The sequence below is a fragment of the Gymnoscopelus microlampas genome (genome assembly GCF_963454915.1).
Source record: "Gymnoscopelus microlampas genome assembly, chromosome: 20".
Lineage (NCBI taxonomy): Eukaryota > Metazoa > Chordata > Actinopteri > Myctophiformes > Myctophidae > Gymnoscopelus > Gymnoscopelus microlampas.
The window spans coordinates 46,591,972-46,664,060 of record NC_139957.1 but is presented as its reverse complement, the minus strand read 5'-3'; the positions used below and the strand labels follow the sequence as shown (position 1 = coordinate 46,664,060).

The 72,089-nt window shown below is 41.7% G+C and overlaps 3 protein-coding genes across 3 annotated transcripts; 1 reads left to right on the top strand and 2 right to left on the bottom strand.

The window, feature by feature from the left end:
- Window positions 1-13,652: 13,652 nt before the first annotated feature.
- On the top strand, window positions 13,653-56,510 carry LOC311036172 (calpain-1 catalytic subunit-like). The gene is made up of 23 exons (XM_084044699.1): window positions 13,653-13,800; window positions 20,055-20,316; window positions 21,765-21,834; window positions 22,858-22,976; window positions 24,404-24,537; window positions 26,234-26,408; window positions 28,555-28,629; window positions 29,168-29,253; window positions 34,147-34,221; window positions 34,497-34,657; window positions 36,377-36,554; window positions 37,287-37,347; window positions 37,908-38,116; window positions 38,841-38,883; window positions 39,679-39,702; window positions 41,840-41,923; window positions 42,959-43,016; window positions 43,688-43,749; window positions 45,640-45,708; window positions 47,667-47,745; window positions 50,486-50,602; window positions 52,460-52,512; window positions 54,292-56,510. The coding sequence occupies exons 2-23, from the start codon at window positions 20,080-20,082 to the stop codon at window positions 54,316-54,318; spliced, it is 2,196 nt and encodes a 731-aa protein (XP_083900825.1). The 5' UTR covers window positions 13,653-13,800; window positions 20,055-20,079; the 3' UTR covers window positions 54,319-56,510.
- Window positions 54,501-60,313, bottom strand: LOC311036171 (kelch domain-containing protein 3-like; the record flags this gene model as incomplete). The annotated part of the gene is made up of 4 exons (XM_084044698.1): window positions 54,501-54,541; window positions 54,641-54,664; window positions 54,764-54,828; window positions 59,316-60,313. The coding sequence occupies 4 exons, from the start codon at window positions 60,311-60,313 to the stop codon at window positions 54,501-54,503; spliced, it is 1,128 nt and encodes a 375-aa protein (XP_083900824.1).
- Window positions 60,314-62,191: 1,878 nt separating this feature from the next.
- Window positions 62,192-63,226, bottom strand: LOC311036170 (kelch domain-containing protein 3-like; the record flags this gene model as incomplete). Its single annotated transcript, XM_084044697.1, has 1 exon — window positions 62,192-63,226. One exon carries the CDS (start codon window positions 63,224-63,226, stop codon window positions 62,192-62,194), a length of 1,035 nt encoding a protein of 344 aa, XP_083900823.1.
- Window positions 63,227-72,089: the final 8,863 nt, after the last annotated feature.

Sequence of the window (72,089 nt, the reverse complement as noted above, 5' to 3'; positions counted from 1 at the left end):
TATGTTTAGTCATAGTTTTAGTCATCAGAGCTTAATTTTTATTTAGTTTTCGTCAGTGAAAAAGGTCGTCGACCAACATTTCTCGTCGTAGCTTCAGTCGACAAAATTAGCACCGCCTCCCCGCTCACCCTACGGTCAAACCATGTGACCTACATCTATCACACGTCCAACAATCCAACCCAGTGCACAAACACAACATATAAAACCCCATTGGGCTCCTACAGTGGGATGTGAAAACAAATGCACTACAAGTGTGGTCAAAAAAAATTAAAAAGCAATAGTAGAGGAGACAGACTATAGGTGGAGAGTCTGTCATCCAAACACTAAAAGGCGGCCATGATGTTTCATTCAACATGATGTTTGTAGCATGTTTAGACCATAGACTGTATAAATGAGATGGACAAAGCCACTCCGCTGCTTTCTACAGACCGAAAATGAAGCCGATTGTTCCACGACTGTAGGTCCGCCATCTTTCAATATCGCGTCAGAATGAGACCAGACCATTATTGGTTGGGTAGCTTGTCAATCAAGAGCGGGGGGGGCGGGGAATGAATGCTATTGGTTGTGCAGCTTGTCAATCAAATCATCCCGCCCCTCCTAGAGAATAGCCTACTTTATCGTCAATTTTAAAATAAATAGGACCATAATTTAGCAAAACGCATATCCTGATGATTGAAAGGAGACTTTAAACTAGCGACTGGAAGCATATAGAATTTATGACAATTTTTATTACAGTAAGAAAATCTAGTCTAAAGTTTGTCAAAAAACCCATTCACTTGCGTTAAAATAAATTCTTTCTGACACCGCAGGTCGGCGCAGGGTAAAACAGCGCCACTCTGGCCATTTTGTCGGCCTCATCGTAAATATCTAAGACTTGCCCCTTGGTTTAGACTCAACATGCTGCCATAAGGTCAGTGTAATTGTGATGTTGTGGTCACTTATTAGCAGGGACGTGCACAGATAGACTCTAGGTGGCGCTAGAGCTTGTGATGTTGTGGTCACTTATTAGCAGGGACGTGCACAGATAGACGCTAGGTGGCGCTAGAGCACCTGCCCTTTGCCCTCTTGACCAGAAGTGCCCTTTTTTTTTCCGTTTACAGCAGGGGTCTTCAACAGGGGGTCCGGGACCCCTAGGGGGTCCTCAGAGTTACTACAGGGGGTCCGCCAAATCTTTATGTGATATGATTTTTCTTTTTTACCATAACCACTCGAAACCTAGCATCCCTTTTCTGAGGAGAACTTTAGCCAAAAATAGCAGATCTACAAGCTCACAACGCCTCGCGCTGCGAGGCGTTGTGAGCTTGTAGATCGGCTATTTTTGGCAAAGAGGTATAGGTGTAGAGGGGAAAAAAGAGCAGACCAAATAAACCAAAAAAAAGTATAATTTACTTGAGCACCTGCCCCTCAAAATGTCTGTGCACGCCACTGCTTATTAGTGGACTGATATATTACGACCATGTGTCACAGGGTTAGATGTGCTCCGGTACTTAACAACACAGCTGTGTACTATAGCGCCACACAGACACAGAGACAGCTCTCTTACAGTGGGAATGTGAAAGGGCTCCTATACTCTTATAATAGGAGGGACACAGCAAAAGGATTGCATTTGCACTCGACTGGTCTCGTAAGGGGGTGGGGGGGGGGGATGTGCCTTGGTCCGAGACCGGGTCAAGACAGAGTAAAATTATGGGCGAGACCGAGAGCATTAAAATGTGGACTCGAGACCTGTACTGTACTGCAACCCTACAAACAAACATTGTGCTTTTTGCTCCAATACGATGACCTTTTTTTTCCTCCTTCTTCCCAGCAGCACACAGCAGACATTATAATCTGGCCCAACTTTACCAGCTGTCCAATACTGTGAGATGGACCCTTCTGCATAAATAGCAGTGCTGATGTTGTCGACCAAAACAATGCTTGTCGACTACCTTTTTTCACTGACGAAAAAGAAAAAACTAAGCTATGGTGACTAAAACTAAGACTAAATATATTGACAAATTCGTCAACAAATAAAAACTAGACTAAAATGTTAGAGTGGGACTAGTGGAGAAGAGATCCAGTAGAACTAAGACTAGTGGAGAAGAGATCCAGTAGAATTAAGACTAGTGGAGAAGAGATCCAGTAGAACTAAGACTAGTGGAGAAGAGATCCAGTAGAACTAAGACTAGTGGAGAAGAGATCCAGTAGAACTAAGACTAGTGGAGAAGAGATCCAGTAGAACTAAGACTAGTGGAGAAGAGATCCAGTAGAACTAAGACTAGTGGAGAAGAGATCCAGTAGAACTAAGACTAGTGGAGAAGAGATCCAGTAGAACTAAGACTAGTGGAGAAGAGATCCAGTAGAACTAAGACTAGTGGAGAAGAGATCCAGTAGAACTAAGACTAGAGGAGAAGAGATCCAGTAGAACTAAGACTACTGGAGAAGAGATCCATTAGAACTAAGACTAGTGGAGAAGAGATCCAGTAGAACTAAGACTAGTGGAGAAGAGATCCAGTAGAACTAAGACTAGAGGAGAAGAGATCCAGTAGAACTAAGACTACTGGAGAAGAGATCCATTAGAACTAAGACTAGAGGAGAAGAGATCCAGTAGAACTAAGACTAGAGGAGAAGAGATCCAGTAGAACTAAAAGACAAGTCACTTCATGTTTGTTTGTGCTCGGGTGATGTGTTCTGAAAATAGCAGATCTACAAGCTCATACTCGTCGTGATGCGACACGTTGTGAGCTTGTATCTGCTATTTTCAATTAGCCTCGGTCTAAATTGAGGCTAAATTGGTTAATGCATGTTTTATAATGTAATCATTTATATCTGCAAAGTAACTATAGTAACTAAAGCTTTCAAATAATTGTAGTGGAGTAAAAGTACAATATTTGCCTCTGAGATGTAGTGGAGTAGAAGTAAAAGTATAGACAATTGGAAATTCTCCAGTAAAGTAAAAGCACTGCAACATTGTACTTATGTACAGTACTTGAGTAAATGTACTTAGTTACTTTACACCACTGCAAACCTTTTTCGTACTTTTACTGGAGTCAAATTATGAATGCAGGACTTTTACTGGTAACAGAGCATTTCTATATATATATTTTTTTTAAAGTACTTTCCCCGTCACCACTGGTGATGCATGCTTGGAGGAGACATGCGTTGAGGGACGGCCAGAACGTACAATTCTCACGGCCGAGGTTCGGTGTAGAACAAGAACAAGAACGAGCAGGTTTGACATTTGAGTCTCATTCCTGCCTGGGATCAGCTCTTCATTAATGTCAATCATGTCACGACCAGAACAGAACGGATTATTATGTTACATAAGCTCTGCCTGAGGCACTGAGACACTACAGTACCACAAGCCTCCATGATGAACCCAAAGGAACACAATGACAAGTGCAGGGCTAATTGTAATGTTATGTTATGTTAAAGCCATTGAGACCGGGAATGCATCTGTGTGTCATTTTAAGATTTATTTGGCTATTCATGATACATATCATTTTAGGAGTCCTTGACATGAACAATGTTTGAGAACCACTGATATACAGCAACATACTGTAAGTACAAAAATAAAAAAAATAAACAAAAACTGTTAGGATTTAGAAGATATTTGTAGAATCCCCCAGAAGCAAAGATTTGAGGAAAACATTTTTGCTTTGAAAAATATACTGTATATTCAAAGAATAGCACACATTTTCACAAAAATCATGAATAAATAGCAGATCTACAAGCTCATAGCGTGGCACTCGTGCCGCTCTATGAGCTTGTAGATCTGCTATTTTTGAATAGCCCAAATAAGTCTAAAAATGACACACAGATGCGTTGGCGGTCTTAATGGGTTAACACATGTGTGGGTGATGCTTTACTGTTTAGAACAGTGGCGGAACAACTGAAAGCCGGGCCGGGAGGCAGAGCACAGTGATCAGGCCCCCCCCGTGCGTGCGTGGGTGCACATCCCGCGCGCAAAGCGCGCGGAAAATTTTGCGGGTTTGGGTCGGGTCGGGTCACCTTTTGGGGGGCTTTTTGTCACTTTATTTCGGTTTTAGGGTTTGAAGGCTACCTGTCCTGGCTTGTGTTGACAAGTGACTGATGATGACGTATAGGTCACGGGTGTCAATGCGTCTTTTTTGGCAGATGTTGATGACGATTTTAAATACATTTGGAGATATAAGATAAGATAATTTTGTATATTTGCATCACTGTGAGTGAAAATAAACCAACAACACGCAACATAACATTTCAATATTATTTTAATGATGATAATAATGCTTTAATTAAATGAGAGGCGGAGAGGCGCCGCGGAGAGGTCGCGGCCCCGGCCCGGTCGCGGCGACCGGGTCGGGGCCGCGACCGCCGGGCCCTCCAGGGTCGCGGGCCGGGAGGCGGCCGCCTCCCTTGCCTCCCCGGACGCTCCGCCACTGGTTTAGAACTCTTCATGCAGAAATGCTGTTTAACCTTTTTATTGCGTTTGTGTTTGGGGCATGTCGTCACTCGTCACCACAAGGTCCCAAAGACAAAGAGACCAACCTGGGCCTTGTATACAGTGGTGTAAAGTAACTAAGTACATTTACTCAAGTACTGTACTTAGATTAGGCACAACTTTGACTATTTGTCTAAGTGTGCGTACAACTATTAGTACTTTACTGGAGTATTTCCAATTTTCAGTTATTTTACTTCTACTCCACTACATCTCAGAGGCAAATATTTTACTTTTACTCTACTTCTACTATTTTACTTTTACACTACAATTTTTGGAAAACTTTAGGTACTAGTTACTTTGTACATTTTTATTATTATTGTAACAGAGTATTTCTAAATTGCAGGATTGATACTTTTACTTAAGTTAGTAACATTATAGTAATTTTTCCACCACTGCATGTAAACACAAGCAGAGACTCAACCTCGTTCTCACATTTAAGTCTCAACGTCAGCCATGAAGGTCAGATCCTGTAATAGCCTGGTTAGGGTTAGAGTGAGGGCTAACCCTGTCAATAATATCCCCCCACAGACAGACGTGTCGACCGGGTATGAACTAGTTACAGTAATGTTTCCACCGCTGACATGTAAACACAAGCAGAGACACATGTTCACCTCAGCTCAACCTCGTTCTCACATTTAAGTCTCAACGTCAGCCATAAAGGTCAGGTCCTGTAATGTCAACACAGGCCACAGTGTGTGAAATATTATCATAACATACATAGGCGGTGGGTAATGAAGGCTAGGGTAGGCTAAGCCTTCACAAATATTAGGCTGGGAAATTATAGGAATTGTGCAAATTAAATATAATACATGTGCGCAGCATTATTTTGTTAATTTTTTGATAATAAATCAGTAAAATCAGGCAAAAATAAGAATTGAATAACCAAACCCTAACCCTAACCCTAAAACCGAAATAAAGGAACCAAAAACCAAAAAGAAACTGACACAATCCGCCCAGAAACCGCAATAGGCTCTATTCACAGCAGCCATATTATGAAGACATTCACAGGTGTTACCAATGATACTAATGAAGGCTCTGTTCCATTTAGTCTAGTACAGTGGTTTCCACGACCCCCATACCTCTGAGAGTGTACAAATGGAACCAAATGGACCCTTACGGGTCCATTTGGTTCCATTTGTACACTCTCAGAGTTACACACCTGTAAGGGGCCATTTGGAAGCCCATGAGGGTCCCTGGACCCCCCCCACTGGTGTAGCAGAGTGTTTCCAGTGAGCCAACATGCACAATATCAGCACCCTGACTCTGTTTGAGCAGAATGGAACAGAGCCTTCATTAGTAGCATTGGTAACACCTGTGAATGTCTTCATGACATGGCTGCTGTGAATAGAGCCTATTGTTTGCGCACACGCGTTTTGCGTGCATGCACGGATTTCCACCCCCAGCCTTCCCAATTGTCAAGCTCACCCGCCGCCTATGATAACAAACTGTGTGTGCAGAATGTTTGGAGTTTTGGGAAAAATAGCAAAGCGACAAGGCAGTTAAAACAGCAGCCACATGTCACGACAAACATGAGTTTTTCTTTTTTTATAAAATAGCAGATCTACAAGCTCCACAACGCGTCACGACGTGACGCGTTGTGGAGCTTGTAGATCTGCTATTCTCGGCTGTCTATTTGTTTTTTGGGGCTCGGCTCAAAGGCCTCCCGCCCTGCCTGTCAAACCAAACTGTTAACCCACTTTAACCGTTATTTTATACTTTGGCTATTTTTGAAAAATCTTGACAATTTGTGCAAATCTTTGAATATGCACAATTTGTAACTGAAATCTTTGCTTCTGGGAGGTCCCTGGAACAACATATTTTGAGATGGGGGTCGGCGGCCAAATACATATAATTTCGGGGGTCCTTGAGATGAAAAGGTTTTGTTCCAGGGACCCCCCCCCCAGAAGCAAATATTTCAGTTAAATTCAATTTATTTGAGTTTCAAAAATATTCAATGATTTGTACACATTTTCACCCAAGAAAAAAAAAGCAGATATCCAAGCTATGTAGCAATATTTTTTAATAGCCAAAGTATGAAATAATGTTTATAGGCTGTATAGCTAAAAATCGAAAATGACACAGATGCGTTCCCAGATTGCGGAGCTTGTAGATCTGCTATTCTCGGCTATTTGTTTGTTTTTTGGGCTCGGCTCAAAGGCCTCCCTCCCTCAGTGTGTCACAGCGTTGATTGAGCACATGGATGTGTTGTGTTGAATAGAGTAAATGAGCTGTGAGACACAACCTGTCTGGTGGTACCATATAATGACCTACTGTAGGCTTTAATGGAGCCGCTGACACGCACTACAGTCATCCATCAAACCTGAAGCCTCACATGAAAACAACACTAAGCCCAATTCATTTAAACACTTCAGCTCAGGAATAACAAATACCATTTATTGACCATTTACCATGTATTGCACATATAACCATTTACTGCAATATTAACCATTTACTGATATTGCATTCAGATGTGGCGGTGTGACTCTGCTCATGTGATATTACAGATTACATGTGACTCTACTCATGTGATATTACAGATTACATGCACAAGCAGGACAACAGAATCTGACATCACAAACCCAGCAGAGCAGATCATAAAATACAGTTTTACATAAACATAACATTGAACCTTCAATGCATAATTAAAGTACCACCGATCATATAATCCATAGAGCCACAGTACAATACACAGAATCAACCTATAACAATATGAACTAAATGTTACAAGGAGGAGGCCGGGGAGGTGGAGGGAATTTGAAAACAAATGGCTGTACAAGCAGCTTAGACAGAGAACTATACCCTATAGGTGGGGTTGGCGAAAGGGCCCACTCTGTGTGGAGTTTGCATGTTCTCCCTGTGTCTCCTAGGTAATACCCTCACAAAAAACATGTAGTAATCCTGGTCTCTATACCGCCTCCCCCATGACAGCCGGGGCGCCTGATGGAGGGGAAAGGAACTGGTTGGAATAACGTGTTCCTTCCACGCGCTAACTCCCCCCTGTCAGGTGACAAGAAGGCCAGTTGGCTCTCATGCATTGAAGGAGGCATGAGCTCGGCCCTGGGCTCCCTAGGCTGGTGAGGGGAGTGTAGCGGCCAGGATCACTTTGGCACCGGGTGAAAAAATCACGGGATAACAAATTATTATTATTTTTTTTTAAACAGCGAATTATATAGACTGAACAGAGAACAGAGGCTTAAATGAACCGCTGAGAGAATGAGGGTGTGAGTGAGTTTGCTTGAAGCAAATGAGAATGGCCTGAGATGAACGTACTGACTCGTTAGCGAATGAATGGGGGGGGGGGGGGGGTCCGGGGAGAGTGAACGTAGCGTAAACCTCCTGCCTTCCGTGTCTACATGAACTATGGCTTCGCTGTATTTGACTGCCATTGACGTAGTCGTAGATCTACGACTCATCACATTTTTAGTGATCATGTTTTTAGTGATTACGCTAGAGTGATTTAGTGATTGGCGCTCTTCGCCAACGAGGCGTTGTGAGCTTGTAGATCGGCTATTTTCACACCTTTGGTTGCTTTTCAGGCCAGCATCAGTGTTTTGTACTCTTTACAGGGGACAGTAACTGGGAGACAATGAGGGAGACATGTGAAATTATTGTATTTGCTGTCCCTCTCCAGAACCTCTTTTAAACCACACAGGACCCACCCTCTGTAGAACCTCTTTTAAACCACACAGGACCCAGCCTCTGTAGAACAGTAACAGGAAGGAAGAGCTACAGGCCTGTTAAAAAAAGAAAAGAAGAAAAGGTCTTTATTGTCAGGAGGCGACATGAGATGAAAAGAGAAGGCCTGCATGTTTGGAACCGACAGCTGCTGTTCATTAGTGTTGGAATGCGGCCTGCACGCCTTGACACAAAACGTCTGTTTGTAAACTAAGTACATTTACTCAAGTATACTGTAAGCCAAGTGTTTCTCAAAGTGGGGTCTTGGGACCCCGCAGGGATCCTTGAGGGGGTTCCAGGGGGTCCCCAGCTAAAATCAGTTTTCCCACCCTTTTATATAGGCTACATCTGCTATTTGAAAACGGCAGATCTACAAGCTCACAACGCGTCGCACTGCTTGTGGATCTGCTGTTTTCAACAAATCTTTATGCACCTAGACATCGTACTGAAGCACAATACTTGAGTAAATGTACTACTTAGTGATCTTTAGTGACGGGCTGTGTGGTCCTGACATGTTGTGTTTTGCAGCCACTCCTCAATAAAAGCTTAAATTCCGTCCCTGCCCGCATACTGTACAAGTTCTCCTGTTTAGGATATGATCTTCACTCCCATTGTTCCCAGACCCCCGCATAGATATTGGTACATTTTGTTTCAAGACTTTTTACTTCACTTGAGCTTTACAATTTTTTTGTAGTTACTGCACTTTGACTTTAGGGCAACGTGGTCGGCTCTGAAAACAGCGGTATGAAGTGTTGATGAAATATGAATCAACATTCTCTTACTGTATAGTGAAATAGGCTGTAGCTGTAGATGGCATTGTGTGTTTGTTTACATGGGGCTGCCATGTTGGATACGGCAAAGAGGCCGGAGCCAGGTGCTTTGAGTGTTTGATTAGACAGCGGTCTGTTATTGATTACAGCGTTTTAATTATTGACAAAATAACAGACCACCGGATTCAGTGATTAACCAATTGGAATCAAGCATTGAACCAAGCAGTGTAATAACAAGACTGACATGAAATGTCATTTACAGCTTGGCTACCAAAGTCTCGCAATCCCAGATTTGACCACCGGCTTCACTGTTCTGCCACAGTTCTGGGGGCTTGGTTCAGAGTATGGGAAGCCATGGGAAAAAAGGGAGAAAGTGACGACTAGCTGCAGGGTCTGTTTATTGTCAGCTTTGCCAACCTGTACAAATGGGACGGTGGACGTCACCATTTCTCTGTTGCTCCGATCCGTTATCCGTACCACACTTTGCACGAACACTGTTCAGGGGGTCTGTCGTTAGTATAATCACACCAGGTGGGCCACAGGCACACCGTTGCTCCACCACTAGTTCAGGGGCCTGACATGAGAATAGTCACACCAAGTAAAAGCTAAATTGCACACACATACTGCACACGTGTTGAAGCAGTGTTTTAACACTTCAAATGGCCATAACTCGGTGACCATTGCTTCGCGCGCACACACACGGACGCATGCACGCACAACACGAACGAATGCGTCCCCTTCGGTTCTAAAATGCCCTCTGCATCCTTGATCTCAGATGACATTTCGGGCTGCAGATCAGCTATAGTGAAGGAGTTGCATTGCTTGCTGTTTGTAATAAAGATTGTAATTGCACAAGTGATCTTGTGCAATTACTCACTATGTGCTTTAGTACAAGTGACATTGTGAGCAAAGTACTCATGCCCTGAGGGCTGCAGCAGACTGAATTGTGTTTTATTCTGTTCTAGCATTCTCGTCAGTGCAGAGAACCAATGCATGCAGAGAGCAGAGAACCAATGCATGCAGAGAACCAATGCATGCAGAGAACCAACCAGTGCATGCATTGGTTCTCTATCTCTTTGGTGCCCCACTAGAGATACACAGATCCCCCATTACTATTCATAGTGAACAGATCAACCAGGTATGTTCGTATACATACCTAGGAGTAGTAATTGACCACCTTCTGTCATGGAAGATCAGAACAGATTGAATCAGTGGGTAAGAAGACAAAGCAAAGAGTCTATTTCCTTCGCCGTCTGAGATCTTTTGGTGCTACTAGACAGATTCTTCTTTTGTTTTTCACTTCTGTTATAATGAGTGTTCTTCAGTACTGTAGTACCACCTGGTATGGATGTCTGTCTGTAGCCTTAAAGTCACAACTGCTGCAGCAACTGAACATTTGTTCAAAGATTGTTGGTCAGCCACTTCAGAGGCTCTATACAACTACGTATAATGACAGTATGATAAGGTTGGCAAGGAATATCACTTCAAACACTAGCCATGCTTTGTATGGAGAATATAGGTTGCTGCCTTCAGGAAGGATACAGTGTTCCTACATACAATAAGGTCAAACTGAAGAGGTCCTTTGTCCATCAGACGACACTGAGGCTTAATCAGGAGTTATAGGCCAGGGGTAGGCTGAGAGGTGGACATTGCTCTTGTCTTTGTATGTCTTTATGTATGTATTTTGTATTGTGTTTTGTTTTTCTTGTGTCATGTCAAATGTGTGAACTGTTTATTGTTGCATACATGGCAGCTGGGTCGCAAGACAAATTTCAGTGTGAACTGACAATAAAGTATTATCGTATCGTATCGTATCGTATGCAGAGAACCAATGCATGCAGAGAACCAACCAATGCATGCAGAGAACCAATGCAAAGTTTTCAAATAATTGTAGTGGAGTACAAGTACAATATTTGCCTCTGAGATGTAGTGGAGTAGAAGTAAAAGCATACACAATTAGAAATACTCCAGTACCTCAAAAGTGTACTTAAGTACAGTACTTGAGTAAAAGTACTTAGTTACTTTACACCACTGGCGACTGTGCCTGCGTGCCATGTTTTTTTTTCAAAGAGCCGTGCGATGACACGAGGCATTGTCTCGTCAGACTCGTTCTAAAGGAGTGTTTGTTCCAACAAACAACACATGCAGTTGATATTTTAGCTCATCGACCCATTTTTCATGTTGAAATGAAATACAGACAAAGAGGGATTATAATCCTCCGTGGTGATGGAGCCTGCTCGACCGGTGTGTGTGTGTGTGTGTGTGTGTGTGTGTGTGTGTGTGTGTGTGTGTGTGTGTGTGTGTGTGTGTGTGTGTGTGTGTGTGTGTGTGTGTGTGTGTGTGTGTGTGTGTGTGTGTGTGTGTGTGTGTGTGTGTGTGTGTGTGGTGTGTGTGTACAAAACCCAAAATAATTGAGTCTCTGGAACAGACTGACTTTTTGGCAGTTCATTTTAATGGTTTGAAAAGACTCTTTCTTTCTTTCTTTTTCCTTTATTTATTCAGGGAAACCCATTGAGAGAAAGCTCTCTTTTTCAAGGACGCCCTGATAACAAACATTCATTACAATGTCACAACTTACAATAAAGCAAAAAAAGAAAAGCAGAAGCATAAAACAACATTAAAATAATCGCAAAAGGCGGTGAATCAGACAATACAGTGAGGACATGGATAACAACAGATGCAAATAAACAGTGTTACATGAAACAGGTACAGTCACTATGTAGTGTGTCCTCAAGAAGCACCCTGAATGTCTCTATTGAGACCAATCGCACCAGTTTCAGAGAGTCCTGAAGTTTGTTCCATTTGTGTGGAGCATAATACATGAATGCAGTTTCTCCTTGTTCACTGCTCTTACGTGGACTGGTATATCTAATGTGTGTTTGTGAACGTGTTGGGTGACCAGTAACCTTTGGTTTCAAAAGCGAGAATAGGTATAAAGGAAGTTTACCACACAAGGCCTTATAAATAAATAAAATACAATGTTGCTCTCACGAACTGCGAGAGATGGCCAACCCACTTTATCATATAAAATACAGTGATGGGTGAGATAATCATCACCAGTAATAAAACACAAAGCACTGACTAACCATTAAATGACAGGTTTTTAATGACACAAGTGGTGGAAAGTAACTAAGTACATGTACTGTACTCAGGTACTTAACTTGAGTGCAACTTTGAGCTACTGTGTAGGCCTACTTTTACTTAGTGTTTTCCAAGTAAATTAAACTTTATACTTTACACTTCTACTCCACTAACATCTGAGAAGCAAATATTTTACTTTTGACTCCATTACAATCGTTTGAAAACTTTAGTTACTTTGTGGATTCAGGTTATTATTATAAAATTAACATCAACCACTTAAAGCCTGTGTCTTGAAGAATAAAAAAGGTAATCTGCATAATACTACTAATTATAACAGGGGTCGGCAACCTTTTTGACATCAAGTGCCAAGTTTTCATTTTCTTGATAGTCAGTGTGCTGTATCAACATTAAGTTTAATTATGAAACCACATCAAAATGTAATATTTCTGCACAATCAAGAATATTTTCTTGATTGTGCATAGACTATACATAACAACCTTTATGTTTTCCTTCTTCTTTGTTATAAATCATTTCTTTCACATCAGGATGTATCATTAGACTCATATATCTCTCAGACTCCTCTGCAGTCAGAGTTAGGAGTTTGAATGAATGTAGAATCATGTGCAGGATGATATTTGTATATAGATGTGAGGGGACTTCATTTAACTGACTAAACTTTTTATTTAAAGCTAAAATCCTCTCTCTCACACTGATGCCAGTGTGCCAGTGATCACCCTCCTCTGTTCCAATGCTAAGGTTGCCTAACCCCTGAATTATAGTTTCAATGTATGAATTATGTTTAGGGTCTTGGTTTACCTGTGATCCTAGATTTGATGTATGTGTTTATGCAGTGTAACTAGATCTGTTATTTTATACAGGTACCAGGGGGTCTCCGACAAAATGTGTTATTTTAACCATTTTAACCACATGTTATGTGATGGCTATTCATAAATAGCAGATATACAACCTTGCAGTGTGTCACTTTGTGCCGTGCTGTGAGCTTGTACATCTGCTATTTTTAGAAAAATTGTGCGTGCATCGCATGCATGCATAAGGACGTTGTTATGATAACAGCTATGATAAGTACAGGTGTGATAAGTACAACTATAAGAGGAAATACATGAACATGAATGGTTGTTAAATAGGATGTTCTTGGCTCTGACTCTGATCTAAACGTCAACCTTTATTAACTTGACATAATGATTAACATTGATTGCTGACAGTCTCACTTATTTACACACGCACACACATGTCTCTGTCTCTCTCTCTCTCTAGCTCTCTCGCTCTCTCTCTCTCTCTCTAGCTCTCTCTCTCTAGCTCTCTCTCTAGCTCTCTCTCTCTAGCTCTCTCTCTAGCTCTCTCTCTAGCTCTCTCTCTCTAGCTCTCTCTCTAGCTCTCTCTCTAGCTCTCTCTCTCTAGCTCTCTCTCTAGCTCTCTCTCTCTAGCTCTCTCTCTCTCTCTCTCTCTCTCTCTCTCTCTCTCTCTCTCTCTCTCTCTCTCTCTCTCTCTCTCTCTCTCTCTCTCTCTCTCTCTCTCTCTCTCTCTCTCTCTCTCTCTCTCTCTCTCTCTCTGCAGGAGGAACAGTAGTAAAAGTAGGAGGAGTCTAGTAAAAGGAGGAGGAGTCTAGTGAACAGTACATCTCAGGTGTTGCAAAGAGAATCTCTCAGTGTCTCTCTCTCTCTCTCTCTCTCTCTCTCTCTCTCTCTCTGTGTCTCTGTCTCTCTCTCTCTCTCTCTCTGTGTCTCTGTCTCTGTGTCTCTCTCTCTCTCTCTCTTCAACAACCTTCATCACAACCTGTACTTCTGTCTAAAGGTGAGTGTTTTAAACCACTTCAGAATCATCAGAGTTACACTGTTTCTGTTTTAAACCAGAGGTTCTCAAAGTGGGGTCTAGGGGGGGGTTCCAGGGGGTCCCCCCCCAGGGGGTCCCCAGTTAACATAGTTAACACGGCGTCACAACATTTGTAACCACTTTATCCATTTATATGTTGGTTATTCAAAAACAGCAGATCTACAAGCTTGCAGCACGGCACAATTTTTTTGGGGAAATTCTGCAATTCTCACTTTGGGGGTCCTTGACATGAAAAGGTTTGAGAAGCACTGTGTTAAACCACTGTTCAGAGCCACGTTGCATCAGAGAGTAGTTTATATTATGATGCTTTTGGTTTGCTCATAGAAAACATGCACGAGTTGCACAACTTTTTACAACTCCACATAAAGTTTGGAATGATTTTACTGTCAAAGTGCAGGTGAAATCCTGAGGCTATACAGGCTACCAATGTGAACCCTACACCAGCGGTGGAGAGTAACTAAGTCAATTTACTCTGAGGTATTTTTACTTTACTGGAGTATTTCCAATTTTCAGTACTTTTTACTTCTGCTCTGCTACATCTCAGAGGCAAATATTGTACTTCTACTCCACTACAATTATTTGAAAACTTTAGTTACTAGTTACTTTGCAGATATAAATTATTACATTATAAAACGTTACCAACTGTAGCCCTATTTTATACCTAGGCTATTTGAAAACAGCCGACCTACAAGCTCACAACGCGTCACATACGCAACGTGTTGTGAGCTTGTTGATTGGCTATTTTCAAACATGTTAGTACTTGCACCTTTGGTACTTTAAGTAATACTTTTGCACTTTTACTCAAGTAAATTTTGAATTGCAGACTTTTCCTTGTAACAGAGTACTTCTACATTGCAGTATTGATACTTCTACTTAAGTAATCAGATATGAACTGATATATGAAGAGATATGAATATGACTCAGATTATAGGGGCTTGTTTTGGTAAACATGCTGGTTGTTATTGCCAGTGGTTGAAGTATTTAGATTTTTTTTTTTTTTTTTTACTTAACCCATTAAGACCTGGAACTGTGTAATTTTTAGATTTGAGCTAAGAAAGCATTATTTTACACTTTGGGCTATTCAAAAATAGCAGATATGCAAGCTCATAGCGCGGCACCGAGTGCCGCGCTATGAGCTTGTAGATCTGCTATTTTTTTAAATTTGTGAGAATGTGTTCAAATCTTTGAATATGTATATTTTTAAAGCGAACATTTTTAACTCAAATCTTTGCTTCTGGGGGGGTCCCTGGAACCAAATATTTTGATGGGGGTCCACGGCCAAATACATATAATTTTGGGGGTCCTTGACATGAAAAAGATTGAGCACCACTGATATAGAAACATACGTTTTTGAGAATACTGTTGAGATTTAGGAGACATGTAGAATCGGCTTCAGGTCTCAATGGGTTTTAAAGGGGACATTTCACTGATCTTCTTGTGTTCGTGGTCATTTTAACGTCAGGCTGTGTTTCATTCCAGACAGTTTATAATAAGTGTCTTGATTCAGTACTTAAATATTTGATATTAATTTTATCAGACACGCCCCCTTCCTATACAAACCCATTGTAACTTCACACTCTATTTTAACCATGTTAGATTCATCAGAAACACTGTCATTGGTTCTAGTGACTGATATTGTCCTTCTAATGCATGCTTTTTTACATGTATTTGATTTTATTGTATTTCTTTCCATTAACCCATTCAATCCAGGATATATGTGTCATTTTAGATTTTTAGCTATAAGCATTATTTTATACTTTGGCTATTAAAAAATAGCAGATATACAAGCTTATACAATATATACAAGATATACCAGCTTGTAGATCTGCAATTTTTGATTTTTCTTTTTAATGTATTTTATTTTCAAAGATTTGCACATATTTTCACGATTTTTCAAAAATAGCAGATCAGATTGTATATCTGCTATTTTTTGAATAGCCAAAGAAATCTAAAAATGACACAGATACGTTCACGGTCTTCATCTAATCTTAACGGTTAAAAGAATATAAAACAAAACAATAAAAAGAGTAATTTAAAAAACACGGCCCCCTCACACATTAGAAGGACAATACCATTCACCAGAACCAAGGACGTGTGTTTTCAATCAGTGGGTTTTAACATTAACATGGTTAAAATGGAGTTTGAAGTTACTATGGGTTTGTATAGGAAGGGGGCGTGTCTGTCTAGGGTGCTCACACAAGCCTGAGTAGAGTTAAAATGAGCCTGACATGTATTGAAAGTGAAATGTATGCCTTTAAACTGTCCTGCATTCAACATAGGGCTGATGTGGTGAATGCACCAAACCTATCCTTTAACTCACTAAGACCTGAGGTCCATTCTACAATGTCTTCTAAATCCTAACAGGTTTCTGAAAACCCTGTTTCTGTGGTTCTCAAACCTTTTCATGTCAAAGACACCCAACATGATATGCATTTGGCCGCCGACCCCCCCCCCCCCCCCCCATCTGAAAATATGTTGTTCCAGGAACCCCCCAGAAGCAAAGATTTCAGTTAAAAATGTTCACTTTAATTTTTTTATTGAATCAGTTGTCAAGATTTTTCAAAAATAGCAGATCTACAAGCTCATAGTGCGGCACAAAGAGGCGCGCTATGAGCTTGTAGATCTGCTATTTTTGAATAGCCAAAGTATCAAATAGTGTTTGAAATGAGTGGATAAGTTGTTAAGCAGCTACAGATCTACAAGCTATGTGTGACACATTGATGGCTTGTAGATCTGTTCTTTTTAAGCATGGGCTCTCTCGTCAAATCCTGACTCTTGACCTTAATTGTACATGCAGGTCAGGGTATAGCAAAGGTAACTTGTACTAGTTACTCTTGATACCAAGTAATAAGTAATGCAATATTATTATTAAGAGTAATAAGTAACTATAGTACCTTATTACACTCTCAGAGTCACAGACCTGTAAGGGTCCATTTGGTTCCATTTGTACACTGTCAGAGTCACAGACCTGTAAGGGTCCATTTGGTTCCATTTGTACACTCTCAGAGTCACAGACCTGTAAGGGTCCATTTGGTTCCATTTGTACACTCTCAGAGTCACAGACCTGTAAGGGTCCATTTGGTTCCATTTGTACACTCTCAGAGTCACAGACCTGTAAGGGTCCGTTTGGTTCCTGACCAGCAATCATTTTGCTAGGGACCCCTGTGGGTCCCCAGACCTCACTTTGAGACCCTCTGCTGCATGTAAAGCACCAGAACAGAACAGCTGCTTGTAAAGCGTTTATTTTCAGTGTTTCAACACCCGGCGCCACTAAGTATAATCACCGTTAAAACACAGCATGTGTCGGTTGAGCAGTGTTGTAAAGTAACTAAGTACATTTACTCAAGTACTGTACTTAAGTACTATTTTGAGGTAGGCCTACTATTACTTTACTGGAGTATTTCCAATTGTCTATACTTTTACTTCTACTCCATTAACATCTCAGAGGCAAATATTGTGCTTTTACTCCACTACAATTATTTGAAATCTTACTAGTTACTAGCTAGCTACTTATAATAGCAGATCTAAAAGCTCACAATGCGTCGCGATGCATTGTGAGCTTGTAGATCTGCTATTTTCACGATGCCAATACTTTTGTACTTTTACTCAAGTACATTTTGATTACCGGAACTTCTACTTCTACATTGCGGTATTGATACTTTTTCCACCACTGCCCCCGGAGCCAAGCAGTTGGCCTCCTGTTGTGCTGTGACTAAATCCTCCTTTCAGTGTGTGGAGAGGACAGGCTTCAGTGATGATGTGTCATGCTGTCCCTTCAGTGATGTAGCACTGTGTCATGCTGTCCCTTCAGTGATGTAGCACTGTGTCATGCTGTCCCTTCAGTGATGTAGCACTGTGTCATGCTGTCCCTCTGTCTGCCTGTAGGGTCTCTCTCAATGTGACATCAGTCCAACTGGTCATTAAGGCTCTCCTTGTGTTTAAAAAAGAGAGAGTTTGGAACCACTGGAGATAGAAGACATGCAGTGGGTGGGCTGTTAATGTCAGCATGGATCGGTAGATGGATGGAGTCATTCTTAGAAAGTGCTACTTTCTAAGAATGACAAGTACACACAGACACACACACACACACACACACACACACACACACACACACCGGTAGCCTGGTTCCAGACGAATCTGTCTTTGCAAAATTGCATGCACTTTAGCCCTCGGCAGATTAGGTCTGGCCCCCCTCCATAGAGATTTCAATTCTCTCCCTCCGCAGTTGTGCGGAGCCAACCAGGGCCCAGTATCCAAATGTGGGCGGGCTTATCACCTTATTTGGAGCAATGACGTACAAGGAAGCACTGCTCTGATTGGTTCGTTCAAGGAAGCACTGCTCTGATTGGTTTAGGTCTAACCAATAGAGTCCGTTTAGATCTTTTTGTAACCGCCCCTTGGAAGAAAATCTACCGTTGATAGGGACCAGACTAATATCCACGCAGTGTGTCGTGTGATATTGTCTGGCTACGCGAGGCTAGCTGACCGGTGCACCATAGGCCGTGTTGGTGGGAGGGGCTTAATTGCTAAGCTCCAGAATGTGAACTCAGCGTGGTTCTACTGTCCGTTTCACAGAGCAGAGACACCCTATTGTTCATGTGCAGATTACATTTTTATTACTAAACATACATAAACCACTTAAGCTCTATATATATTTTGGCCGTTTGAAAATAGCTGATCTACAAAAAAAAATGTATCTGCTACTTTCAAAAGATCTGTATAGGCCTACATCTGAAACTTGTGAAATGGGACATTCTGCATAATGAGTACTTTACTTTTGGTATAAAGTATATTTTTTGATGCCAATACTTGTGTATCTGTAATCTGGACTTCTACTTTGCTGCATTGATACTTGTATTTAAGTTAAAAAAACTAATGTGAGTACTTTAGCCACCACTGTTCATGAGTGATTATCAACAAGTCCAACTCAAACATGAAGTCAGGGAAATTATCAAAGCTACATCTGAGGGAAAAAAACAGGGTTTTTTCAGGCCATGGATCGACCCCCTTAGTTGAGGGACAGATGAAGTAGGGACCCCTGAGAGAGAGATGAAGCAGGGGCCCCTGAGAGACAGATGAAGCAGGGACCCCTGAGAGAGAGAGATGAAGCAGGGTCCCCTGAGAGAGAGATGAAGCAGGGACCCCTGAGAGACAGATGAAGCAGGGACCCCTTAGCAGAGACAGAGATGAAGCATATTCTCTAGAGGTGTAACAATATAGTAACCGTAGGGGTGTGCCGATACACTAATTTCACCAAACGATACGATACGATATTTGGCTCACAACTTCGATACGATTTCGATACGATACGATACGCACTTTTTTTTATTATGGAAATATATGGGGGAGAAAAAAAGGAAATGCAAACAAATAATTCTGTTTTTGCATTATTCAGACATGCAAACTTGTAGCTTTTCAGCTACAATAGCAGTTTTCAATCCAAATAGGGCAATAGTGTGACACCTGACCCGAAAAAAAAACAAACATGTTGTCACCCTTTTCACCTCGGGGCTGTTTGCATGCCAGATTAAAATGATTGTAAAAAAAAAAAAAAAAAATTCAAAACGATACTTTTTTCCCCCCCAAAACGATACATATCGTCACGAAAACGTATTGCGATATATCGTGGGACGATATATCGGCACACCCCTAAGTAACCGCATTGACAAATCTTTTTAAATATAAATTTCCCATGATCTACTATATCGATATGCAAACAGCAATATATCGTATTGTTTGACTTCGTATCGAATCGTTTTGCAAAGCAAATAATCGATTGTACGGATACTAAGTTCTTGTGTGTTAGCAATTTTAAGAAAAAAAAGAGAAAGATGGGTTTAATTACTTTTCCATTACATATCTCTACACTTGGTTTATAGATAAATGTGTGTAATCTCTGTGATCATGTCAAGGTGTGGGTTTGTCCATAATGTGTTCAAATACAATGTCCATGTATTTACCAGAGAATCACCGTGTTTACTTATTTATATCCATAATAATATGTTTTCCCTTAAAAAACCTGCTCTATCCACACAGATTTTTATTTTTTTTGCTAAATAGTTACTGTATCGATTTTAAATCATTGAATCGTATTGTATCACCATGAAGGAAACAATATCGTCCATGTATAGCATCGTCAACCATGTATCATGATGCGTATCGTAACGCTGGTTCGTTACACCCCTAATATTCTCCATGTTCTCCATGTTCTCCAGGCCAGCAGCAGCAGCAGCAGCAGAGATGTCTCCACCAGGCGTGTGCATGAGCATCATGGAGGAACGTCACAAGAAGGACGGCCGCGGCAGCCTGGCCAACCCGGAGATGTTCCTGAAGCAGGACCACCAGCAGCTGACCCAGTACTGCCTGGTCCGGGGGGTCCGCTACATCGACGACATGTTCCCCCCCGACCACAACTCCATCGGCCAGGGGGTCCTCAGCCCCACCGACCTGGCCAGGGTGGTCTGGATGAGACCCAGGGTACGAGGAGAGTTATGATGATGCTCTGAACACTACAAATGTTATGGTCATCACCAGCGTAGATTTAGAAACATAGAAACTGCAGGGACGTGCACAGATAGACTCTAGGTGGTGCTAGAGCACCCGCCCTTTGCCCTCTTGACCAGAAGTGCCCTTTTGAAAAAAAGATTTTTTTTTTTTTTTTGCAGTTTACAGCAGGGGTCTTCAACAGGGGGTCCGGGACCCCTAGGGGGTCCTCAGAGTTACTACAGGTGGTCCGCCAAATCTTTATGTGATATGATTTTTATTTTTAACCATAACCACTCGAAACATAGCATCCCTTTTCTGAGGAGAACTTTAGCCAAAAATAGCAGATCTACAAGCCCACAACGCCTCGCGCTGCGAGGCGTTGTGAGCTTGTAGATCGGCTATTTTTGGCAACGAGGTATAGGTGTAGAGGGAAAAAAGAGCAGACCAAGTAAACAAAAAAAAGGATAATTTACTTGAGCACCTGCCCCTCAAAATGTCTGTGCACGCCACTGTAGAAACGTCTTTATTAAAGATATTTATTTTGGATTTTTCTGCCTTTAGTGATAGAACACAGTAGGCTGACAGGAAATGGGGAGAAAGAGATGGGGAGTAACACGCGACATGCTGTCAGACTGCATTAGCAGCCTATACGTGCCTGAGATTCTACATTTTGACATTAAATTCCGTATTTACTTATCTATTTTGCTGATAGTTATATACTGTATTCAAAATGAAATAATCCTTAACCCTTAAATTCAATTCCTGAAATCATTGTTTTGTTTGATGGCCTTCCTGCCCTGGTGTTTGGCCTTTATTGTGCCCTCGGAAAACTGACCGCACCAAAGGCCAAGCGGCCTTGGCCCTAAAGCGATGACATTCCAGGCCTGGTCATCATCAGCACCTCCACATGTTACACATCGTCGCCTTGATAAACTAATGGCATATGTCAGTCTTTAAAGTTTTTCAGGAAAAATTTAAAAACTGATCCAAAACAAAACTATATGATATTTCTTAATCATTTCACCCAAAATGTTTATAACAAATTATGACTATTTAAATAGACATAACACTGTATGTCAGTTATGTAACATAAGAGATTTAAATAGGTCTAAATAGGATTAAATCTGATTTAGGCCATTTTTTTAAAAATGGCCTAAATCAGTAAATCATTTGGCCTAAGTCACAAAACCATGTGACTTAAGCCAAAAAGAAAAGGCCTATTTTGGCCTCAGTCACACTATAGGGAGTTAGGCCATTATACTAAAAGAGGAGTGAACAGCATGATCCTTTTCAATTAGGAGCTGGGCCATTTTACCAGAGGTGTCCAGTGTCATGAGGAGCTGACTTATAATTTGACTTACAGTAGGCCATTAGTTTAGCAAGGTGACGACATGTTATTTGTAACACTCAGTTTGACATTCTGCCTTGTTCTGTTGCAGAAAATTGCTCCAAACCCAGAGTTCATTGTAGAAGGAGTCTCCAGGTTTGACTTTGGCCAAGGAATAGTAGGTAAGTGAAGTGAATTGTAGGAGGCGGGGCTGTGTATAGACCAGGGGCGGGCGAGTGCCCAAAGGTCATGAAAGGGCACATTGAGTGTGCTCCACTAAGAGTGTTGATTTTGACAGCAAACTTTTTTTAGTCATATTTTAGTCATCTGAAATTTTTTAGTTTCTGTCTAATTTTAGTCGACTAAATATCATCAGATTTTAGTCGACTCATTTTGATTTAGGCGACTACATTTTTAGTCGCCTACATTTTTTTTTGGCGGTGCCTTGATGGCGTCGTAATGGCTGATTTTACACTTGGTTGCATGCTGAAAATAGCCGATCTACAAGCTCACAACGTGTCGCAGCGCGACGCGTTGTGAGCTTGTAGATCTGCTATTTTCAGAACACCCGGGCAGGGCGGGCACAACCAAACATAAAATAACGTGTCTTAGTTCTACTCTTCTCCACTCGTTCCCTCACTAACATTTTAGTCTAGTTTTTATTTGTTGACGAAATTGTCAATATATTTAGTCATAGTTTTAGTCATCATAGCTTCGTTTTTTATTTCGTTTTTATGTTTTATGCTCCTAACATCACTTTAAGAGGAGGTCAAACTAGGTTTACTTAAAGTTAAAGCACTTTCTTCTTCTACCCCGGATTTGAACCTGGTTTCCTGCTTAACACATTGACTGCCAAGATCGAGTTGATTTTAGAAAAAAAAAAAAAAAAAAAAAAAATATATATATATATATTTATTTTTTTACTTTGACCCAAAGACCAAGGAGATATGAATTTTCGAAGATCTTTACTCTCATCCACTTCCTTGTTAACTTAAAACTTTAGAATTTTGTATCTCGGCTCCTGAGTACTTTTTTTTTTTTCATTGAAAAATCTCTGGCATGAATAACAATAGGCAGTGAAAATAATTGAGGCAGTCAATGTGTTAAGTGCTGACATTTTCACCATTGCTAGAGTACAGTATGTTAATACTAATCCACATATTACCAATGGTAATATATGCTAAATGCCTACACTGTAATTGCAGGGAACTGCTGGTTTCTGGCGTCTATCGGAGCCCTGACCTTCCAGGACCACATCCTGGAGCAGGTGGTCCCTCTGAAGCAGTCCTTTGATGAGCAGTACTGTGGACTGTTCCATTTCAGGGTAATGGACTGTACCACTTTTTATATGTACTGTGGACTGTTCCACTATTTATATGTACTGTGGACTGTTCCATTTCAGGGTAATGGACTGTACCACTTTTTATATGTACTGTGGACTGTTCCACTATTTATATGTACTGTGGACTGTTCCATTTCAGGGTAATGGACTGTACCACTGTTTATACTGTGGACTGTTCCATTTCAGAGTAATGGACTGTACCACTGTTTATATGTACTGTGGACCGTACCATTGTTTATATGTACTGTGGACCGTACCATTGTTTATATGTACTGTGGACCGTACCACTGTGTATATGTACTGTGGACTGTACCACTGTTTATATGTACTGTGGACCGTACCACTGTTTATATGTACTGTGGACTGTACCACTGTTTATATGTACTGTGGACCGTACCACTGTTTATATGTACTGTGGACTGTACCACTGTTTATACTGTGGACCGTACCACTGTTTATATGTACTGTGGACCGTACCACTGTTTATATGTACTGTGGACTGTACCACTGTTTATACTGTGGACCGTACCACTGTTTATATGTACTGTGGACCGTACCACTGTTTATATGTACTGTGGACCGTACCACTGTTTATACTGTGGACCGTACCACTGTTTATATGTACTGTGGACCGTACCACTGTTTATATGTACTGTGGACCGTACCACTGTTTATATGTACTGTGGACCGTACCACTGTTTATACTGTGGACCGTACCACTGTTTATATGTACTGTGGACCGTACCACTGTTTATACTGTGGACCGTACCACTGTTTATATGTACTGTGGACCGTACCACTGTTTATATGTACTGTGGACCGTACCACTGTTTATATGTACTGTGGACCGTACCACTGTTTATACTGTGGACCGTACCACTGTTTATATGTACTGTGGACCGTACCACTGTTTATATGTACTGTGGACCGTACCACTGTTTATATGTACTGTGGACCGTACCACTATATGTACTGTGGACCGTACCACTATATGTACTGTGGACTGTTCCACTTCAGGGTAATGGACCGATCCAATCCACTTCATTGCTAGAGCACATTTCAAAACAACAGAGTTGACTGAAGCTGCACAGTTGTGACGCGTTGTGAGCTTGTAGATCTGCTATGTTCAAATAGCCTTGGTATAAAATAAGGCTAAAGTGGTTAACGTATGTTTTATAATGTACATTTATATCTGCAAAGTAACTAGTAAATTAAGTTTTCAAATAATTGTAGTGGAGTAAAAGTACAATATTTGCCTCCAAGAAGTAGCGGAGTAGAAGTAAAAGTATAGACAATTGGAAATACTCCAGTAAAGTAAAAGTAACTCAAAATTGTACTTATGTACAGTACTTGGGTATGTACTTAGTTACTTTCCACCACTGATGACAAACTACCACGTTTGTTTACAGTTCTGGAGGTTTGGGAAGTGGGTGGACGTGATCATTGATGACAAACTACCAACCATCGACGGCAGACTGATCTTCGTTCACTCCAAGACTCCCAACGAGTTCTGGCCTGCACTGCTGGAGAAGGCCTACGCCAAGTAAGTATGGGATCCAACCTTTACTATATAAGTAAGTATGGGATCTAGACCCTCTCGGGACCCTGTTTACCTTTTTTTTGTATTTGTGAAGGCGGTATCCAGGGTCCCTTGACGCTCAAACCACTCTTTCTCGCGGCTACCACTGTCTGGTCTCGGGCAAATATCTCGTCGCTTAGAAGTTGCATAGATTTCTCAAATGTACCCAGAGCTGCAGTAGTAGGTCACAGAAAGCTGCATTAATCCGCGCGTATCGGCGATGCCGTTAAACATTTTTAATCATTTTGTAAAACTTAAACTCCTCTCACACTCTACAAGCACGTAGGAGCTCGGCCAATCAGAGGCAGTAACGTAGGACGAAGAAGAAGAGTACACCTAGAAATCACGTGATCACAAGCAACAAAAAAGCTAAAGGCACCTTTCATGTTAAAGGATTCATAAAAGTCCATTATTTTTCTCGTCTTTCTGTTGTTTTTCAAAAAAACAGCCACATTGTTTTGTGGCTTGTTTTATCCCCTCCACTACGACACCCCCGTGCGTGTAATGAGCCGATCTCCGTCAGGACGGAGGTAACGGAGAATATTCCATGATTTTTTTCTCCCAAGGTTCAGTAAAATCGTTGTTCTCGTTGGCAAGGGGACCGGAGACGGATGATTTAATTAATAAATTCCTGGCAGTCAAAGAGTTAATAATGCCAGACATCGTTGCTGTTCAGGACGCCTACACCAGTTCCTGGTAAACATGACTTTCTGGCGTGTCCTGTCTTTATTTCCGTGTCAGAATGCCAAGACATGCCTGTGATATGAAACACTTTGTGTCACCCATTCAATCCGGGAACGCACCTGTGTCATTTTAAGATGTATTGGGCTATTCAAAAATAGCAGATCTACAAGCTCATAGTGCGGCACCGAGCTATGAGCTTGTATATCTGCTATTTTTTTGAAATATCGTGGAATATTTGTGCAAATCTTTGAATATGTATATATATTTTTAAAGCAAATGTTTTTTTTGTAACTCAAATCTTTACTTCTGGGCGGATTCAGTAAATATCTTCTAAATCCTATATTGCTATAATATATCAGTGGTTCTCAAACTTCTTCATGTCAGGGACCCCCACATTTATATATATTTGGCTGCGGACCCCCATCTCAAAATAATATGTTGTTCCAGGGACCCCCCAGAAGCAAAGATTTGAGTTACAAATGTTCGCTTTAAAAAATGTATATAATCAAAGATTTGCACTCAGTGCTGCGATATGAGCTTGTAGATCTGCTATGTTTTGAATAGCCAAAGTATAAAATGATGGCTATAGCTAGAATCTAAAATGACACGGATGCGTTCCCGGTCTTAATGGGTCAACTACAGTGTTCCTCTATGTACTGTGTGTCCTCAGGGTGTTTAACTACAGTACTGTGTGTCCTCAGGGTGTTTAACTACAGTATTGTGTGTCCTCAGGGTGTTTAACTACAGTATTGTGTGTCCTCAGGGTGTTTAACTACAGTATTGTGTGTCCTCAGGGTGTTTAACTACAGTATTGTGTGTCCTCAGGGTGTTTAACTACAGTATTATGTCCTCAGGGTGTTTAACTACAGTATTGTGTGTCCTCAGGGTGTTTAACTACAGTATTGTGTGTCCTCAGGGTGTTTAACTACAGTAGTGTGTGTCCTCAGGGTGTTGTAACTGTTCTTCTATGTGTCAGGGTGTGTGGCTCCTACGGGGACATGAGTGCCGGGACCCCCGCGGAGGCTCTGGTGGATTTCACTGGAGGGGTTCACATCTGTTTCCAGCTGAAAGAAGCTCCTCCAAACCTGTTCCAACTGATGCAGAGAGCCGCCAAGTCCAGGTCCCTGATGGGCTGTGGAACACCACAGGGGGTAAGACCACCACCCTATACTGTTTACTGAACACCACAGGGGGTAAGACCACCCTCTGCTGTTTACTGAACACCACAGGGGGTAAGACATTACATTACATTACATTACAGTCATTTAGCAGACGCTTTTATCCAAAGAGACTTACAATAAGTGCATTCAACATAGATAGGGAACGAAACTACTAATCACCAGAAGTCTGAAGTGCATTTCCTGTAAAAACAAGCAACTAAGAGTATACCTAGCGCTAAGGTAAAAGTGCAATATATCAGCTTCCTACTTTCTTAAACAGATGAGATAAAATAGCAAAATCAAATGAGCACGAACTAATACAAAAAGTGTATCGACTAAACAAGATCCAATAAAACAATACAACAATAAAACAAAAGTTCGTACAACTAGTTAACAACAAGTAAGCCAGACAAAGAGGAAGGATAGTGTTTCCTGAAGAGGTGGGTTTTCAGCCTGCGGCGAAAGATGGGCAGTGACTCTGCTGTCCTGACATCAGTGTCTCTGCTGTCCTGACATCAGTGACTCTGCTGTCCTGACATCAGTGACTCTGCTGTCCTGACATCAGTGACTCTGCTGTCCTGACATCAGTGTCTCTGCTGTCCTGACATCAGTGACTCTGCTGTCCTGACATCAGTGACTCTGCTGTCCTGACATCAGTGACTCTGCTGTCCTGACATCAGTGACTCTGCTGTCCTGACTTCAGTGGGATGTTCATTCCACCACTGTGGGGCCAGAACAGAAAAAAGTCGTGACCGTGTCGATCGACCAGAAGGACCGTTGAGTGGGGAGGGAGTCAGTCGCCCCGAGGTGGCAGACCGAAGTGGTCGGGCAGGGGTGTAGGCATCAACCATAGCCCGGAGGTAGGAAGGAGCTGTTCCTTTCACTGCCCTATAGGCTAGCACCAGGGTTTTAAACTGGATCCGAGCTGCTACGGGGAGCCAGTGTAGAGAACGGAGAAGGACCACCCTCTGCTGTTTACTGAACACCACAGAGGGTATAAGACCACCCTCTACTGTTTACTGAACACCACAGGGAGTAAGACCACACTCTACTGTTTACTGAACACCACAGGGGGTCTAAGACCACCCTCTACTGTTTACTGAACACCACAGGGGGTATAAGACCACCCTCTACTGTTTACTGAACACCACAGGGGGTCTAAGACCACCCTCTACTGTTTACTGAACACCACAGGGGGTCTAAGACCACCCTCTACTGTTTACTGAACACCACAGGGGGTCTAAGACCACCCTCTACTGTTTACTGAACACCACAGAGGGTATAAGACCACCCTCTGCTGTTTACTGAACACCACAGAGGGTATAAGACCACCCTCTGCTGTTTACTGAACACCACAGAGGGTATAAGACCACCCTCTACTGTTTACTGAACACCACAGAGGGTATAAGACCACCCTCTACTGTTTACTGAACACCACAGAGGGTATAAGACCACCCTCTACTGTTTACTGAACACCACAGAGGGTATAAGACCACCCTCTGCTGTTTACTGAACCCTACAGGGAGTAAGACCACCCTCTGCTGTTTACTGAACTCCAGTGCCTTTAATGTGTTGTGGTCCTACAGTATAGAGACGCATTAGGGGGTTAAAGTGACAGAGCTATCTGTGAGAATGTGTTGCAACCGACGTAACCATAAACAACCCCGTCACGGTCGTCCAGAACCTTCGATCTGACCGATATTCCCATATATGGGCATTGGTAATATATGGGCCTATACTGATGACATCTCCTGAAAATAAAGGGGAAAACAACAACACAATTCTCAAGTCAATAGACCAATTATGTGTTTACCAACATTGAGACTGGACGCACAGGTGATTGTTTCACGCAATCAATTCTCAACCTGTTGTTTCGGGGTGCACCCCAACCCCCTCTAACCAGTGGCGTGGGTTTTCTGTTAATTGCATGTTAAAAGTATCAGCGTTTCTCCAGGATCAAACAGGACAAAACATGGAGAAAAATCAAAAACCTGAGGATCTGAACACTCAATAATACAAGAGCATCTGAACACTCAATTTGGTTATCCTTTGGTGTGAGCTATGCTTTGATGATGTATATTTATCTTGATGATACATAATGTTTTAATGATAAATATTGTGTCTTGTATTGGTATAGGAGACATCTGACAACACAGTGTCAGGCAACGGTTTGGTGGACGGCCACGCCTACACCGTCACTGGCATCAAGCAGGTAATATTAGTGTTTTTATTACTATGCTCATAGTGGATGTAATATATTATATAAATATTATATACATATTCTTGAAAAGACTAAAAGGAAAATGAGTCACTCATAAATGTAATGATAGATCCAAAGCCATGGCACAATATAAACTGGACCCCAAATTACAAGCAGATCTGCTATTTTTGAATAGCCAACATATACAGTACATCGATAAAGCGGTTCAAATGATTGTGTTGCTACATTAACTACTTTTTCTGGGGACCCCCTGGAACCCTCTCAAGGACCCCTGGGGGTCCCCAGACCCCACTTTGAGAACCAACGGATGCCAGGTCTACAGATGAACCTAGCATCTGTCTACATAACATAAAATCTAAATGACATTTTAACCTTTGCATATAGACTGCAAGGTTGTCAAGGCTATAGGTTCAAGTATTATGGGCTGCTGCTATATTGAGGAGGATTTGTCCTAAATAATCTCTCATTGTCCAATGACACCAATCAATTAATCAATCACCGGCGGTCCATGTGTCACTGTGATGTGCAGGTGATGAGCCAAGGGACAGCTGTCAACCTGGTGCGTCTGTGGAACCCCTGGGGACAAGGAGAATGGAAGGGAGACTGGAGCGACGGGTAAATAGTAATAATAATACATCAGACTTATATAGCTCTTTTCTTAGTACCCAAAGTCGCTTTACAAAACAGCTTAAAATAAGCAATTTTATTTAGGAGCAAGTTAAGTTAAAAGGCTAAAAACATTAAGCTAAGACAAAGGAGCAGAAAGGGAGATTTGGTTTGGCCCGACACTCCCCGCTGACAGATGCCCCCCGCCTACCAGTGACATCATTGGAAGGCGGGTTTGGTCATTTAAAAACAAGATGTCTTGTTTCTTTCTGGTTTGTTTTGGTTCATTAATGCACGAACAATGGCTTCCATCATAGCATGCTAACTGTCCAGGAACAGAAAGCCTGATCCCCCATCCATGATGCAGGTTTCTGAACTGTCCACAGCCCTCCTCTGAGACACATAACGAGTAGACAACAATGGTGCCATGTTATAATGAGCATCAGTGAGGACCAGTTATATTAAGATAGGTTGAAAATGGATGGAGTGGTCCTTTAAGTAAAACATTACTAATGCTCGTGTCTTGTGTGAATAAACAATACAACAAAACAAAAGTGTTTATTCAACTTGAAGTTAAATGAGCACTAAAGGTCATCGTTGTCTGTAAAACATTCAGTTCCTGTCATCTTTATTCAACTACAAAGAGATATTCACCGTAAGGAGGACAGAATCCTCACGTTTCACAGTTTTGATGTGTCTCTCATCACCAGAACAACACGTTCTGTGGAGACGTGTTTGATTTGTCTCTCTTTGTGATGTGAGACAAATCACTGAGTGAAACCCAAGGACCTTGACCTCCTTGTGCCGTTTTTGGGGGGGGGGGTATGTTTTCTTTTTTGTAAAGTACTGATACAGGATTTTGGGCATTAGCGTCCCACTGACAATCCTATTGTTCAAGCTCAACCCCATTCCAAGCCAAGTGTCCAGTTTACTAAGTAGTGTAAGTGATATATTTTGGTTAAATCTTTTTACTTTATTGTTTCCGCCTGTGTGTGTGTGTGTGTGTGTGTGTGTGTGTGTGTGTGTGTGTGTGTGTGTGTGTGTGTGTGTGTGTGTGTGTGTGTGTGTGTGTGTGTGTGTGCGTGCGTGCGTGCGTGCGTGCGTGCGTGCGTGCGTGCGTGCGTGCGTGCGTGCGTGCGTGCGTGCGTGCGTGCGTGTCAGCTAATCTCTGGCACTGTTGGCTTGATTGAAGCGAAACTGTGCACACAATTCAATTCAATTCAAAGGGCTTTATTGGCATGAGAAAACATACGTTTACATTGCCAAAGCACACACACACACAAAGTGAGCACACACACACACACACACACACACTCCTTGGATGCCAGAGCAGAACCTCTGTCCGGGGACCCCCCCAGTCCTTGGAGGAGTTCCAGGGGGTCCCCAGCTAAATGTATTACCGTGGCTATTTAAAGAATAGCAGATCTACAAGGCCACAGCGCGTCACAAGCTTGTACATGTGCGACTTTTGAATATTATTTGAAAAATCTTGATCGTGTTGACATTTTTAACACAAATCTTCTCGTCTGGGGGTCCCTGGCACAAGACATTCTCAGATGGGGGTCTTGGCGGGCAAATATATATTGAGAACTACTGGCCTGGTGCGCCACCTACTTATCTTATTTGTTCTACTTCATTATTTTGTGAGGTGTTTGTAATGGGTGCTAATTTAACACATTGACCGCCAGAGTTTAATCTCATAATGTACTCACAGTGCCAACGTTTTATTGTTGTTTTTTGTTTTCTTCACGTCGCCATAGACCTTGTTAAAATCCTTAAAATTGAGCCGTGCACTGTTTGTAAACATCGCAGACATCTGCCTGCTTCTACCACTGAAGAACGCATGTCAAACGGTGCCTCCATGTTGTAGTTAGAACGGTTTATGTTAAACAGTGATCGACGAGGAGAAGAAAAAAACAAGGAGAAAATTGAGTTTCAGTTTCGTCATTGGAACGAGGGCTGACGGCATCGGCAAAACCGGAATCCCTAATAAGGGCTTTCTGGTTTCTGTTACAATGAAATGGTCCGTGTAGAAAATTGAAAAAAGTTGTTTTTTTTTAAAAAAAAGGAAAAAAGCACCACGGCCCGTAGGCTACGGAATCGGCGCTTTACAGTTGGATTTATCGGCCCGTAGGCTACGGGCCCGGCGGGTAGAGTGTTAAAGATGTTCATACATCAGAATCTGTAGCTCTTCTTATACCATAGACTGTAGGTGCTTTCTCAGTCGTGTAGCTGTGATAACGCTGCAATCCTGCAAAGTTTCATATTTACTTTTCTTGTATGCCTTTATTTTAGAGAGGGATAGGGGAAGTAGGCTGACAGGAAATGGGGAGAGAGATGGGGAGTGACACACAGCTCACTCCCCATGAGCTGTGTGTCAGGGATCGGGAGTCGAACCCGCGACACACTGTCAGGCTGGCATTGCAGCCTATAGGGCGCCTGGACCGTCACGCTACGGCCCAGGCCTGTTTCATGTTTCATTTTTTAAATGTCTTTGGCTTTGTCTTTGGATCTACTCCACTACATCTCAGAGGCAAATATTGTACTTTTACTCCACTACAATGATTTGAAAACTTTAGTTACTAGTTACTTATACAGATATAAATGATGATATTATAACACGTACTTTAACCAAAAATAGCAGATCTAAAAGCTCATAGCGCGGCACTCGGTGCCGCGCTATGAGCTTGTAGATCTGCTATTTTTGAAAAATCGTAGAAATGTGTGCAAATCTTTTAATATATTATTTTTTAAAGCACACACTCGTAACTCAAATATTTGCTCCTGGGGGGATTCTACATTTTCACATATATGTTTATTTTCACACCTGCTTTGTATTGTGATTGTAATAATAAGTGAATTAAAGTGTCATTACGTTGTCACATGGGGTGAAGGTATAGGGCGGTGCGTGATCAGGCCTCTAAGGTGCCGGGATGGCCTGTAGAACACCAAAGACGTTTAGAGGAGGGAGGCTCTAGCAGAGAGCCCTGAGGGACTACACCACCGGTCGGCTAGGAAAGGATTCACACAAATCCCCTGTGAATGAGTCTTTGTCACAGCTCTAGTGTTATGTAAGGTTTTATGTTGTTGGCACAGAGCCATGCCTGCTCCGAGGCCAGAGGATTATCCTTCAGAAACCGGTTCGACTTACAGTGGTGGAAAGAAAGTACTCGGATGTTTTACTTAAGTAAACGTAGCAATACCACTATATAAAAATACTCTGTTACAAGTAGAAGGTGTTCAAAGTGTTACTTGAGTAAAAGTACAAAAGTATTGGCATCAACGTGTACATAAAGTACCAAAAGTAAAAGTACTAACATGTTTGGAAAATAGCAGATCTACAAGCTCAACGCGTTGTGAGCTTGTATATCTGATATTTTCAAATAGCCTATGGTATGAAATAGGGCTAAAGTGGTCAATGGATGTTTTATAATGTCATAATTTATATCCGTAAAGTAATTAAAGTTTTCAAATAATTGTAGTGAAAGTACAATATTTGCCTCTGAGATGTAGTGGAGTAGAAGTAAAAGTACTGAAAATTGGAAATACTCCAGGAAAGTAAAAATACCTCAACATTTTACTCAAGTACAGTACTTGAGTAAATGTACTTAGTTACTTTACACCATTGCGCGCGCGCACACACACGCACGCACGCGCGCGCGTCGTTTTGTCAATTAATGCCTATACTTGATCATTCTACAGTGTCACACAGAAGTAGCAGATCTATAAGCTTTGCAGCGTGCGGATCTGCTAATTTTGTTAGTTTTGAATTTGAGTCCAAAACTGAAAAGCAACAGTACTTTTACTTTGGTACTTCACATATGTTTTGGACGCCATTACTTTTGTGCTCTTGCTCAAGTAACATTTTGAATAAGGGCCTTTTTACTTGAAACAGAGTATTTCTACACTGTGACAGTGTATTAAAGTATACAGGATGCTCTGTGTCAGCCCCTCTATACAGTGTCTGGCTGTATAGAGGGGCCTCTGCTATAAGAGGCTCCCTGACTAAACCTTGTAAAAGATAATTGGCCTGAGGGGCCCGAGGCCAGGGGCCTCCACAAGGGGCCTCCGGAAGTCTTATTCCATCTGTGTTTACTTTAAACAGAGTATACCTACCTACTGTATCAGAAGCAGTTTAAAGTTACCTAGAGAGAAGCTAAGCTGTTGTTCATACAAAGACAGACATCGTGGCGTCATATTATTCCATTTCCCCTCTCTCTCTCTCTCTCTCTCTCTCTCTCTCTCTCTCTCTCTCTCTCTCTCTCTCTCTCTCTCTCTCTATCGAAATGCGCCGCAAAGCTTGTAGATCTGCTACTTCTGTGTGACACTGTAGAATGATCAAGTAGGACATTAACCTACATGTCTCCTAAATCCCAACAGTTTTCTGAAAAACGTACGTTTCTATGTCAGTGGTGCTCAATCTTTTTCATGTCAAGGACCCCCAAAATGATATGTATTTGGCCGCGAACCCCCATCAAAATATGTTGTTCCAGGGACCCCCCAGAAGCAAAGATTTGAGTTAAAAAAAAATCGCTTTAAAAATATATATATTCAAAGATTTTCACACATTTTCACGAATTTTCAAAAATAGCAGATCTACAAGCTCGTAGCGCGGCACTCGGTGCCGCGCTATGAGCTTGTAGATCTGCTATTTTTGAATAGCCCAAAGTGTAAAATAATGCTTTTTAGCTCAAATCTAAAAATGACACAGTTCCAGGTCTTAATGGGTTAACTTGACGAAACAACACAAAAAGTGAAAATATGGAGATGAGAGGTTCCTGCCCAACAGCAACGATATGCTATGTGTACTGTATATATACATTTATAAATATATATATGCTGTGTATATATATACATATATACATATATATATAATGATAAATATATGCATTGTCTTCCCAGGTCTCCACTGTGGCAGACAGTCAGCCCTCAGGAACGGGAGACATGCCTCTCAGTCGGTGATGATGGAGAGTTCTGGTGAGCAGAGAGAGACATACACATTAGGACTGTAACCATACATTTAGACACAGAGAGAGACATACACATTAGGACTGTAACCATACATTTAGACACAGAGAGAGACATACACATTGAGTTCTGTTATTTTGGACATTTTTGAAACATCTTCAAAGTGTGAGAATTAACTATTGACGTGGAAGGCATTTGCAGGACTGCCTCAGGTCTTAATGGGTTAATAAAGTATTCAATCAACCAATCAAGCCCATGTTGCCCCCCCCCCCCCCCCCCTCCAGGATGACCATGGAGGACTTCTGCAGGTTCTACTCTGACCTGGACATCTGCTGTCTGTGTCCAGACTTCCTGGACGAGAAGTCCTCCTGCCACTGGAAGCCCTCCTTCTACGATGGACGCTGGGTGGCAGGGACCACCGCCGGAGGGTGCATGAACTATAGAGGTATAGACCGGGGGGGTCCGGGACCCCTTAGGGGGGTGGGGGGGTCCTCAGAGTTACTACCAGACAAATCTTTGTGTGAAAGGATTTTGCTTCATTTTTTTTTTTTGCATCTTTTTTTCTGGTGGCAAAACATTCGCGGAAAGTAGCAGATCTACAAGCTCACAACGCAAGTCGCAAGTAGATCGGCTATTTTCGGCGAAGACGTTTTGGAAAAAGAGCAGACCAAGTACAGAGCCAAGTTTACTAAGTATTGAGGGTTTAAGACTTGGTGAACCCATTGAGACCTGGAACTGTCTCATTTTTAGATTTGAGCTAAAAAGCATTATTTTACACTTTGGGCTATTCAAAAATAGCAGATCTACAAGCTCGTAGCGCGGCACCGAGTGCCGCGCTACGAGCTTGTAGATCTGCTATTTTTTGAAAAATCGTGAAAATGTGTGCAAATCTTTGAATATATATATTTTTTAAAGCGAACATTTTTAACTCAAATCTTTGCTTCTGGGGGGTCCCTGGAACAAAATATTTTGATGGGGGGTCTGTGGCCAAATACATATAATTGTGGGGGTCCTTGACATGAAAAAGATTGAGCACCACTGATATAGAAACATAGGTTTTTCAGAAAACTGTTGGGATTTAGGAGACATGTAGAATCGGCTTCAGGTATCAATGGGTTAAATAATGTCTGAACATACACATGAACATGAATCCAACAATGATGACAAACAAGTCTATGAAGCCATCTATGAAATCTATGAAATGTTTTAATCTGCAACACAATTCTAAAAAATATGTAGTGTGTGTGTGTGTGTGTGTGTGTGTGTGGGGGGGGGGGGGGGTCCCCTGCTTCATCTCTCTCTCAGCTAAGGGGTCCTTGGCATAGAGTTGAAAATAATAGAGAGGGCATCGGAAATCCCCTCCCATCCACTTGCATTGAGTTGCTCACCCAGCGCACACATTTAGGCGTATCCCCCTTCTTCCGGGTTGGGACACGCGTCGGGAGACGCGTTGAGAACCTACAGTATGCACATTGGCTACAACAAGTGGGCGTGCCTTCGGATCAGGAAGCAGGCCGCGCTTTACCCAATCAAGTGTAGTGGGCGGGATTTTACATGTGTGCGGCTCGTTTCCCCACTGGAAACAAACCGAAAGTCATTTAACAATAGCGTCCTTGGAGCAGACACAACCACGGAAAGTTAGTAACATTTTAACTTGCTCTTTCATCATAGAAACAAGTGGGCTTATAACCAAAACCATCCATGTTCTCTGGGAGAAAGTGGTGTTTGTGTTCCGTGGAGAAATATTGTTAGTGGGAATATATATTATTATTATTATCTTTTGAGTTTAAATTCCGCTGGAATATTAGACTGGAGTCCATTAATTATTAGCAATATCCACATCAATCCCAACGGGAGATTAATGACCAAATGTGATTCACACTGATGGATTATCTATGGATTGAATGACACGATGTTGGCAATAATGTGTAAAATAATCTGTGTGCTTTCTCTCCTTAAACCTGACAGATTATTGAGTTTTAATTTCTAAATGTTGTCCCTTTTAGTTTAGCCTGGTTGGGTCTATTGTAAGTGTTTTGTTGCCTATGCTGCTTTTATGCTCTGCTTTTAATCTGTAGCACTCTGAGATTCGTGAGAATGTAAAGTGCGTTATAAATAAAATTTATTATTATTATTATTATTATTATTATTATTATTATTACAGAGACGTTCTGGACCAACCCTCAGTTCCGGATCAAGATCGAGGGTCTAGAGAAACAGTGTGAGGAGACGCAGGGAGACAACAACATGCTGGTGTCTCTCATGCAGAAACCTGACAAGAGGAACAGACGTCTGGTCCAGAACCTCCACATCGGCTTCTCTATATTTGAGGTGAGGGGGAGGTCACTGCGTCGCGGTGCATAATGTGTAGGCCGGCTACTCCAGTGTTGATCTCATCGACTAAAACTATGATCAAAAAATAATGTTCGTCGACTACCTTTTTTCACTGACGAAAAAGTTCATAAAAACTAAATAGAAACTAAAATGTTAGTGAGGGACGAGTGGAGAAGAGATCTAGTAGAACTATAAGACAAGTCATTTTATGTTTGGTTGCGCTCGGGTGTTGCGCTCTGAAAATAGCAGATCTACAAGCTCACAACGTGTCGCGCTGCGACGCGTTGTGAGCTTGTAGATCTGCTATTTTCAGCATGCAACCAAGTGTAAAATCAGCCATTACGACGCCATCAAGGCAGGCACCGCCAAAATACATTTTAGTCGACTAAATCAACTGTAGATTTAATCAAAGTTTGCTGTAAAAATCAACACTGCTGGACTCACTCAGTCACACCGCACGACACTCAAGGATTCATGGGTGGATATTTTTTTGTTTTTATATAATGTGATGACCAGCGGACCGGTAGGCAGTGGTTCCGGTAGGAGACACAAAGGAGACTCTTTGTGTCTCCTACCGGAACCGCTGCCGGTCATCAAATTATTGTCTTAGGAATGAGACACAAACAAGAGAATATCCATGAATTCAAGTCTCCATGGGGTGACTAATCAATCTCTCTCTCTCTCTCTCTCTCTCTCTCTCTCTCTCTCTCTCTCTCTCTCTCTCCTCTCCCACCCCCCCCCCCCCCCCCCTTCCCCCCAACATGTGTTCCTGGTCTCATTCAACCCAAGGTGACTGGAGAAGTAAGTAACACTCTTTTATTCCAACATTTTACACTTTAAGCCATTTAGACTAAGAATGCATATGTGTCATTTTAAGGCTATGATGAGCTTGTAGATCTGCTATTCTTTTTTTTAAATCGTGAAAATGTGTGCAAATCTTTGAATATATATATTTTTAAGCGAACACTTGTAACTCAAATCTTTGCTTCTGGGGGTCCCCGTAACAACATATTTTGAGATGGGGCCCGCGACCAAATACATATCATTTTGGGGGTCCTTGGCATGAACAAGTTTGAGAACCACTGATATAGCAACATTTATATAGCATATAGCATATTTTCAAAAAACGTTTTGTTTTTTTACATTTGTCAGTTCTTTGACAAATGAACATTTGACAAATTCAGTTTAAAAAATATATAAATTCAAAGATTTGCACACATTTTCACGATTTAAAAAAAAATAGCAGATCTGCAAGCTCATAGCGCGGCACTCGGTGCCGCGCTATGAGCTTGTAGATCTGCTATTTTTTAATAGCCAAAAGAAATCTAAAAATGACACACATCTCATTTATACGATTGCAGTACAAGAAGATGCGAGGGAAGTTCCCCGCCTCCTTCTTTAACAGCCACGCCCCCGTGGCTCAGAGCAAGAACTACATGAACGCCCGCGAGGTCATGGAGTTCTTCCTGATGAAGCCGGGGGAATACCTCATCGTCCCCTCCACCTTCAAACCCAACGAGACCGCCTCCTTCATCCTGTCCATCCTGTCCAAAGCAGAGACACATGTCCAGTACGTATAGTCTAAAACCCTAACCCTAATACTGACCTTAAAGGAGGAGTTCACCCAAAAAATGACTTATTTTCTATCAATTGCACATCTCATGAAGCCTTGATTTCATGGATTTGTTTTTGTTTCTGTGGCATTCCTAAGACAATAATTTGATGACCGGGTGTATTTCCGGTAGGAGACACAAACAATCTACTTTGTGTCTCCTACCGGATACATTAGCCGGTAGGAGACAGGAATCAAATTATTAGCTTAGGAATGCGACAAAAACACAAAAATAATCCATGGATTCAAGGCTTCATAGGGTGTGCAATTGATAGAAAATAAGTCATTTTTTGGGTGAACTCCTCCTTTAACCTTAACCCTAACCCTTCATCCTGTCCAAGGCAGAGACCCATGCCCAGTACGTACTGTACACACTCTAAAACCCTGACCCTAACCCCAGTGGTCTAAAGTAACTAAGTACATGTACTGAAGTACTGTACTTAAGTACAGTTTTGAGGTATTTGTACTTTACTTGAGTATTTTCAATTTCCAATACTTCTATAATTTTATATCAGCATAATTATATAGTGGCTGATAGAGGGGGAAAATTCAAAAACAAAAAATATATATATATCTTTTTTAATTTAGGCTCAAAGTGACCTAGTCTGCCTTTAAGATGTTGAATGTGTGTCTGGTTTTACGCTACAGTCTAAAGTAAAGGTTATCATGTGCTTGTTGTCAGTGAGAACTCCGGGGACCATGACCACGGTATTGAAGTTGAAAAGGTCAGTACAGTACTCATATTTGTCATGATAATACTGTCATTTAAATACAATGTAATGGCAGTATTCACTTGTCTCCGTGTTCATTGTATAATTACGCAGTATATCTTTTTTTTTTGCTGCTTCAAACTGATCAGAAAATGATGCACTTTTTGACCACAATCGGGTCAAAACAAATCAGTGATCAGTGGTCTAGTCCAGTGGTTTTCAACCAGTGGTCCGGGGACCACCATTGGTCCTTGAGGGAGTACCAGGGGGTCCCCAGCGAAATTAGTTGACATAGTGTCACAAGCATTTTAGCCGCTTAGCTTTGGCTATTCAAAAATAGCAAAAACCTTGAGAAAGTGTGCATACCTTTGAATATTTATATTTTTTTTAAAGGGAAAATTAACTGATATCTTTGCTTCTGGGGGGTCCCTGGCACAAAACATTTTCAAATGGGGGTCCAAATGTATATCAATTTAGGGGTCCCTGGCATGAAAAAGGTTGAAACCCACTCCAAAATCAGAATCAGCATCTTGACCCAAAAATCTCAAGAATAAATGATTTATTATTGATTCTTAGTTAGTAGTGTCACTAACTTGTACCATGGCACAAGCAGCGAAATATTGTTGGGACTTTGTTCCACACTTATTTTTGCAGCATCCTAAACGTAATAATATATTAAGTAAGAGAAGAAATAAAATAGTATAATAATAAAAATCACACCCAGTGTGAAGTGAGGGTTCCTTTGAGTTAATGGCATTAAGCTATATGATCTAGAGGAACGATGTTAAATCCCTGTCCATTCATTTCAAGGCTGCTCAACAGCGCTACTTTAAGGTAGGTCACCCACTACTCTATTTGATGTGTGGGTGCTGGTATTCAGGCGGTACTACTATATTTGATGTGTGGGCGCTGGTATTCAGATGGTACTACTCTATTTGATGTGTGGGCGCTGGTATTCAGATGGTACTACTCTATTTGATGTGTGGGCGCTGGTATTCAGATGGTACTACTCTATTTGATGTGTGGGCGCTGGTATTCAGATGGTACTACTCTATTTGATGTGTGGGCACAGGTATTCAGGCGGTACTACTCTATTTGATGTGTGGGCACAGGTATTCAGGCGGTACTACTCTATTTGATGTGTGGGCGCTGGTATTCAGGCGGTACTACTCTATTTGATTTGTGGGTGCTGGTATTCAGGCGGTGCTACTCTATGTGCACTGATTCAATGGTCACCGGGTTATGGCCATTTGAAATGTTAGAAACTGCTGTAGTGGTGCATACAGTATGCGTGAAATTTAGGTTTATTTACTTACTTTTAAGCATTTTTTAATGATTTATGAACTATTTGTTGCCCTTTTTGACCACAATCGGGTCAAAACAAATCAGTGATCAGTGGTCTAGTCGTCTCCAAAATCAGGATCAGCATCTGATACAAAAATATCAAGAATCAATGATTTATTATTGATTCTTAGTTAGTGTCACTAACTTGTACCAATAAGGCACAAGCAGCGAAATGTTGTCGGGACTTGTTCCTCAATTATTGCAACGTCCTAAACGTAAAATATATTCAGTGGGAGAAGAAATAAAATAATATAATAATAATAAAAAAAACGGCAAAAACTAAACTGCCTTGGGTTGGGCTGTAATTGCAATGCGTGCCATGACCTTGTTGTGTAGTTGTGTTGAGGTTGTGTGTGTTTGTGGTGAGACCAGTTCTCTTGTTGTGTAGTTGTGTTGAGGTTGTGTGTTTTTGTGGTGAGACCAGTTCTCTTGGCAGCAGTGTTGGTGAACTTAGTGATTTGCTACAGGGTGCGTTCTGAAATGTGCGCCGGGAGCGCTCTCATGTATTAGTTTGTATTGGGAGCGCTCTCATGTATTAGTTTGTATTGGGAGCGCTCTCATGTATTAGTTTGTATTGGGAGTGCTCTCATGTATTAGTTTGTATTGGGAGTGCTCTCATGTATTAGTTTGTATTGGGAGTGCTCTCATGTATTAGTTTGTATTGGGAGTGCTCTCATGTATTAGTTTGTATTGGGAGTGCTCTCATGTATTAGTTTGTATTGGGAGTGCTCTCATGTATTAGTTTGTATTGGGAGCGCTCTCATGTATTAGTTTGTATTGGGAGCGCTCTCATGTATTAGTTTGTATTGGGAGCGCTCTCATGTATTAGTTTGTATTGGGAGCGCTCTCATGTATTAGTTTGTATTGGGAGCGCTCTCATGTATTAGTTTGTATTGGGAGCGCTCTCATGTATTAGTTTGTATTGGGAGTGCTCTCATGTATTAGTTTGTATTGGGAGCGCTCTCATGTATTAGTTTGTATTGGGAGCGCTCTCATGTATTAGTTTGTATTGGGAGCGCTCTCATGTATTAGTTTGTATTGGGAGCGCTCTCATGTATTAGTTTGTATTGGGAGCGCTCTCATGTATTAGTTTGTATTGGGAGCGCTCTCATGTATTAGTTTGTATTGGGAGCGCTCTCATGTATTAGTTTGTATTGGGAGTGCTCTCATGTATTAGTTTGTATTGGGAGCGCTCTCATGTATTAGTTTGTATTGGGAGTGCTCTCATGTATTAGTTTGCATTGGCCAGTGTGCTCAGTGCTATATATCCCACAGTTACACTTCTGCTCATTATATTAACTCATTCAATCCGGGAACGCATCTGTGTCATTTTAGATTTATTTGGCTATTCAAAGATAGCAGATCTAGATCTAGATCAGATGTAGATCTGCAATGATTTGTTTTTTAATGGTGAAAATGTGTGCAAATCTTTGAACACATATTCTAAATCTTTGAATACATATTCTAAATCTTTGAATACATATCCACACATTTTCACGCCATTTTTGAATATCCAAAGACATCTTAAAACGACACGGATGCGTTTCCCCGGTCTTCATGTGTTAAAGTAGCAGGGGGATTGAACGTTTCACATCATTTAAATGCTGCTCTGCGTTGTCATGTCCAGCCCACTACGCCCACAGAGAAGGAGAACGGCCAGCCGGCCGACGAAGAGAACAAGAAGGTCCTGTTCCGTCAGTACTCTGACCAGGTGAGTTAAAGTCATTTAATACCAAGCATATTGAACAGTCTAATCCATTGGTTCTCAAAGTGGGGTCCGGGGACCCCCAGGGGTACTTGAGGGGGTTCCAGGGGGTCCCCAGCTAAATGATGGACAGGAACCAAATGGACCCTTTTGGGTCTGTAACTCTGAGAGTGTACAAATGGAACCAAATGGACCCTGACGGGTCCATTTGGTTCCATTTGTACACTCTCAGAGTTAAATTAACAGTGATTTCACGATATGAATTGGGGTCCCAGAGATAGAAATGCCATTAAATGGGGGTCCGTAGCCCTAATGCATGTCAAACTGGGCGGTCCTTGAAATTAAAATGGTTGAGAATCACTGCTAGAGCCGTAAAAAAAAACCTTCTCTTATTGGGGTCCCTGGATTATCTTTTCAAATGGGTGGCTAATAAGTGTCAATTTGGGGGTCCTTGACATGAAAAAGTTTGAGAACCACTGGTCTAATCCATGGGGGTCTTCAACAGGGGGTCCGGGTACCCCTAGTGGGGGGGGGGGGGGGGCTTGAATCCTCTAGCATATTATAAAGGGCAAGTTTAGGTCAATTATTATTCTAACAATTAGTTGGTGTACTGTCCTGCAATTAGGCAGTAAACACTGCAATATAATGATGCATGAAAGAAAGAAAGAAAGAAAGAAAGAAAGAAAGAAAGAAAGAAAGAAAGAAAGAAAGAAACTGTGACTGACTCAAAGCATTTATGGGTATATTGTAACGTTTTTTTTTTTCTTTTCTATGCAGTCCAATTGTTTACTCATTTACATGATTAAATTAGTTATATGGTTGCGAAAAATACTTTAATGTTGAAGTTAAATTTGAAGTAAAATGTTAACTTATATTTACACATTTTTATTGATTGTATTTATTGTGCACTGATTATTTGCAGTGTTTTTATGTGAACCATGAAAACATATGACATTACAATATAAACTATAAACCTGAAACCTAAAGACAGTTAGTTGACCTGAAGCATCTGATCTCGTTGTCTCTCTCTCTCTCTCTCAGTATGAAGAGGTGAACGCAGAGAAGCTGCAACAGCTGCTAAACCAACAAATCCTGCAAGGTGTGTGAACTTTAATAACCTGTCAGGACATGAATGGACCGGGTGAAACACACACGCACGCACGCACGCACGCACGCACGCACGCGCACACCCACTCACACACACACACACACACACACACACACACACACACACACACACACACACACACACACACACACACTTGGAACAAAACAAAAACAGCTTTGCTGTCATCTAACCTGCTGCTGACAAAAGTGTTTGAGAATGACTGAAAGCTTTGTTCTGATTGGCTGCCTGTGTCCCGTGTGAAAGCTTTGTTCTGATTGCCTGTGTCCTGTGTGAAAGCTTTGTTCTGATTGGCTGTGTCCTGTGTGAAAGCTTTGTTCTGATTGGCTGTGTCCTGTGTGAAAGCTTTGTTCTGATTGGCTGTGTCCTGTGTGAAAGCTTTGTTCTGATTGCCTGTGTCCTGTGTGAAAGCTTTGTTCTGATTGGCTGTGTCCTGTGTGAAAGCTTTGTTCTGATTGCCTGTGTCCTGTGTGAAAGCTTTGTTCTGATTGGCTGTGTCCTGTGTGAAAGCTTTGTTCTGATTGGCTGTGTCCAGTGTGAAAGCTTTGTTCTGATTGGCTGTGTCCAGTGTGAAAGCTTTGTTCTGATTGGCTGTGTCCCGTGTGAAAGCTTTGTTCTGATTGGCTGTGTCCCGTGTCATTCAGGGGACCTGAAAGGTGAAGGATTCAGCCTGGACGCCTGTCGCAGCATGGTCGCTCTGATGGACGTATCCTTTCCTTACTTCCTTACTACCTACAGAGGTGTAAAGTAACTAAGTACATGTACTCAAGTACTGTACTTAAGTACAACTGTGAGGTACTTTTTCTTTACTGGAGTATGTCCAAATTTCCAATACTTTTACTACTACTCCACTACATCTCAGAGGCACATATTGTACTTTTACTCCACTACGATTATTTGAAACTAGTTACTTTGTAGATTTGAATTATTATTACAAAACATACAGTAACCACTTCAACACTTTATATAGCCTACTTCGGCTATTTGAAAATAGCCGATCTACAAGCTCACAACGCGTAAAAAGCTCTATATTGTGATAGTAATCATTGCTATAGAGTGTTTGTTCAGTAACAGTGTTAAATAGCTCTATATTGTGATAGTAATCATTGCTATAGAGTGTGTGTTGGGTAAAAGAGGTCTCCATGTCTCTCCAGCTCTTCAATAAACAGAAAATTCAGGTAGGTGACAACATTTCAGCCAATCAGTAGAGAGTACCCATTTATCAGCTTAATTTGAATGTGTTCCAGTTCCAATTTTGTTCTGCTCATTTTTTTTGTGTCATCACTTCCACTGTCATTTGTTTAATCTGTATCCTGTCTGAGTTCTCTATCCTGATTGGACAAAATTGGTATCCTCACCTGGAAAATGCATTTTCTGTTTAATAAAGAGATGGAGAGACATGGAGACTCCTCTTAGTGAACACACATTCTAAAGCAATGATTACTATCAGAATATAGAACTATTTAACACTTGCTTTAACCAAAGAAAATCACTTACCCTACCTTTAAGTACAGTACTTAAGTAAATGTACTTAGTTACTTTCCACCACTGTAAACAATAACCAAAAAGTATCACTTAAAGCACCTTAAACTTTTATGGCTGTTTGACAGAAAGATGGACCTCTGGAGGTAAACAGAGACATCATTATGACTGTGAGACAGGCTCAGACATGTGAGACATCATTATGACTGTGAGACAGGCTCAGACATGTGAGACATCATTATGACAGTGAGACAGGCTCAGACATGTGAGACATCATTATGACTGTGAGACAGGCTCAGACATGTGAGACATCATTATGACTGTGAGACAGGCTCAGACATGTGAGACATCATTATGACTGTGAGACAGGCTCAGACATGTGAGACATCATTATGACTGTGAGACAGGCTCAGACATGTGAGACATCATTATGACTGTGAGACATCATTATGACTGTGAGACAGGCTCAGACATGTGAGACATCATCATGACTGTGAGACAGACAGGCTCAGACATGTGAGACAGGCTCAGACATGTGAGACATCATTATGACTGTGAGACAGGCTCAGACATGTGAGACATCATCATGACTGTGAGACAGGCTCAGACTGTGAGACAGGCTCAGACATGTGAGACATCATCATGACTGTGAGACAGGCTCAGACATGTGAGACATCATTATGACTGTGAGACAGGCTCAGACATGTGAGACAGGCTCAGACATGTGAGACAGGCTCAGACATGTGAGACAGGCTCAGACTGTGAGACAGGCTCAGACATGTGAGACATCATCATGACTGTGAGACAGGCTCAGACATGTGAGACATCATTATGACTGTGAGACAGGCTCAGACATGTGAGACAGGCTTAGACATGTGAGACAGGCTCAGACATGTGAGACAGGCTCAGACATGTGAGACAGGCTCAGACATGTGTGTGAATTCCATGCTGCTTCCAAAGCGCTCCATAATTCTGCTCTCAGTCAGGAGTAGAAAGTAACTAAGTACATTTACTCAAGTGCTGTATATGAGTAAAAAATAAATCATGTACTTGAGTATATACATGTTACGATAATGTATAGTCTTTAATGAACAACCTTAACGTCACACTTCAGTCATCCATCACCGGCAAGTTGAACAGCGATGAGTTTGTTCGTCTGTGGAAGAAAGTGACATTGTACAAGGTACAAGATCCCATGTTTTAACAACACACATGATCCCATGTTTTTAACAACATACATCAGGGGTATTCAACTAGATTAGGCAGGGGGCCACAACTGTAAAATAATTTGGAGTCGGGGGCCACACAGCGCAAATGCACGCGCGCGCAGCGCGCTTGCATGTGCGCACACAATTTGCGCGCGTGCGCAAAGCCCACGCGCGCTAAATTTTTCGGGTCTAATTCGGTCTAATTCGGGTCTAATTCGGTTCTATTTGACCAATATAAATCAACCTTTTTTCGGGTCTAATTCGGTCTAATTTGGTTCTATTTAAGGTTCTAAGTTAAGTTCCAATGAAAGATGGCCTTTCAAGAACTAATGAAGGATAAATAATTTGTACTGTTTTAACTTTGATAACATAAATCAAAGTTAAAATAAATAATAATTATGAAAATAAAAAAAAAGGAAGCTCCTCGCGGGCCGCACGTGGCCCGCGGGCCGCCAGTTGAATATCTATGAATGATCCCATGTTTTTAACAACATACATGATCCCATGTTTTAACAACATACATGATCCCATGTTTTAACAACATACATGATCCCATGTTTTTAACAACATACATGATCCCATGTTTTTAACAACATACATGATCCCATGTTTTTAACAACATACATGATCCCATGTTTTAACAACATCAGGGACGTGCACAGTTAGACTCTAGGTGGTGCTAGAGCACCTGCCCTTTGCCCTCTTGACCAGAAGTGCCCTTTTGAAAAAAAGGGGAAAAAAGTATTTTTTTTCCAGTTTACAGCAGGGGTCTTCAACAGGGGGTCCGGGACCCCTACGGGGTCCTCAGAGTTACTACAGGGAGTCCGCCAAATCTTTATGTGATATGATTTTTCTTTTTACCATAACCACTCCAAACCTAGCATCCCTTTTCTGAGGAGAACTTTAGCCAAAAATAGCCGATCTACAAGCTCACAACGCCTTGCGCTGCGAGGCGTTGTGGGCTTGTAGATCGGCTATTTTTGGCAAAGAGGTATAGGTGTAGAGGGAAAAAAGAGCAGACCAAGTAAACAAAAAAAAGTATAATTTACTTGAGCACCTGCCCCTCAAAATGTCTGTGCACGCCACTGAACAACATACATGATCCCTGTTCAAATCTGTCACGTGTCTCCTTTCTTTTTTTCATTTCAATTTAGTTTGAATCCATTAAGAGCAGGAACACATCTGTGTCTTTTTAAGATTTCTTTGGCTCCTCGGAGCACAGGTCTCCACCAGATCAGGTATAGGTTCGGAATTGGCCAATCAGGATGGAATATAAAAAATCGGATGGACCCGTCTTGATCACTTCACCGCACAATGAGCTTGTAGATCTGCAAAAAAAAATTATCGTGAAAGTTTTTTGCAAATCTTTGACTATACTGTATATATATTTAAAGCGAACATTTGTAACTCAAGTCTTTGCTTCTAGGGGTCACTGGAACAACATATTATACAAATGTTCGCTTTAAAAAAATAAGATTTTCAAAAATGTTCATGATTTTTTAAAATATAGCAGATCTACAAGTTCACAGCGTGGCACCCGGTGCTGCGCTATGAGCTTGTAGATCTGCTATTTTTGCATAGCCAAAGAAATCTTAAAAAGACACAGATGTTTTCCTGGTGTTAATGGATTCAAACTAAATTGAGGTGAAAAAAAGAAAAGAAACACGTGACAGATTTGAATGTTAAATGTGAACATGCAGACATGCAAAAGTGTCACTTTTCAGCTACAGTCACCTTTTTGAACCCAAATAGAGCAATTGTGTGACACCTGACCCGAAAGAAAACAACATGTTGTCACCTTTTTCACCTCGGGCTGTTTGCATGCCTGAACATGGTGATTGCCGTCCCCTGAGACCCCCAAAACGTAGATGTCCCACGTGTGGTGCTCTCTCTCTCTGGTAGAGAGACTGACGGTTAATGTTCTCTTCATCAGGACATCTTCTTCAAGACAGACAACGACCGCACAGGAACCCTGGACCTGAGTGAGCTGAGGAACGCTGTGATGGCTGCAGGTGATCTGTGTGTGTGTGTGTGTGTGTGTGTGTGTGTGTGTGTCTGTCTGTCTGTCTGTCTGTCTGTCTGTCTGTCTGTCTGTCTGTCTGTCTGTCTGTCTGTCTGTCTGCGTGTGTTTGTATTACAATACTTGCGAGGACCAAGTATAGTAGAATTTGAAGAAATATACATTGTGAGGACAGTTTTCCTGGTCCTCACAATGCAAATGTTTTTTTTATAGTTAAAAAAAAGAGATACGTTTAGAATTAGAAAAACATTCAGGTTAGGATTGGACATTTAGAGGTCAGGTTTAGGGATTGGAATTAAGAGTTAAACATGATTTATACTTAGTTGCGCGCCAGTGTCATGCACCGAAAAAATAGCCGATCTATAAGCTCACAACGCGTCGCAGCGCGACGCGTTGTGGCCTTGTAGATCTGCAGTTTTCCGGCTTTAGGCTTACGGTTAAAAATGGCAAAACATATATATTTTTAAATGACATTCATAAAATGGCTGTCCTAAAGCGTTGATTTCCTCACAAGTATAGTAATACAAACCTGTGTGTGTGTGTGCGTGTGTGTGTGCGTGTGTGAGAGAGTTGAGATTTGCTTGGGGCCCCATAATTACTAAGTAAGGTGGCCCCTGTATGCATGCACAACATGTATACTGAACCAAAGCTGACATTCTTTACTGTACACTTTCCCAGGAATATTGGGTTTTACATTTCTCTGGTTTATGTATGACCTGTGGTGAACAACTAGGAGCTTTATGCAATGAACTCAATCGAGTGGCATTTATTTGTTCTTATTTTGGGTGCGTTAGAAAATGACACACCGTGACAGCACTTTGTAACCTTGTTTTGAAATGTGCTTTATAAATAAAATTTACTTACTTACTTACTTACCGGAGCACACTCGCCTATTAGTTTGTATTGGCCAGTGCGCTCAGTGCTGTATTTTCGAACGCACCCTTAGTTTGTGGCTTTTTTTTAAGTGGCTTGAACTACTGATTCTTCACATAACCAAATTTGATTCCTCCCCCAAGGGTAACTTAGCTGTAGTTTAGCTGCTAATTGGTGGCTTCCCCCCAAAACGGTATGTTGCAAGAACCGATTTATTTTGTTTTGTTAGACAACTAAATGCTCAACAATTATCTTTTAATGGCTCAGTGGTTATTAAAGATGAAAAAGGGGCATGGATGGGTGGGGCGTGGTTGATTCGTTGCCATTTGGCAGCCTTGGCACAGTGACACCATGATGGGGCACGGTCCATTCGTTCAGTGTTTTTCCACAAGGTGTGACACCCAGGCCCGTGAGACGAGTTCAGGACTGCCTTGAGATCTTCACTTGTCCTTTTAGTCAGTGGTGTAAAGTAACTAAGTACATTTACTCAAGTACTGTACTTAAGTACAATCAGTATTTCCAATTGTCTATTTACTTCTACTCCACTACATCTCAAGAGGCAACTATTGTACTTTTACTCCACTACAATTATTTGAAAACTTTAGTTACTAGTTACTTTGTAGATTTGGATTAGTATTACATAATTAACCACTTCAGCCCTATTTAAACTTTGGCCATTTGAAAATAGCCGATCTACAAGCTCACAGCGACGCATTGTGAGCTTGTAGATCTGCTATTTTCAAAAGATTTCTTGATACATTTTATACATTTGAAAACTTGTGAAATGGGACATTCTGCATAATGAATACTTTCTACTTTTGGTACTTTTACTCGCAACAGAGTAGGCCCTGCTTCTACATTGCAGTATTGATACTTTTACTTAAGTAAAGAAGCAGATATTTGAGTTAAAAATGTTGTTTAAAAAAAAAGTATGTATATATTTAAAGATTTGCACGAATGTTCAAGATTTTTGAAAAACTGCCGTGCTATGAGCTTGTAGATCTGCTATTTTTGAATAGGCAAAGTATAAAATAATGGTTATAGCTCAAATCTAAAATGACACAGATATGTTTCCGGATTGAATGTGTTAAAATGACTGGCAGTGTGGTCACAGTGTGGTCACAGTGTGGTCACAGTGTGGTCACAGTGTGGTCACAGTGTGGTCACAGTGTGGTCACAGTGTGGTCACAGTGGAATGCACAGTGTGGTCACAGTGGAATGCACAGTGTGGTCACAGTGGAATGCACAGTGGACTCCTGAACTACACTATATGATCAGGCTATAATATGCATAAGACTACCATAGTGTACATGTACTTTATAGGGCATAGCAGTGGTGGCCATTTTCTGGTTCCACTCCAAAAGAGTCAATGCATTTTTCCCATTGACATTTCCAAAAATATTTATATCAATTATTTTAAGCCTAGAATCAGGCCATCCAGGGTCCTGGTGAATCATGACCATACTTTTTTTTTTCTGTGATGAGATCCTAACAGTTTTTTTGAGCAGATCTACAAGCACATAGCGCGGCACTCGGTGCCGCGCTATGAGCTTGTATATCTGCTATTTTTTAATAGCCAAAGACACAGATGCGTTCCAGGTCTTAATGGGTTAAACTCACACATTTAATTTACTGATAGATGCAAAGGTTTGTTTATATCCACTTGTGTCTGCTTGTAGGACTTTAGAGATTTTGCTTTGAATGGACAGTGTATAAATCTGTGTGTGTGTGTGTGTGTGTGTGTGTGTGTGTGTGTGTGTGTGTGTGTGTGTGTGTGTGTGTGTGTGTGTGTGTGTGTGTGTGTGTGTGTGTGTGTGTGTGTGTGTGTGTGTGTGTGTGTGTGTGTGTGTGTGACATAGGGATGAGGGTCAGTGATGACATGCTCAACCTCATGGCTCTGCGTTACGGCGCCTCCTCTGGTCACATGACCCTGGACTGTTTCATCAGCCTCATCCTGCGTCTGGAATGCATGGCCAGTAAGTATTATTATTAGTATTATTATTAGGGGGCCAAGCACGTAGTGTGTAGGACCCCTATTTGTTATTTTAGTTGTATTATTATTATTCCACCACTTTTTGCGGTTCTGGCTTAACCATGCAGTAGTTTTTTTTTTTTTACGAAAAAGAAACAAAACTCACAACCATTGGCCAAAGGGTGGCGCACAGAAATTAATAATTCATCATTAAATGTGTAATTAATTTATTTCTGTATAAGGTTTTGTATTATTACACATTATATTCCACAAGGGTTTTTATCTTTTACATCATACATGGGCAACTGGCGGCCCGGGGGCCACATGCGGCCCCCACCTTCACTTAATGCGGCCCCCAGGTTAATATCAGAATAGTGATATATTATTTTAGCTGTTACAATTCCAAACATGACCCGCTTTAATTACTTCAGTCTATATTAGTAGCTTAATGACTAGTATTACAATTCTATTGTCTTTTTTGTGTCCAATGTATTTGTATTTAAGTTCATACAGCATAAGTATAACTAGATGCATTTTAAATTAAATAAAAATGTTACTTTTCGGGATTCCAATTAAAAAATAGCAAATAGCCGTTCTACAAGCTCAAAACGAGTCGCTCTGTGGCGCGTTTTGAGCTTCTAGATCGGTTATTTTTGCTACTTTTGTGTGACATAGAATGGCCCGACAGTATATAATGCAATGTGTCCCTCTGGAGTGAGTGTGTAAATATAGTGGCCCTCTCTACAACATCAAAGTTGCCCACGCCTGTTTTACATGTTACAGAAGTGGAAATAAGGTTTTGCTTACTGTATATTCAATCAGTAAACTCCATGATGACTCTACATGTTTGCAGCCTGTAGATCATTGGTTCTCAAAGTGGGATCCGGGGACCCCCAGGGGTCCTTGAGGGAGTACCAGGGGGTCCCCAGCTAAATGATGGATAGGAACCAAATGGACCCTTATGGGTCTGTAACTCTGAGAGTGTAACAAATGGAACCAAATGGACCCTAACGGGTCCATTTGGTTCCATTTGTACACTCTCAGAGTTACATTAACATTTTGATTTTACAATATGAATTGGGGTCCAAGAGATATAAATGCCATTAAATGGGGGTCCGTAGCCTAATAATGCATGTCAAACTGGGGGTACTTGTAATGAAAATGGTTGAGAATCACTGCTAGAGCCGTAAAAAATCTTCTCTTATGGGGGTCCTTTTGCATATCTTGTCAAATGGGGGTCCGCGGGCTAATAAGTGACAATTTGGGGGTCCTTGACATGAAAAAGTTTGAGAACCACTGCTGTAGATCATGTTGGCAACATGATTTATTTATTTTTGTTGGGGGGTATTTTTGAACTGTAATCCTGAACATGTAACATTTTGTATTTCATTTCAAATGCATTTAGTTTTACTTATGTTAACTTTATGAACTTAAATACAAATTGGACATAAAAAAAAGACAATATCATTTTAATGCTAGTCATTAAGCTACTAATGTTTGCATGTTTGGATTTGAGAAGGGTGAAATCAATAATATAATATATCAGTATTCTGATATTAACCTGCGGGCCGCATTAAGTGAAGGTGGGGGCCGCATGTAGCCCCCCCCCCCCCCCCCCCCCCCCCCCCTCCCCGCCACCAGTTGCCCATGTATGACCCACAAGCATGTTGGCAGCTTGTAGGGTTCTTGTGACCTCTGCTGGTGGATCAGGGTATGAGTTCAGCAGGGAGGAGAGAGCCTGAACTCTGTTTTGGAAAGTAACTAAGTATATTAAATACCGTGCTTTTGGTGGTACTTTTACTTGAGTATTTCCATTTGATGAGGTGCGGTCATGTAACGGGTGTCTCTGTTTCCTCAACAGAAATCTTCAAACAGCTCTCTGACGGACAGAACATGGCTCTGAGAGAGTCTGAGGTAAACACACTGTTCATAACATACACATACAGTAGGCCTACATATCTCTATCCTAACATGCACATACAGTATGCAGGGACGTGCACAGATAGAGTCTAGGTGGCGCTAGAGCACCTGCCCTTTGCCCTCTTGACCAGAAGGGCCCTTTTGAAAAAAAGAAAGAAAAATACTTTTTTTTTTTTTTTTTTTTTTTTTTTTCAGTTTACAGCAGGGGTCTTCAACAGGGGGTCCTGGGACCCCTAGGGGGTCCTCAGAGTTACTACAGGGGGTCTGCCAAATCTTTGTGTGATATGATTTTTCTCTTTACCATAACCACTCGAAACCTAGCATCCCTTTTCTGAGGAGAACTTTAGCCAAAAAATAGCAGATCTACAATCCCACAACGCCTCGCGCTGCGAGGCGTTGTGGGCTTGTAGATCGGCTATTTTTGGCAAAGAGGTATAGGTGTAGAGGGAAAAAAGAGCAGACCAAGTCAACAAAAAAAAGGATAATTTACTTGAGCACCTGCCCCTCAAAATGTCTGTGCACGCCACTGACAGTATGTATATCTAACACAACATACACAACATCACAACATACACATACAGTACATATCTCTATCACAACATACACATACAGTACATATCTCTATCACAACATACACATACAGTACATATCTCTATCACAACATACACACATATCTTCATCTCCACATTTTAAACTTTAAAAAGTACCAAGTAAGTAAAGTAAATGTAGATTTTGCTTTTCCCATTGAAAAGCATTCATAGGCAGAATTAAAGTTGTGTGTGACCCAGGGCTCGAGACTAAGGGAGTCCCGACGTCCCGGAGACGTAAAAATATGTATTTGGAACTTTTTGAGCCAACTGGGCATATCAATGTCACTGAGCAAAGGGTGCGTAAACTGGCAGCAGCAGACACTAAATATGATTACAGAATGCTTTAAAGTTACGACAGGCTGATCATCCTTTTCAGGTAGAACTTAGTTGCAAACATGCGCTATTTGAAGAGGTTAACTTACACAGCGGAAAGAGATGGAGAACAGACATACTGTCAATCTGGGAAGTAGGAACTATATCCAACAACAACTAGTCGAAAAGAGCCGATCTACAAGCTGTGACTGAGAGATAAATCTTACCGTCCCAGTCTCCTTTCCATGGGAAATATTGCTGCGCTACATAAACAGTAAGTTAAGTAACGTTATGGATATGATTTGGATTGTGATAAAAGTTGAGACAAAATGTTGAGACGACAAAAAATGTGTCGTCTCAAATAAACAACTCCATCTCTCGGCTACAGTTCCATCTGAACTAAAACGACGCATGTCAACAAGCCAGAGAGAAAAAAGCGTGGTTATACTTCGTCCGTACAAGTCCACTGTGTTGTGCGGTGAGCATAGCCCTCAAAGCCCTGAAGATGCATCGCGTTGTGGGCTTGAAGAACGGCTAAGTTCACCCCGTGACACCGTCGTAGGACGAAGTACAACCAGGTTTGTACCGTAATTCCTCCAACAATCGCGCATGGTCCTTTACCGTATATGATACCCACACCCCCCTCTGACACCAGCAAGCAGCCCTGGCTTTGGCAATCAGCCATTTCAACAGCAATGATGATGATGATGATAATAATACATTAATTTATTTAACAATATATGTATAATGGGGACGGATTACATTCTTTTTGGGACGGTTCTGGGACGGGGGTGAACAAAGTGAGTCTGGAGCTCTGACCGCACCCTAATAGTGTGTTCATCAACCATGTATTTTCTCTTATCTTTTCCAGTGGATGTATATTTCAATGTACACATAAAGCTGAGGATGACCGAAGGAGAGCGGCCGCAGCACGGGACACATTCTGCTCCATAACACCTAGAACAATATAACACAGGACACATTCTGCTCCATAACACCTAGAACAATATAACACAGGACACATTCTGCTCCATAACACCTAGAACAATATAACACAGGACACATTCTGCTCCATAACACCTAGAACAATATAACACAGGACACATTCTGCTTCATAACACCTAGAACAATATAACACAGGACACATTTTGCGTCATAACACCTAGAACAATATAACACAGGACACAATCTGCTTCATAACACCTAGAACAATATAACACAGGACACAATCTGCTTCATAACACCTAGAACAATATAACACGGGACACAATATGCTTCATAACACATAGAACAATATAACACAGGACACATTCTGCTCCATAACACCTAGAACAATATAACACAGGACACATTCTGCTCCATAACACCTAGAACAATATAACACAGGACACATTCTGCTTCATAACACCTAGAACAATATAACACAGGACACATTTTGCGTCATAACACCTAGAACAATATAACACAGGACACAATCTGCTTCATAACACCTAGAACAATATAACACAGGACACAATCTGCTTCATAACACCTAGAACAATATAACACGGGACACAATATGCTTCATAACACATAGAACAATATAACACAGGACACATTCTGCTTCATAACACATGTATTGAGTACAGCCATTTGTCAATACTTTATACTTCTACTCCACTACATCTCATAGGCATATATTGTGCTTTTTTTTTTACTCCATTACAGTTATTTGAACTTAGATTATTAAATATACATTAAGCAATTAAGCCCTATGTTATACTTTGTCTATTATAGAAAATAGCCGATCTACAAGCTCACAAAACATAGCATGGTGAGTTTAGATCATCTTTTTTTTTCTTTTTTCTTGTAAACCTCTGAGCATAATAGAGCCTGTCTGCTTGCTCAGGGGAGAAATAGAACTTTGACCTATTTATTATACAGAGGTCAATATTTGTGTCAAATCAGTAGTAGATCCTACAGGATCGTGTCAAAGGTCTTGTCAAACCAGAAACAGGGGCTAAATGTCTCGATAGAAGAGCAGCCTGGAGGCCAAACACAACCATGATATGAGTTCTATAGAGCAGTGGTCCTCAAACTTCTTCATGTCAACGTCCACCCAAAATGATATGTATTTGGCCGCGGACCCCCATCTCAAAATATGTTGTTCCAGGGACCCCCACCAGAAGCAAAGATTTGAGTTACAAATGTTCGATTTAAAAATATAATTATATTCAAAGATTTGCACAAATGTTCACGATTTTTCAAAAATAGCAGATCTACAAGCCCTCTAGTGGCAGTGGTGTCAGACTTCAGTGCTCTATTGTATTAACATACTCTACCATACAGATTGGACAAAATAACATTGTATTCCCCCCAAAAAAACATTAACAATGATTGGCATGACCTTAGCTAGAAGATTTGATAATAGTCAAAAACTTCTACTGTAAAAAAAAGTCTCTTCTCTATGAAACCTTCCACACTGTAAAAAAAAAAAAAACCTCAGTGTTAATTTAACTCTGAGAGTGTACACAGGGACCCGCAAGGGTCCATTTGGTTCCATTTGTACACTCTCAGAGTTACAGACCTGTAAGGGTCCATTTGGTTCCACTTGTACACTCTCAGAGTTAAAAATGGATACATTGGAAGGTGGGTGATAACTTTTGGTTAAAACAAAATGTTTAAAAAAAGAAAAAGTTTAATAGCTCTGTATTTGTTTTAGATATGTTTTTTTCTGTTTATTAAAGAGCTGGAGAGAAAGAGAACTCACTGTATTTAATTACTGAACAAACACTCTATAGCAATGACTACTATCACACTATAATCTATTCAACTCTTATGTTAACACTTACAACACCTTTAACACGGCATGTTTTACTGCATCTTTTCCATGTGCATATTTCTACATTACATGTATGAATGTATGTTTCTTCAGACTATACAATGTATTATTCTTAAAGCATAGCTTCAATAATAGTTTTACATTCATTATATGCAGTTACTGAATTTGTGTTTTATTTTTGGGTGGACAGAACTTTTCTGTTTTTTTTTTTACTTGTACTTATTACTCTGTAGAACCTTAAACACAAATAAATAGCGCCTTTAAACACATTGCTTTGGATTTTACTTTGGCCTCTTATTCGTATAAAGAAAATGATTACAAAGTAACCATTTTTTCAATACTTCATACTTCTACTCCACTATAGCCTGACACTCAGCCTGAATTTTCATTTGGTTTCACTCCATTATTCAGTCTGAAAGCCCACTCAATGCAGCCGATTGCTGAGATGGGGGCGTGGCCAAAGTTTTTTTTTTCAAAGACTTTTTGGCGATTGGTTCATACTGGATTATCCCGATCCCGATTCGTCGATCAGATTTTCAACCGAGGCTGAGCATATTTTTTTAATGGACGTGGCTAGCGATTCACGGGCTGGAGCCAGGCTAACTCTCAGAAGCAAATATTATCATTTTTACTCCACTAGAAGTATTTGACATATTTAATATTTAGTTACTAGTTACTTTGCAGACGGACCCCCACCTGAATATATGTTGTGCCAGGGTCCCCCCCCCCCCCCCCACACACACACAAGACGTGTGTTGTTAAAATGTTTCACAAATATTCAAAAATGTGGCTGCAGTGTTTAAATGTTTTCTGAGCATGTGGGCTGTGAAAATGTGCAATTTTATCTGGTCACATGACCAAAACCTTCTATCTCTGCTCGTTTACATCACTGGTGTAAAGTAACTAAGTACATTTAACTCAAGTACTGTACTTAAGTCCAATTTTGAGGTATTTGTTTTACTTTACTGGAATGCTTCCGATTTTCAGTACTTTTACTTCTATTCCAGAGAATCTCAGAGGCAAATATTGTACTTTTACTTCACTACAATTATTTGAAAACTTTAGTTACTTTGTAGAATGTGATTATTATTACAAAACATACTGAGCACTTCAGCCCTATATATATTTCAGCCATTTGAAAATAGCAGATCTACAATCTCACAATGTGTCGCAGCGCGAGCATTGTGAGATTGTAGATCTGCTATTAAACTAAACAAAGAAATGTATACATTCTGATCGCACAAAGATTTGGCGGACCCCCTGTAGTAACTCTGAGGAGCCCCTAGGGGTCCCGGACCCCCTGTTGAAGACCCCTGATCTAGTGTTTAAAATGAAATGATTGACTTTAACACATCCATGATATCCTCATGTAGTGTCTGCTGATGGCCACTAGATGGCGTCCAAACAGCAGGTTCCAAGCTGTCAATTACAACAATTCACACAAAGGGGTTTAATCACTCTTTAACGGTGGTGTAAAGTAACTAAGTGCATTTACTCAAGTACTGTACTTAAGTACAATTCTGAGGTACTTTACTGGAGTATTTCAAATTGTCTATACCAATAGCTCCACTACATCTCAGAGGAAAATATTGTACTTTTACTCCACTACAATAATTTGAAAACTTTAGTTACTAGTTACTTTGCAGATATAAATGATTACATTATAAAACATACATTAACCACTTTAGCCCTATTTCATACATAGGGTATTTGAAAATAGCAGATCTACAAGCAACGCGTCGCACTGCAACACATTGTGAGCTTGTAGATATGTTACTTTTATTTTTGGTACTTTAAGTACATTTAGATACCAATACGTTTTTACTTTTACTCAAGTACATTTTGAATTCCGGACTTTTACTTGTAACAGAGTACTTCTATATTGCAGTATTGATACTTTTACTTAAGTAACACATTTGAGTACTTTTTCCACCACTGGTGCTGACCATGAGGTTGTAACTAAGGTAAAGGTGATATCGGTAAGAAAAGGTCCTGATGGATATAGTGCAACATAAAACCATGGTAATGTGTAGAACCATGAGAATGTGTATGACAATCAGAAAATAATAAATATGTAAACAGGAAAAACAAATCATAATTGAACATGTGAGGCTGAACATAAGTATAAGTGGGAATGTCAGTCTCTGTCTTTACCACAGGAACCCTCCTGTATGTTGGGAAACAAAGTTGTAAAGATTCATTTAAAAGCGCTATATTCAAACCAGACACCTTTGCGTATTCACAAGATCACTAGTACTGTACCATTTATGATTGAATACCGTTGTGTAACACTGCTCATAAAACCAAATAAAAACGTTAATTTGATGGAGAAAACAAATCCAATCCTCCAGCATTTTACATTCTACATAAACCCAGCATAAACATTATCCGATGCCCGGCACAAATGTGGTAAAGCAAAGCAAAGTTTGTTGTTTACCCAGGGTGTCGGACTAAGTACGAAACTTGTTTCCAGCCGGACCCTGCATGGAAGCCTTGCTCAAGGGCTATTCAGCGGTGATTCATGATCGATGTGACGAATTGGGGAATCGAACTAGGGACCTTCCGGTATCAAGGCCGCCCCTCTAACCACTAGGCCACCGCTGCCACACTGGTTAACCTCTGTCTCCCCCTCAGACCCGAGTTCAGGCCCGCTCAGCATATATGCTTTCTTCAACAAACAAATAAGTGTATCAACTAAACAAGATCCAATAAAACAAGAGCTCGAACAAATAATTGACAACAAGTAGGCAAGGCTAAGAGGAAGGGTCAGGGTAGTGTTTCCTGAAGAGGTGGGTTTTCAGCCTGGGGCGAAAGATGGGCAGTGACTCTGCTGTCCTAACATCAGTGACTCTGCTGTCCTGACATCAGTGTCTCTGCTGTCCTAGCGTCAGTGGGGAGTTCATTCCACCACTGTGAAAGCCGTGACCGTGTAGATCGGCCAGAAGGACCACTGAGCGACGAGGCAACCAGTCGCCCCGAGGTGGCAGACCGAAGTGGTCGGGCAGGGGGGGTGTAAGGCTTGACCATAGCCTGGAGCTCAGTTGCTGTCAGTTGTCATGTTTGCCAGTTCCCACCTGATATCATGTGGGAGTCCTGACTGCTCCAGGCTGAACTGAATAACTGCTAGCTTGCATAACGTCTTCAAACTAGGACTTAAGTCCAGGATATACAGGATGCTGGGTCTGTTAAATCCTCCAAAGAGGATGATACGATCTCCCACCGTGCAACAGCACATCCCATCCATCCAACACAGTGTCTTCCCCTTTGGCTCAACCTTCTTCCAGGAGGAGATCTCTGGATTGCATTTCCACAGATCATTGGTGTTAAGCAAGTACAGCTCTCCATTGTGGGCAAAGGCTGAGGGAATAGCCTCGAGGCTTGGACGGATGTCTGCAGAAGGAATCCTCGTCCAGCAGTTGGTCTCAATGTCAAAAACACTGAGGTCGTTGCAGAGGCTTTCACCCCCTATACCGCCAAATACAAACATCTTTGTCCCGATGATGGTGGCAGAGTGAAGTATTGACGGAGGTGGCGGAGTGCCTCTGAGTTTAATTGAAGACCAGACCATTGTGGTGGTGTCCAACTGGAAGATGTCTTTGGAGAGACTGTGCTCATCGAACAAGTGACCAGACCAATTAACTCCTCCAAAGACATACATGACCTTCTCCAAGACACAGGCTGAGTGACACATCCTCTCAGATGGAAGAGACCCTGATACCTCGGGCCTGAACCAGCTGTGGGCGTCCACATCAAACGCATAAAGCACGTCGTAGTACTCATTCATTCCCTTATTAGCCCCTCCCCAGATGTAGACGATACCTTCTATTAGCACAGCTGTGTGGCAGAAGCACACAGAGGGAACCTCAGGGGGGCGCTCTCCTCGTTCAGTTGTCACAAGAGGCAACTTCCTCCAGCGCAAAGAGACTGTGTTGAAAACATGCACCTCTATCTGGTCCCTGGAGATCTCCCGGAAACAGAGATCTCCAAAGGCGTACACCTCGCTCCCCACCGCCACGGAAGAGGCATAGTCGGTGCGTGGACCTCCTGTGAGACGCGCTGTGATGCGCAACATTTCATACGCCGACGAGCAACAATACGTTTACAAAGAATTCCACAAAGTCTTGTCCTATAAAGGTGTGGAGTCCATTCACAAACACTATATGATACAGGACAAACGTCACAAAAAGCTTGGCCAATCCACAAAGCCTGATGGGTTTCGTTAGCCAATCAGTGCTCACGCAATCAAGCATGTAGATCTGCTATTAAACTAAACAAAGACATGTACATTCTGATCGCACAAAGATTTGGCGGACCCCCTGTAGTAACTCTGAGGAGTCCGTAGGGGTCCCGGACCCCCTGTTGAAGACCCCTGATCTAGTGTAGTAACTCTGAGGAGCCCCTAGGGGTCCCGGACCCCCTGTTGAAGACCCCTGATCTAGTGTTTAAAATGAAATGATTGACTTTAACACATCCATGATATCCTCATGTAGTGTCTGCTGATGGCCACTAGATGGCGTCCAAACAGCAGGTTCCAGGCTGTCAATTACAACAATTCACACAAAGGGGTTTAATCACTCTTTAACGGCGGTGTAAAGTAACTAAGTGCATTTACTCAAGTACTGTATTAAGTACAATTCTGAGGTACGTTACTGGAGTATTTCAAATTGTCTATACCTCTATAGCTCCACTACATCTCAGAGGCAAATATTGTACTTTTACTCCACTAAAATAATTTGAAAACTTTAGTTACTAGTTACTTTGCAGATATAAATGATTACATTATAAAACATACATTAACCACTTTAGCCCTATTTTATACATAGGCTATTTGAAAATAGCAGATCTACAAGCAACGCGTCGCACTGCAACACATTGTGAGCTTGTAGATATGTTACTTTTATTTTTGGTACTTTAAGTACATTTAGATACCAATACGTTTTTACTTTTACTCAAGTACATTTTGAATTCCGGACTTTTACTTGTAACAGAGTACTTCTATATTGCAGTATTGATACTTTTACTTAAGTAACACATTTGAGTACTTTTTCCACCACTGGTGCTGACCATGAGGTTGTAACTAAGGTAATGGTGATATCGGTAAGAAAAGGTCCTGATGAATATAGTGCAACATAAAACCATGGTAATGTGTAGAACCATGAGAATGTGTATGACAATCAGAAAATAATACATATGTAAACAGGAAAAACAAATCATAATTGAACATGTGAGGCTGAACATGTATAAGTGGGAATGTCAGTCTCTGTCTTTACCACAGGAACCCTCCTGTATGTTGGGAAACAAAGTTGTAAAGATTCATTTAAAAGCGTTACATTCAAACCAGACACCTTTGCGTATTCACAAGATCACTAGTACTGTACCATTTATGATTGAATACCGTTGTGTAACACTGCTCACAAAACCAAATAAAAACGTTAACTTTGATGGAGAAAACAAATCCAATCCTCCAGCATTCTACATAAACCCAGCATAAACATTATCCGATGCCCGGCACAAATGTGGTTAACCTCTGTCTCCCCCTCAGACCCGAGTTCAGGCCCGCTCAGCATATATGCTTTCTTCAACAAACAAATAAGTGTATCAACTAAACAAGATCCAATAAAACAAGAGCTCGAACAAATAATTGACAACAAGTAGGCAAGGCTAAGAGGAAGGGTCAGGGTAGTGTTTCCTGAAGAGGTGGGTTTTCAGCCTGGGGCGAAAGATGGGCAGTGACTCTGCTGTCCTAACATCAGTGACTCTGCTGTCCTGACATCAGTGTCTCTGCTGTCCTAGCGTCAGTGGGGAGTTCATTCCACCACTGTGAAAGCCGTGACCGTGTAGATCGGCCAGAAGGACCACTGAGCGTCGAGGCAACCAGTCGCCCCGAGGCGGCAGACCGAAGTGGTCGGGCAGGGGGGGTGTAAGGCTTGACCATAGCCTGGAGCTCTTATCAGTTGCTGTCAGTTGTCATGTTTGCCAGTTCCCACCTGATATCATGTGGGAGTCCTGACTGCTCCAGGCTGAACTGAATAACTGCTAGCTTGCATAACGTCTTCAAACTAGGACTTAAGTCCAGGATATACAGGATGCTGGGTCTGTCAAATCCTCCAAAGAGGACGATACGATCTCCCACCGTGCAACAGCACATCCCATCCATCCAACACAGTGTCTTCCCCTTTGGCTCAACCTTCTTCCAGGAGGAGATCTCTGGATTGCATTTCCACAGATCATTGGTGTTAAGCAAGTACAGCTCTCCATTGTGGGCAAAGGCTGAGGGAATAGCCTCGAGGCTTGGACGGATGTCTGCAGAAGGAATCCTCGTCCAGCAGTTGGTCTCAATGTCAAAAACACTGAGGTCGTTGCAGAGGCTTTGACCCCCTATACCGCCAAATACAAACATCTTTGTCCCGATGATGGTGGCAGAGTGAAGTATTGACGGAGGTGGCGGAGTGCCTCTGAGTTTAATTGAAGACCAGACCATTGTGGTGGTGTCCAACTGGAAGATGTCTTTGGAGAGACTGTGCTCATCGAACAAGTGACCAGACCAATTAACTCCTCCAAAGACATACATGACCTTCTCCAAGACACAGGCTGAGTGACACATCCTCTCAGATGGAAGAGACCCTGATACCTCGGGCCTGAACCAGCTGTGGGCGTCCACATCAAACGCATAAAGCACGTCGTAGTACTCATTCATTCTCTTATTAGCCCCTCCCCAGATGTAGACGATACCTTCTATTAGCACAGCTGTGTGGCAGAAGCACACAGAGGGAACCTCAGGGGGGCGCTCTCCTCGTTCAGTTGTCACAAGAGGCAACTTCCTCCAGCGCAAAGAGACTGTGTTGAAAACATGCACCTCTATCTGATCCCTGGAGATCTCCCGGAAACAGAGATCTCCAAAGGCGTACACCTCGCTCCCCACCGCCACGGAAGCGGCATAGTCGGTGCGTGGACCTCCTGTGAGACGCGCTGTGATGCGCAACATTTCATACGCCGACGAGCAACGATACGTTTACAAAGAATTCCACAAAGTCTTGTCCTATAAAGGTGTGGAGTCCATTCACAAACACTATATGATACAGGACAAACGTCACAAAAAGCTTGGCCAATCCACAAAGCCTGATGGGTTTCGTTAGCCAATCAGTGAAGTCGATGCTTGTTGATCTTTCTAATGTTACGACCCTGAGGTTGTTTGTTTTTATGAGTGTATATGTAGCCAAATTCCAACACTCCAACTTCCACATGTGCGTCCTCCACTCGCGCCTTAGTCCCGCCTCCGAGCGAGAAGGCAAGGATCAGATGCAAGTCCAGAGGAATGTGGCCGCAGAGGAATGTAGCAGGTCGGACTGGCGGCCACATTCCTCCTCATGTTCTCCACATGTTGTATATTGGACGCTGTATATCTCATGGACAGGGGTGCACATAACTGGTGCGCAGGTGCGCATGCGCACCCAAAATAAAAAATGCGCACCACATCAGGCGACGCGAGGCGCTTTTGCGCACCAACAGCTGGGACAGGAATTTCCAAGCTTTTATTTTTTAGCAAAACTAAAAAATGAAAGCCTGGAGATCGAGGCTAGGAATTTACTTCCTGAAGCCACACTCACACAATCACTCTAAAGCACCCGTCGGCCGCATGTACAGCCATTAGGCACAGGGGTAGAGATATGACTCGCGTCGCCGCGCCTCGCATCGCCTCGCATTGCCTCGCTGCGTGCACGCAGCCAGCAGAGGCTGTTAGAGGCACTCGTCACCGATGATGAACGCACCGTAATGGTGCAAAATATGCCGTGAACGTCCCAATCTGGCGGATAAAATCAGCGCAGCAGCACAGGGCACCAACCTTGGGGGCTTTATATAACAGCGTGAGAGAAAAAAAACGGCGAAAAGTCGGCGGAATTTAGAAGCAGAGCGTCCTTTTTTTCTCCCCCCCCGCCCCCCCCCCCCCCGTTGACAAAACTGTCTTGTGGGCACCGTGCTGACTCCCCCCCCCCCCCCCCCCCGTTGACAAAACTGTCCGGGCTGAACCCCCCCCCCCCCGTTGACAAAACGGGACGGGCGCCATGCGCACCAAGTCACATGTCCAGGTGCTCTTCTGCGTACCAGACCTAAAAAGTTATGTGCACCCCTGCTCATGGAGCTGTTTGACATGCATTTTCCCACACCTACCCATGCACACCAAACAGCATGATTTTGTAAATAACGATCAAACCATTATTTAATTTGTTAGAGGGTACATCTCCCTCTAGTTATTACTCTCCGCAGGAGAGTATTGTTTTCACTTTCTAAATATGACACACCGATTGGTCAAGCCTCACGTGACACGTGACAATACGGTGAAATACTGTATAAATACATGGCGTCACTTTGACAGTGGCAAAGACACTGAGGTAAGACAGGAACCATCACGAAATGGCTGCATGGCTGATACATAATTGGCAGATAGGACAGATAGGACACTTATATAGACAGGAGGGATATGACACTTATACAGACGGATAGGACACTTACAGTACACAGACAGGACGGATAGGACACTTATACAGACAGGACGGATAGGACACTTATACAGACAGGACGGATAGGACACTTATACAGACAGGACGGATAGAACACTTACACAGACAGGACGGATAGGGCACTTACATAGACAGGAGGGATATGACACTTACATAGACAGGACGGATAGGACACTTACAGTATACAGACAGGACGGATAGGACACTTACAGTATACAGACAGGACGGATAGGACACTTATACAGACAGGAGGGATAGGACACTTACACAGACAGGAGGGATAGGACACTTACATAGACAGGACGGATAGGACACTTATACAGACAAGACGGATAGGACACTTATACAGACAGGACGGATCGGACACTTATACAGACAGGATGGATAGGACAGTTAGAACATAAGAATTAGAACATTCCCAACATTCCCAACACAAGTCTGGTAAGAGTGAGGTAAGACAGGAACAATCACGAAATTGTTGAGAAATGGCGGATACTGTAACAATTGAATAGGACACTTACACAGACAGGACAGATAGGACACTTACACAGACAGGACGGATAGGACACTTATACAGACTGGAGGGATAGGACACTTATACAGACAGGACGGATAGGACACTTATACAGATAGAACATTCCCAACATTCCCAACAGCGGAGAGTTGTGCTCCGAGGAGCACTTTTTCTAGTTATTATTATTATTACTATTATTATTATTATTATTATTATTATTATTATTATTATTACCCTTATTATTATTACCCTTATTATTATTATTTTAAATGTAGAGATCAGATTAGGAGTGTACTGTACTGTCTAGGTGACGCCAAATTAATTCACAGCAAGTGGGTATAGGTAGATATGGGTTATAGCTATGTGTAGTACAGTAGATATATATATGATACAGACTCTGTATCTTTGTATTACAGAGATAAGATATATATAGATAGAGTATGGGAGTATAGGTATACAGATATCATATGATTTATATGATATATAATGTTAAATTTGTAATTGTTTATATGGATTATGAATGTTAAATAAGACGGGGGTAGGAGTAAATAAGCTTTGCGTCTTCCTACTCCTTTTAGAACATGTTGGGGATGATCAATGATCGCATTTTAAATGTTTTTGTTTACTTTTTTTTGTTTACTCTATGGTTCCAACCAATAGTTTGTGAACCACTAGGCTGCACCAGCGCTCCTGTTTTCTGACCTCGGTAAGAGAATCCGTGTGATCCCATTGGTTCACCGATCTGTCCGTCAGCCCCCGTCCGTCAACACAACATTACGAGCGACGCCCACTGCACTCTGGTTGGTTGGGGAAATGAAAGATAGATTAGATTAGATTTATTGGTCCCCGTGGGGAAATTCGTCTTCACTGACTGTACATTACATAAAGGACAATTTCACATCACACAAGACACAAGACAGACAACAAGCAACAAGACAACTGGTGTCAATAGGACAGATTTTGAAACACTTCCTATATCGGGTACACCGAAGCGCTGGTCCAGGCTTTTATTTTTTTAGCAAAACTAAACAATAAGAGCCTGGAGATCGAGGCTAGTGAACCATTGATCAAGCTTCACCATGAGAGCACACACTTGTGTGTGTGCCATTTATGTCCATATGGAGATATCTGTCTGTCCTTGTCCTTATATGTCCATATATGGAGATATCTGTCTGTCCTTGTCCTTATATGTCCATATATGGAGATATATATATCTGTCCTTGTCCCTTTTATGTCCATATATGGAGATATATATCTGTCCTTGTCCTTATATGTCCATATATGGAGATATATATCTGTCCTTGTCCCTTTTATGTCCATATATGGAGATATATATCTGTCCTTGTCCCTTTTATGTCCATATATGGAGATATATATCTGTCCTTGTCCCTTTTATGTCCATATATGGAGATATCTGTCTGTCCTTGTCCTTATATGTCCATATATGGAGATATATGTCTGTCCTTGTCTTTGATGTCCATATATGGAGATATATATCTGTCCTTGTCCCTTTTATGTCCATATATGGAGATATATGTCTGTCCTTGTCCTTTGATGTCCATATATGGAGATATATATCTGTCCTTGTCCCTTTTATGTCCATATATGTAGATATATGTCTGTCCTTGTCCTTATATGTCCATATATGGAGATATCTGTCTGTCCTTGTCCTTATATGTCCATATATGGAGATATATGTCTGTCCTTGTCCTTTGATGTCCATATATGGAGATATATATCTGTCCTTGTCCCTTTTATGTCCATATATGGAGATATATATCTGTCCTTGTCCCTTTTATGTCCATATATGGAGATATTTATCTGTCCTTGTCCCTTTTATGTCCATATATGGAGATATCTGTCTGTCCTTGTCCTTATATGTCCATATATGGAGATATATGTCTGTCCTTGTCCTTTGATGTCCATATATGGAGATATATATCTGTCCTTGTCCCTTTTATGTCCATATATGGAGATATCTGTCTGTCCTTGTCCTTATATGTCCATATATGGAGATATATGTCTGTCCTTGTCCTTTGATGTCCATATATGGAGATATATATCTGTCCTTGTCCCTTTTATGTCCATATATGTAGATATATGTCTGTCCTTGTCCTTTTATGTCCATATATGGAGATATATATATATGTCCTTGTCCTTTTATGTTCATATATGGAGATATATATCAGTCCTTGTCCCTTTTATGTTCATATATGGAGATTATTTATGTATGTATTTTGTATTGTGTTTTGTTTTTCTTGTGTCATGTCAAATGTGTGTACTGTTTATTGTTGCATACATGGCTGCTGGGTCGCAAGACAAATTTCAGTGTGAACTGACAATAAAGTATTATCGTATCGTATATATCTATCCTGTTCCTTTTATGTTCATAATATGAACATACATATATGGAGATCCCTGATGCTATCAACGTATTCCCATCGTATAAGCATACACCGAGTTTGAAGGTCGGGCGTTACTAGAGATGTGGGAAAAAAAGAATAATGGAAAAAAAAAAAAATTGGGAAAAAAAAAGTGAGGTTCAAGCCGGCTGGCGAGCTTTCTTTTTGGGAATATATTCTGAATTCTACACTGTCTGACCGTCCAAAGACAAACATACATAATGAATTAATAATTTAAGAAATTTAGAAAAAAAAAAGAAAAAAAAACTAAATTATGTGTAGAGGGTCCCGCAACGTGACGCATTGCCAGCGAAGTCGTCTCTGTTTAAGGAGTGCGTACACGTTCACAGGCCAGGACATCCCTGTTAGGCACCTTGTCTTCCCAAGAGATGCAGAGTATTCGCCAAAGTGGAAGTAGACTTCAGTAGACCGGCCAAAAGCCTGCTTGAGGAGTACAGCAAAGAAAGTGCCACCATAGGGTGGGGGCGAGTACACAGCCTTGCTTTACTCCGCTGCGGATGTCAAATGCCTCTGAGGTGGATTGATCATGTATGACAGTCCCCTTCATGTTGTCATAGAAGGACCTCACAATGCTCAGGAGTGTTGGAGGACAGCCGATTCTCTCAAGTACCTGGAATAGACCTTCTCTGCTCACCGGGTCTTTGTGAGATCGATGAAGGCCAGGTAGAGAGATTTCCCTTCTCTCTGCACTTCTCCTGTATTTGTCTCACTGCAAACACCATGTAAAATATGGACCTTCTAGACCTAAATCCCCACTCAGCAAGACCCTGGAAAGAGCAGTAGCTGCACAGCTCCATCAGCACATGTCCAACCATGAACTTTTCGAACCTCTTCAGTCTGGCTACAGAGCCCACCATAGCACAGAGACCGCCTTGATCAAGATCACGAATGATCTCCTCAGGGCAGCTGATCTAGGCCACATCAGTATCCTGGTTCTTCTGGATCTCTCTGCAGCCTTCGACACCATCTCCCACTCCATCCTCCTAGACCGCCTCTCCACCCACCTCAGACTCACCGGATCCGTTCTCTCCTGGTTCCACTCATATCTCACCAACAGGCAACAGTTTGTCTCCATAAACGGATCCAACTCCCACCCAGTCCCAGTTAACCATGGTGTGCCACAGGGTTCTGTACTTGGTCCCATCCTTTTCACCATTTACATGCTCCCGCTCGGTCAGATCATCCGCCACCATGGTCTACATTTCCACTGCTATGCTGACGACACCCAGTTGTATCTCAGCACCACACCAACCACTCTGCTACCTCCACAATCCATCGTCAACTGCCTCCATGAAATAAAGACCTGGATGACCACCAACCTACTCAAACTCAACAGCAAAAAAACAGAGCTCATGGTAATGGGTCCCAAGGCACAGCTTCAGAGGATTGGCGACTTCCTCCTCCATGTGGATGACGGCTCCATCTCTCCATCCCCTGAGGTTCGCAACCTGGGTGTTATCTTGGACTCTACCCTCTCCTATCAATCCCACATCAAATCCGTCACCAAATCCGCCTTCTTCCACCTCAAAAACATTTCCAGACTCCGGCCGTCACTCTCAGACTCTACTGCTGAGACCCTCATCCACTCTTTCATCTCCTCCCGCCTGGATTACTGTAATGGTGTCCTGTTCGGGCTCCCCAATAAAACCCTGGACAGATTGCAGTATGTGCAAAACTCAGCTGCCAGAGTGCTCACCCGCACCAAACGCTGGCAGCACATCACCCCCACCCTCAAACACCTCCACTGGCTTCCGGTCAAGTTCCGCATCAATTACAAACTATATACTCCTCCTCACCTATAAAGCCCGCCATGCCCTAGCCCCAGGGTACCTCTCGGACCTCCTGGACGATTACATCCCAGAGCGGGACCTGAGGTCTTCCGACTTGGGGCTTCTCACCACCCCTCGTAGCAACAAGCGGACCCTTGGCGATAGAGCTTTCAGCATGGCAGCCCCTGACCTCTGGAACTCTCTCCCAATGGAGATCCGCCAGATGCAAACACTGGACTCCTTCAAGTCCGCACTGAAGAGACACTTATTTATTCAAGCTTTTGGCAATTAATGTGTTTATTGTGTGTACTGTAAAGCGTCCTTGGGTTTCTGAAAGGCGCTATATAAATCCAAGTTATTATTATTATTATTATTACTGTGACTCTCGCCTGCGGCCTGTGGCTGACATAAGTGGGGCAGTTTTCTTCTGGGTGGAACCAAGCCTCCTTAATGCCATGGTATTAATACTCTGATTTCTTAATTTATTTTTTTGAAAAAACATCCTGGAAATCTTTTCATTTTATTTTTCTTATTTTGTATTTCCTTTGCCAGACCCAGGGTGTCGGCCTACAGGAGGCTTTGTCGGTCGGTCTGTCCCTCTTTTCCTCCCCAGACATGTGCTGTGATTGGCTAGCCAATCACAGCGCGTCCTGCAAAGCTTAGCCTATGGGCGTGTTTTCCGCAGCATTGGGTCTGGCAGAACCAGGTCTCCTGGTCTTGTTTGTTTAGGCACAACGTTTAAACAATGACTCCATCCAGGGAGACTATTGTTCCTATCTTGCATGTAGAGTCCAGAAGCTCAGCTAGTTCCTTCATGGTGGCGTTTTTCAGTTGTTTCAGACTTTGGAAAATGGGAAGCTTGTAGTCTGCCCTCGCTTGGATGTCGGCAACACATTTCAGGAACTGTACCTTTTCTTTTGTTGCATCTGGTATGATGCACATGACAAGTACCTTGTCCCTCAGCACGTTGTCCTCGAGCCGATAGCAGAAATGGTACATAATAAGTCTGCAGCTTCCATCGTCCTCAGGCAGACCGGTTCTCAACTTTACCATGTAATCCTGACTTTCTCCACCAGCATTGTTCATTGCGAGCTGATAATCTTGAGCAAGATCGCTACGACTACCTTGAAAACACAGGACTATCGCCTTTCTCTGTATGGTCACCATCTGTGTGTAGATTCTATTCATCTGGGCATTTGCCATTTTGACTACTGTAGGTGGGAATATTACAGTATATAGTGTCTGCCAATGAATAACGCAGTGAGAATCTTGTCGACAGCCAATTTATACTTTAGTATCTGTGACATCACTTGTAATGCAGGTGTCCATATTTGGACATTGGGGTTTTGAGGATCTCCATATATGGGCAAAACATGACACGTGTTTCACTGATCAGAGAAGCCGTACAATACCGTTGTCAGGTAACCAGGCATGGCCGCTTTTCGCAGTTCTGGCTTAGCCGTGCAGTTTTTTACTAAAAACTTGGATTTTTATTATTATTACAAAACATACATTAATCACTTCAGCCCCATATACATTTCGGCCATTTGAAAATAGCCGATCTACAAGCTCACAATATGTCGCGATACGACGCATTGTGAGCTTGTAGATCAGCTATTTTCAAATGATTTTTATACATTTGAAAACTGGGTAATGGCACATTCTGCATAATGAGTACTTTTACTTTTGGTACTGTCGTGTAATTTGAGGCAGTAAACTGTGGTTACCAGGCTGGTAGTTGTAATAAAGTAGAGGAGAGGAGAAGACGTCAGGTTTCCAGGTACTATCATGATTCGGTTTATTCAGCATCAACAGCATCATAGCAACAGCAGAAGGAGACAGAGGCAGAAGCCCCTGTCCACCCCCCAGCAGCCTCACGTCGTGTGTGACTGTACTAGTTCTGAGCTACATCTTAGTTCAGCTTTTATAGCACAATAGCTTCACATTAGAATGCAAACGGTTCATGTGGGGTGGGGGTCAATGAGAGCCCCCACCTGTTGATCAACTTCTTTGATCAGTGCCTTTATCTGATTAGCAGCTGTTTGTGAGGAGGCTTAGGTGTGAAGACAATGCCAGACCTGATGTCGCCAGGTTTAACGATAGAATATAAATGCCACTCACACCTGACAGTAGGCTTCCTCTTGAACAACAGTTCAGCATTAACATCATATGAATAGCCCAGACAGACTGTATCTGTCTGTGACTGTAGTACAATAACTTAAAACAACTTCTGTCATTATATGATTTTTACTTGCATACTGTTGTATAAAATATAAGGAAATAAGGACCAATATACGACAGTACTTTAAGTACATTTTGACGCCAATACTTTTGTACTTTTATACATTTTGAATTCTGGACTTCTACATTTCAGTATTGATACTTTTACTTAAGTAAAACATTTGAGTACTTTTTCCTAACCTCGCATCACCAGTCTTTCCACCTCGGAGGAAAGCCTGGTCTGCGTTACTAAAGACCCATATGATCCGGTCTAGGAAAAAAAAAAAAAAAAAAGAATCCACTTTCCGGATTGTCGCGATCCGGTTTTGCGGTGCCGCTTTGTTTTGGTTCCCCAATCCCTATATAAATTGAATAGAACTTCCCCGTGGGATAATATGGATAA

Excerpts from the sequence above, each read along its gene's own strand:
- LOC311036172 (XM_084044699.1), top strand. The coding sequence starts at position 20,080 with ATGTCTCCACCAGGCGTGTGCATGAGCATCATGGAGGAACGTCACAAG. Across the intron at positions 24,538-26,233 it reads CTGGAGAAGGCCTACGCCAA|GGTGTGTGGCTCCTACGGGG; the intron begins GTAAGTATGGGA and ends TCTATGTGTCAG. Across the intron at positions 39,703-41,839 it reads CTCAACAGCGCTACTTTAAG|CCCACTACGCCCACAGAGAA; the intron begins GTAGGTCACCCA and ends TGTCATGTCCAG.